The sequence below is a fragment of the Narcine bancroftii genome, chromosome 1 (assembly GCF_036971445.1).
Source record: "Narcine bancroftii isolate sNarBan1 chromosome 1, sNarBan1.hap1, whole genome shotgun sequence".
NCBI lineage: Eukaryota > Metazoa > Chordata > Chondrichthyes > Torpediniformes > Narcinidae > Narcine > Narcine bancroftii.
Genome location: NC_091469.1, coordinates 314,627,022 through 314,698,108, shown reverse-complemented (window position 1 = coordinate 314,698,108; position 71,087 = coordinate 314,627,022).

The following is a 71,087-nucleotide window of genomic DNA, read 5'->3' as shown; positions in this document are numbered from 1 at the left end:
ATCAGTGTTGGGGAATCAGAAGCGCAGAAACAGAGATGGGGAATCAGAGGCGGGGAATCAGAGGCGGGGAATCAGACACGGGGAATGAGAGGCGGGGAATCAGAGATGGGTAATCAGAGGCAGCGAATCAGATGCGGGGAATCTGAGGCGGGGAATCAGATGCGGGGAATCAGAGGCGGGGAATCAGAGATGGGGAATCAGATGCGTGGAATCGGAGGCGGGGAATCAGAGGTGGTGAATCAGAGGCGGGGAAGCAGAGGCTGGAAATCAGATGAGGGGAATCATAGGTGGGGAATCAGAGGCAGGGAATCAGAGGCCGGGAATCAGAGGTGGGGAATCAAAGGCCGGGAATCAGAGATGGGGAATCAGAGGTGGAGAATCAGAGATGGGGAATCAGAGGCGGGGAATCAGCGGCGGGGAATCAGAGGCGGGGAATCAGAGGCAGGGAATCAGATGTGGGGAATCAGAGATGGGGAATCAGAGGCCGGGAATCAGAGGCCGGGAATCAGAGGCCGGGAATCAGAGGCCGGGAATCAGAGGCCGTGAATCACAGGCCGGGAATCAGAGGCCGGAAATCAGAGGTGGGGAATCAGAGGCCGGGAATGAGAGATGGGGAATCAGAGGTGGTGAAACAGAGATGGGGAATCAGAGGTGGCGAAGCAGTGGCGGGGAATCAGATGCGGGGAATCAGAGGTGGGGAATCGGAGCTGGGGAATCAGAGGCGGGGAATCAGAGGCCGGGATTCAAGTCCGGGAATCAGACGCGGGGAATCAGAGGTGGGGAATCATTAGCGGGGAATCAGAAATTGGGAATCAGAGGTTGGGAATCAGAGATGGTGATCAGAAGCAGGGAATCAGAGTTGGGGAATCAGAGGAGGGGAATCAGTATTGGGGATTCAGAGGCGGGGAATCAGCGGCGGGGAATCAGAGGCGGGGAATCAGAGGCAGGGAATCAGATGTGGGGAATCAGAGATGGGGAATCAGAGGCCAGGAATGGGAGGCCGGGAATCAGAGGCCGGGAATCAGAGGCCGGAAATCAGAGGTGGGGAATCAGAGGCCGGGAATGAGAGATGTGGAATCAGAGGTGGTGAAACAGAGATGGGGAATCAGAGGTGGCGAAGCAGTGGCGGGGAATCAGATGCGGGGAATCAGAGGTGGGGAATCGGAGCTGGGGAATCAGAGGCGGGGAATCAGAGTTGGTGATTCAGAGGCGGGGTATCAGAGGTGGGGCATCAGAAGCGGGGAATCTGAATTGGGGAATCAGAGATGGGGAATCAGAGTTGGGGAATCCTAGGCGTTGAATCATAGATGGCGAATCCGTGGCGGGAATCAGAGGCGGGGAATCAGACGCGTGGAATCAGAGCTTGTGAATCAAAGATGGGGAATCAGAGGCGGGGAATCAGAGGCGGGGAGTCAGACGCGGGGAATCAGAGGCAGGGAATCAGAGGCGGGGAATCAGAGGCCGGGATTCAAGTCTGGGAATCAGAGGCCGGGAATCAGAGGTGGGGAATCAGAGGCCGGGAATTAGAGATAGAGAATCAGAGGTGGTGAATCATAGATGGGGAATCAGAGGCGGGGAATCAGACGCGGGGAATCAGAGGTGGGGAATCATTAGCGGGGAATCAGAAATTGGGAATCAGAGGTTGGGAATCAGAGATGGTGATCAGAAGCAGGGAATCAGAGTTGGGGAATCAGAGGAGGGGAATCAGTATTGGGGATTCAGAGGCGGGGAATCATCGATGGGGAATCAGAGTCGGGGAATCAGAGTTGGGGAATCAGAGGCAGGGAATCAGAGTTGGGGAATCAGAAGCGGGGAATCAGAGATGGGGAATCAGAGGCGGGGAATCAGAGGTGGGGAATCAGAGATGGGGAATCAGAGGCGGGGAATCAGAGTTGGGGAATCAGAGGCGGCGAACCAGAGAGAGGGAATCAAACACGGGGAATCAGAGATGGGGAATCATTAGTGGCGAATCATAAATTGGGAATCAGAGGCGGGGAATCAGAGATGGGGATCAGAAGCAGGGAATCAGAGTTGGGGAATCAGAGGAGCAGAATCAGTATTGGGGATTCAGAGGCGGGGAATCAGCGATGGGGAATCAGAGGCGGGGAATAAGGGTTGGGGAATCAGAGGCGGGGAATCAGAGACGGGGAATAAGAGGCAGGCAATCAGAGGCTGTGAAAGAGTTGGGGAATCAGACATGGGGAATCAAAGGTGGGGAATCAGAGGCGGCGAATCAGAGATGGGGAATCAGAGGCGGGGAATTAGAGTTGGGGAATCAGAAGCGCGGAATCAGAGATGGGGAATCAGAGGCGGGGAATCAGAGGCGGGGAATCAGACACGGGGAATCAGAGGCGGGGAATCAGAGATGGGAAATCAGAGGCAGCGAATCAGATGCGGGGAATCAGAGATGGGGAATCAGAGGTGTGGAATCAGAAATGGGGAATCAGAGGTGGGGAAATCAGAGGCGGGGAATCGAGGCGGTGAATCAGAGATGGGGAATCAGAGGCCGGATATCAGAGGAGGGGAATCTGAGGTTGGGAATCAAAGGCAGGGAGTCAGAGGCGGGAATCAGAGGCTTGGAATCAAAGGCAGGGAATCAAATGCGGGGAATCAGAGTTGGTGAATCAGAGTTGGGGAAGCAGAGGTGGGGAAATAGAAGTGATGAATCAGAGATGGGGAATCAGAGGGGGGGTAGCAGAGGTGGGGTATCAGAGGCAGGGAATCAGAGGCAGGGAATCAGACGCTGGGAATCAGAGGCGGGGAATCAGAGCTGGGGAATCTGATGCGGGGAATCAGAGGTGGGGAATCAGAGGCGGGGAATCAGATATGTGGAATCAGAGGCGGGGAATCAGAGGTGGGGAATCAGAGGCAGGGAATCAGAGGCGGGGAATCAGAGGCGGGGAATCAGAGGCGGGGTATCAAAGGCAGAAAATCAAATGCGGGGAATCAGAGTTGGTGAATCAGAGTTGGGGAAGCAGATGTGCGGAATCAGAGGTGATGAATCAGAGATGGGGAATCAGAGGCAGGGTATCAGAGGCGGGGAATCAAATGCGAGGAATCGGAGGTGGGGAATCAGAGGCGAAGAATCAGAGGCGGGGAATCAGAGGCGGGGAATCAGAGGCCGGAAATCAGAGATGGGGAATCAGAGGCGGGGAATCAGAGGTTGGGAATCAGACGCGGGGAATCAGAGGCGGGGAATCAGAGGCAGGGAATCAGAGGCAGGGAATCAGATGTGGGGAATCAGAGGTGGGGAATCAAAGGCCGGGAATCAGAGATGGGGAATCAGAGGTGGAGAATCAGAGATCGGGAATCAGAGGCGGGGAATCAGCAGCGGGGAATCAGAGGCGGGGAATCAGAGGCAGGGAATCAGATGTGGGGAATCAGAGATTGGTAATCAGAGGCCAGGAATGGGAGGCCGGGAATCAGCGGCCGGGAATCAGAGGCCGGGAATCAGAGGTGGGGAATCAGAGGCCGGGAATGAGAGATGGGGAATCAGAGGTGGTGAAACAGAGATGTGGAATCAGAGGTGGCGAAGCAGTGGCGGGGAATCAGATGCGGGGAATCAGAGGTGGGGAATCGGAGCTGGGGAATCAGAGGCGGGGAATCAGAGATGGGGATCAGAAGCAGGGAATCAGAGTTGGGGAATCAGAGGAGGGGAATCAGTATTGGGGATTCAGAGGCGGGGAATCAGCGATGGGGAATCAGAGGCGGGGAATAAGAGTTGGGGAATCAGAGGCGGGGAATCAGAGGTGGGGAATCAGTGGTGGAGAATCAGAGGTGGGAATCAGAGGTGGGGAATCAGAGCTGGGGAATCAGAGGCAGGAAAACAGAGATGGGGAATCAGAAGCGGGGAATAAGAGATGGGGAATCAGAAATGGGGAATCAGAGGTGGGGCATCAGTGGCGGTGAATCAGAGTTGGTGAATCAGAGATCGGGAATCAGAGATGGGGAATCAGAGGCGGGGAATCAGATTTGGGGAATCAGAGATGGGGAATCAGAGGTGGGGCATCAGAGGCAGGGAATCAGCGTTGTGGAATCAGAGATGGGGAAACAGAGATGGGGAATCAGAGGCCGGAAATGAGAGTTTGGGAATCAGAGGTGGGGAATCAGAGGCGGGGAATCAGAGGTGGGGAATCAGAGGCGGGGAATCAGAGTTGGGGGTCCAGAGGCAGGGAATCAGAGTTGGGGAATCAGAGGCGGGTAATCAGAGTTGGGGAATCAGAGGTGGGGAATAAGAGATGGGGAATCAGAGGTGTGGTATCAGAGGCAGGGAATCAGAGATGGGGATCAGAGGCGGGGAATAAGAGGCGGGGAATCAGAGTTGGTGAATCAGAGATGGGGAGTCAGAGGTGGGGCATCTAAGGCGGGGAATCAGAGTTGGGGAAACAGAGATGGGGAATCAGAGATGGGAAATCATTGGCGGGGAATCAGCGTTAGGGAATCAGAGGTGGGGAATCAGAGGTGGTGAATCAGAGGTTGGGAATCGGAGGCGGAAATCAGTGTTGGGTATCCGGCGCGAGGAATCAGAGTTGGCGAATCAGAGGTGGGGTATCAGAGTTCGGGAATCTGAGGTGGGGAATAAGATATGGGGAATAAGAGGTGGGGAATCAGAGGCCGGGAATCAGAGATGGGGAATCAGAGGCGGGGAATCAGAGGCGGTGAATCAGATATGGGGAATCAGAGGTGGGGAATCAGACTTGGGGAATCAGAGGCAGCGAATCAGAGGCGGGAAATCAGATATGGGGAGTCAGAGTTGGGGAATTAGAGGCGGGGAATCAGCGATGGGGAATCAGATATGGGGAATCAGAGGTGGGGAATCACAGGTGGGGAATCAGATGCGGGGAATCAGAGTTGGGGAATCAGAGTTGGGGAATCAGAGATGGGGAATTAGAGTCGGGGAATCAGAGGCGGGAATCAGAGGCGGGGAATAAGAGGCAGGCAATCAGAGGCTGTGAAAGAGTTGGGGAATCAGACGTGGGGAATCAAAGGTGGGGAATCAGAGGCGGCGAATCAGAGATGGGGAATCAGAGGCGGGGAATCAGTGTTGGGGAATCAGAAGCGCAGAAACAGAGATGGGGAATCAGAGGCGGGGAATCAGAGGCGGGGAATCAGACACGGGGAATGGGAGGCGGGGAATCAGAGATGGGTAATCAGAGGCAGCGAATCAGATGCGGGGAATCTGAGGCGGGGAATCAGATGCGGGGAATCAGAGGCGGGGAATCAGAGATGGGGAATCAGATGCGTGGAATCGGAGGCGGGGAATCAGAGGTGGTGAATCAGAGACGGGGAAGCAGAGGCTGGAAATCAGATGAGGGGAATCATAGGTGGGGAATCAGAGGCAGGGAATCAGAGGCCGGGAATCAGAGGTGGGGAATCAAAGGCCGGGAATCAGAGATGGGGAATCAGAGGTGGAGAATCAGAGATGGGGAATCAGAGGCGGGGAATCAGCGGCGGGGAATCAGAGGCGGGGAATCAGAGGCAGGGAATCAGATGTGGGGAATCAGAGATGGGGAATCAGAGGCCGGGAATCAGAGGCCGGGAATCAGAGGCCGGGAATCAGAGGCCGGGAATCAGAGGCCGTGAATCAGAGGCCGGGAATCAGAGGCCGGAAATCAGAGGTGGGGAATCAGAGGCCGGGAATGAGAGATGGGGAATCAGAGGTGGTGAAACAGAGATGGGGAATCAGAGGTGGCGAAGCAGTGGCGGGGAATCAGATGCGGGGAATCAGAGGTGGGGAATCGGAGCTGGGGAATCAGAGGCGGGGAATCAGAGGCCGGGATTCAAGTCCGGGAATCAGACGCGGGGAATCAGAGGTGGGGAATCATTAGCGGGGAATCAGAAATTGGGAATCAGAGGTTGGGAATCAGAGATGGTGATCAGAAGCAGGGAATCAGAGTTGGGGAATCAGAGGAGGGGAATCAGTATTGGGGATTCAGAGGCGGGGAATCAGCGATGGGGAATCAGAGTCGGGGAATCAGAGTTGGGGAATCAGAGGCAGGGAATCAGAGTTGGGGAATCAGAAGCGGGGAATCAGAGATGGGGAATCAGAGGCGGGGAATCAGAGGTGGGGAATCAGAGGCGGGGATTCAGAGGTGGGAAATCAGAGATGGGGAATCAGAGGCGGGGAATCAGAGTTGGGGAATCAGAGGCGGGGAACCAGAGAGAGGGAATCAAACGCGGGGAATCAGAGATGGGGAATCATTAGTGGCGAATCAGAAATTGGGAATCAGAGGCGGGGAATCAGAGATGGGGATCAGAAGCAGGGAATCAGAGTTGGGGAATCACAGGAGCGGAATCAGTATTGGGGATTCAGAGGCGGGGAATCAGCGATGGGGAATCAGAGGCGGGGAATAAGGGTTGGGGAATCAGAGGCGGCGAATCAGATGTGGGGAATCAGTGGTGGAGACTCAGAGGTGGGAATCAGAGGTAGGGAATCAGAGGTGGGGAATCAGAGGTGGGGAATCAGAGCTGGGGAATCAGAGGCAGGAAAACAGAAATGGGGAATCAGAAGCAGGGAATAAGAGATGGGGAATCAGAAATGGGGAATCAGAGGTGGGACATCAGTGGCGGTGAATCAGAGTTGGTGAATCAGAGATCGGGAATCAGCGATGGGGAATCAGAGGCGGGGAATCAGAGTTGGGGAATCAGAGGCGGGAAATCAGAGGCGGGGAATCAGTGGCGGCAACCTGAGGCGGGTAATCAGAGTTGGGGAATCAGAGGTGGGGAATCAGAGGTGGGGCTTCAGAGGCAGGGAATCAGAGTTGTGGAATCAGAGATGGGGAAACAGAGATGGGGAATCAGAGGCTGGAAATCAGAGTTTGGGAATCAGAGGTGGGGAATCAGAGGCGGGGAATCAGAGGTGGGGAATCAGAGGCGGGGAATCAGAGTTGGGGGTCCAGAGGCAGGGAATCAGAGTTGGGGAATCAGGGGCGGGTAATCAGAGTTGGGGAATCAGAGGTGGGGAATAAGAGATGGGGAATCAGAGGTGGGGTATCAGAGGCAGGGAATCAGAGATGGGGATCAGAGGCGGGGAATAAGAGCCGGGGAATCAGAGGTGGGGAATCAGATATGGGGAATCAGAGTGGGGGAATCAGAGGAGGGGAATCAGCGATGGGGAATCAGAGGCGTGGAATCAGAGTTAGGGAATCAGAGGCGGGAAATCAGAGGCGGGGAATCAGTGGCAGCAACCGGAGGCGGGTAGTCAGAGTTGGGGAATCAGAGGTGGGGAATCAGAGTTGGGGAATCAGAGGCAGGGAATCAGAGATGGGGAATCAGAGGCGGGGAATCAGAGATTGGGAATCAGACATAGGGAATTAGAGGCGGGGAATCAGATTTGGTGAATCAGAGATGGGGAGTCAGAGGTGGGGCATCTAAGGCGGGGAAACAGAGTTGGGGAAAGAGAGATGGGGAATCAGAGATGGGAAATCATTGGCGGGGAATCAGCGTTGGGGAATCAGAGGTGGGGTATCAGAGGCGGTGAATCAGAGGTTGGGAATCAGAGGCGGGGAATCAGAAATGGGGAATCAGAGGCGGGGAATCAGAGTTGGGGAATCAGAAGCGGGGAATCAGAGATGGGGAATCAGAGGCGGGGAATAAGAGGTGGGGAATCAGAGGCGGGGAATCAGAGTTGGGGAATCAGAGGCGGGGAACCAGAGAGAGGGAATCAAACGCCGGGAATCAGAGATGGGGTATCATTAGCGGGGAATCAGAAATTGGGAATCAGAGGCTGGGAATCAGAGATGGTGATCAGAAGGAGGGAATCAGAGTTGGGGAATCAGAGGAGGGGAATCAGTATTGGGGATTCAGAGGCAGGGAATCAGTGATGGGGAATCAGAGGCGGGGAATCAGAGTTGGGGAATCAGAGGCGGGGAATCAGAGTTGGGGAATCAGAAGCGGGGAATCAGAGATGGGGAATCATAGGCGGGGAATCATAGGCGGGGAATCAGAGGCGGGGAATCAGAGGTGGGGAATCAGAGATGGGGAATCAGAGGCGGGGAATCAGTGTTGGGGAATCAGATGTGGGTAACCAGAGAGAGGGAATCAAACGCGGGGAATCAGAGATGGGGAATCATTAGCGGGGAATCAGAAATTGGTAATCAGAGGCGGGGAATCAGAGATGGGGATCAGAAGCAGGGAATCAGAGTTGGGGAATCAGAGGAGTGGAATCAGTATTGGGGATTCAGAGGCGGGGAATCAGCGATGGGGAATCAGAGGTGGGGAATAAGAGTTGGGGAATCAGAGGCGGGGAATCAGAGGTGGGGAATCAGTGGTGGAGAATCAGAGGTGGGAATCAGAGGTGGGGAATCAGAGGTGGGGAATCAGAGGCGGGGAATCAGAGCTGGGGAATCAGAGGCAGGAAAACAGAGATGGGGAATCAGAGGCGGAGAATAAGAGATGGGGAATCAGAGATGGGGAATCAGAGGTGGGTCATCAGTGGCGGTGAATCAGAGTTGGTGAATCAGAGATCGGGAATCAGAGATGGGGAATCAGAGGCGGGGAATCAGATTTGGGGAATCAGAGATGGGGAATCAGAGGTGGGGCATCAGAGGCAGGAATCAGAGTTGTGGAATCAGAGATGGAGAAACAGAGATGGGGAATCAGAGGCAGGAAATGAGAGTTGGGGAATGAGAGGTTGGGAATCAGAGGCGGGGAATCAGAGGTGGGGAATCAGAGGCGGGGAATCAGAGTTGGGGGTCCAGAAGCAGGGAATCAGATGTGGGGAATCAGAAATGGGTAATCAGAGGCCAGGAATGGGAGGCCGGGAATCAGCGGCCGGGAATCAGAGGCCGGGAATCAGAGGTGGGGAATCAGAGGCCGGGAATCAGAGATGGGGAATCAGAGGTGGTGAAGCAGTGGCGGGGAATCAGATGCGGGGAATCAGAGGTGGGGAATCGGAGCTCGGGAATCAGAGGCGGGGAATCAGAAATTGGAAATCAGAGGCGGGGAATCAGAGATGGGGATCAGAAGCAGGGAATCAGAGTTGGGGAATCAGAGGAGGGGAATCAGTATTGGGGATTCAGAGGCGGGGAATCAGCGATGGGGAATCAGAGGTGGGGAATAAGAGTTGGGGAATCAGAGGCGGGGAATCAGAGGTGGGGAATCAGTGGTGGAGAATCAGAGGTGGGAATCAGAGGTGGGGAATCCGAGGTGGGAAATCAGAGGTGGGGAATCAGAGCTGGGGAATCAGAGGCAGGAAAACAGAGATGGGGAATCAGAAGTGGGGAATAAGAGATGGGGAATCAGAAATGGGGAATCAGAGGTGGGGCATCAGTGGCGGTGAATCATAGTTGGTGAATCAGAGATCGGGAATCAGAGATGGAGAATCAGAGGCGGGGAATCAGATTTGGGGAATCCGAGATGGGGAATCAATGGTGGGGCATCAGAGGCAGGGAATCAGAGTTGTGGAATCAGAGATGGGGAAACAGAGATGGGGAATCAAAGGCCGGAAATCAGAGTTTGGGAATCAGAGGTGGGGAATCAGAGGCGGGGAATCAGAGGTGGGGAATCAGAGGCGGGGAATCAGAGTTGGGGGTCCAGAGGCAGGGAATCAGAGTTGGGGAATCAGAGGCGGGTAATCAGAGTTGGGGAATCAGAGGTGGGGAAAAAGAGATGGGGAATCAGAGGTGTGGTATCAGAGGCAGGGAATCAGAGATGGGGATCAGAGGCGGGGAATAAGAGGCGGGGAATCAGAGGTGGGGAATCAGATATGGGGAATCAGAGTGGGGGAATCAGAGGAGGGGAATCAGCAATGGGGAATCAGAGGCGGGGAATCAGAGTTGGGGAATCAGAGGCGGGGAATCAGAGGCGGGGAATCAGTGGCGGCAACCTGAGGCGGGTAATCAGATTTGGGGAATCAGAGGTGGGGAATCAGAGTTGGGGAATCAGAGATGGGGAATTAGAGGCGGGGAATCAGATTTGGTGAATCAGAGATGGGGAGTCAGAGGTGGGGCATCTAAGGCGGGGAATCAGAGTTGGGGAAACAGAGATGGGGAATCAGAGATGGGAATTCATTGGCGGGGAATCAGCGTTGGGGAATCAGAGGTGGGGAATCAGAGGCGGTGAATCAGAGGTTGGGAATCAGAGGCGGAAATCAGTGTTGGGTATCCGGCGCGAGGAATCAGAGTTGGCGAATCAGAGGTGGGGAATCAGAGGTCGGGAATCAGAGGTGGGGAATAAGAGATGGGGAATAAGAGGTGGGGAATCAGAGGCCGGGAATCAGAGATGGGGAATCAGAGGCGGGGAATCCGAGGCGGTGAATCAGATATGGGGAATCAGAGGTGGGGAATCAGACTTGGGGAATCAGAGGCAGCAAATCAGAGGCGGGAAATCAGATATGGGGAGTCAGAGTTGGGGAATTAGAGGCGGGGAATCAGCGATGGGGAATCAGATATGGGGAATCAGAGGTGGGGAATCACAGGTGGGGAATCAGATGCGGGGAATCAGAGTTGGGGAATCAGAGTTGGGGAATCAGAGATGGGGAATTAGAGTCGGGGAATCAGAGGCGGGAATCAGAGTTGGGGAATAAGAGGCAGGCACTCAGAGGCTGTGAAAGAGTTGTGGAATCAGACGTGGGGAATCAAAGGTGGGGAATCAGAGGCGGCGAATCAGAGATGGGGAATCAGAGGCGGGGAATCAGTGTTGGGGAATCAGAAGCGCAGAATCATAGATGGGGAATCAGAGGCGGGGAATCAGAGGCGGGGAATCATACACGGGGAATCAGAGGCAGGGAATGAGAGATGGGAAATCAGAGGCAGCGAATCAGATGCGGGGTATCAGAGGCGGGGAATAAGATGCGGGGAATCTGAGGCGGGGAATCAGAGATGGGGAATCAGATGCGTGGAATCGGAGGCGGGGAATCAGAGGTGGTGAATCAGAGGCGGGGAAGCAGAGGCTGGAAATCAGATGAGGGGAATCAGAGGTGGGGAATCAGAGGCAGGGAATCAGAGGCCGGGAATCAGAGGTGGGGAATCAAAGGCCGGGAATCAGAGATGGGGAATCAGAGGTGGAGAATCAGAGATGGGGAATCAGAGGCGGGGAATCAGCGGCGGGGAATCAGAGGCGGGGAATCAGAGGCAGGGAATCAGATGTGGGGAATCAGAGATGGGGAATCAGAGGCCAGGAATGGGAGGCCGGGAATCAGAGGCCGGGAATCAGAGGCCGGAAATCAGAGGTGGGGAATCAGAGGCCGCGAATGAGAGATGGGGAATCAGAGGTGGTGAAACAGAGATGGGGAATCAGAGGTGGCGAAGCAGTGGCGGGGAATCCGATGCGGGGAATCAGAGGTGGGGAATCGGAGCTGGGGAATCAGAGGCGGGGAATCAGAGTTGGTGATTCAGAGGCGGGGAATCAGAGGTGGGGCATCAGAAGCGGGGAATCAGAATTGGGGAATCAGAGATGGGGAATCAGAGTTGGGGAATGCTAGGCGTTGAATCATAGATGGCGAATCCGTGGCGGGAATCAGAGGCGGGGAATCAGACGCGTGGAATCAGAGCTTGTGAATCAAAGATGGGGAATCAGAGGCGGGGAATCAGAGGCGGGGAGTCAGACGCGGGGAATCAGAGGCAGGGAATCAGAGGCGGGGAATCAGAGGCCGGGATTCAAGTCCGGGAATCAGAGGCCGGGAATCAGAGGTGGGGAATCAGAGGCCGGGATTTAGAGATAGGGAATCAGAGGTGGTGAATCATACATGGGGAATCAGAGGTGGGGAATCAGACGCGGGGAATCAGAGGTGGGGAATCATTAGCGGGGAATCAGAAATTGGGAATCAGAGGTTGGGAATCAGAGATGGTGATCAGAAGCAGGGAATCAGAGTTGGGGAATCAGAGGAGGGGAATCAGTATTGGGGATTCAGAGGCGGGGAATCAGCGATGGGGAATCAGAAGCGGGGAATCAGAGATGGTGAATCAGAGGCGGGGAATCAGAGGTGGGAAATCAGAGGCGGGGAATCAGAGGCGGGGAATCAGACACGGGGAATGAGAGGCGGGGAATCAGAGATGGGTAATCAGAGGCAGCGAATCAGATGCGGGGAATCTGAGGCGGGGAATCAGATGCGGGGAATCAGAGGCGGGGAATCAGAGATGGGGAATCAGATGCGTGGAATCGGAGGCGGGGAATCAGTGGTGGTGAATCAGAGGCGGGGAAGCAGAGGCTGGAAATCAGATGAGGGGATTCATAGGTGGGGAATCAGAGGCAGGGAATCAGAGGCCGGGAATCAGAGGTGGGGAATCAAAGGCCGGGAATCAGAGATGGGGAATAAGAGGTGGAGAATCAGAGATGGGGAATCAGAGGCGGGGAATCAGCGGCGGGGAATCAGAGGCGGGGAATCAGAGGCAGGGAATCAGATGTGGGGAATCAGAGATGGGGAATCAGAGGCCGGGAATCAGAGGCCGGGAATCAGAGGCCCGGAGTCAGAGGCCGGGAATCAGAGGCCGGGAATCAGAGGCCGTGAATCAGAGGCCGGGAATCAGAGGCCGGAAATCAGAGGTGGGGAATCAGAGGCCGGGAATGAGAGATGGGGAATCAGAGGTGGTGAAACAGAGATGGGGAATCAGAGGTGGCGAAGCAGTGGCGGGGAATCAGATGCGGGGAATCAGAGGTGGGGAATCGGAGCTGGGGAATCAGAGGCGGGGAATCAGAGGCCGGGATTCAAGTCCGGGAATCAGACGCGGGGAATCAGAGGTGGGGAATCATTAGCGGGGAATCAGAAATTGGGAATCAGAGGTTGGGAATCAGAGATGGTGATCAGAAGCAGGGAATCAGAGTTGGGGAATCAGAGGAGGGGAATCAGTATTGGGGATTCAGTGGCGGGGAATCAGCGATGGGGAATCAGAGTCGGGGTATCAGAGTTGGGGAATCAGAGGCAGGGAATCAGAGTTGTGGAATCAGAAGCGGGGAATCAGAGATGGGGAATCAGAGGCGGGGAATCAGAGGTGGGGAATCAGAGGCGGGGATTCAGAGGTGGGAAATCAGAGATGGGGAATCAGAGGCGGGGAATCAGAGTTGGGGAATCTGAGGCGGGGAACCAGAGAGAGGGAATCAAACGCGGGGAATCAGAGATGGGGAATCATTAGTGGCGAATCAGAAATTGGGAATCAGAGGCGGGGAATCAGAGATGGGGATCAGAAGCAGGGAATCAGAGTTGGGGAATCACAGGAGCGGAATCAGTATTGGGGATTCAGAGGCGGGGAATCAGCGAAGGGGAATCAGAGGTGGGGAATAAGGGTTGGGGAATCAGAGGCGGCGAATCAGAGGTGGGGAATCAGTGGTGGAGACTCAGAGGTGGGAATCAGAGGTAGGGAATCAGAGGTGGGGAATCAGAGGTGGGGAATCAGAGCTGGGGAATCAGAGGCAGGAAAACAGAAATGGGGAATCAGAAGCAGGGAATAAGAGATGGGGAATCAGAAATGGGGAATCAGAGGTGGGACATCAGTGGCGGTGAATCAGAGTTGGTGAATCAGAGATCGGGAATCAGCGATGGGGAATCAGAGGCGGGGAATCAGAGTTGGGGAATCAGAGGCGGGAAATCAGAGGCGGGGAATCAGTGGCGGCAACCTGAGGCGGGTAATCAGAGTTGGGGAATCAGAGGTGGGGAATCAGAGGTGTGGTATCAGAGGCAGGGAATCAGAGATGGGGATCAGAGGCGGGGAATAAGAGGCGGGGAATCAGAGGTGGGGAATCAGATATGGGGAATCAGAGTGGGGGAATCAGAGGAGGGGAACCCGCGATGGGGAATCAGAGGCGGGGAATCAGAGTTGGGGAATCAGAGGCGGGGAATCAGAGGCGGGGAATCAGTGGCGGCAACCTGAGGCGGGTAATCAGATTTGGGGAATCAGAGGTGGGGAATCAGAGTTGGGGAATCAGAGATGGGGAATCAGAGGCGGGGAATAAGAGATGGGGAATCAGAGATGGGGAATAAGAGGTGGGGCAACAGTGGCGAGGAATCAAAGTTGGGGAATCAGAGATTGGGAATAGGACATGGGGAATTAGAGGTGGGGAATCAGAGTTGGTGAATCAGAGATGGGGAGTCAGAGGTGGGGCATCTAAGGCGGGGAATCAGAGTTGGGGAAACAGAGATGGGGAATCAGCGATGGGAAATCATTGGCGGGGAATCAGCGTTAGGGAATCAGAGGTGGGGAATCAGAGCAGGTGAATCAGAGGTTGGGAATCGGAGGCGGAAATCAGTGTTGGGTATCCGGCGCGAGGAATCAGAGTTGGCGAATCAGAGGTGGGGTATCAGAGTTCGGGAATCAGAGGTGGGGAATAAGATATGGGGAATAAGAGGTGGGGAATCAGAGGCCGGGAATCAGAGATGGGGAATCAGAGGCGGGGAATCAGAGGCGGTGAATCAGATATGGGGAATCAGAGGTGGGGAATCAGACTTGGGGAATCAGAGGCAGCGAATCAGAGGCGGGAAATCAGATATGGGGAGTCAGAGTTGGGGAATTAGAGGCGGGGAATCAGCGATGGGGAATCAGATATGGGGAATCAGAGGTGGGGAATCACAGGTGGGGAATCAGATGCGGGGAATCAGAGTTGGGGAATCAGAGTTGGGGAATCAGAGGCGGGAATCAGAGGCGGGGAATAAGAGGCAGGCAATCAGAGGCTGTGAAAGAGTTGGGGAATCAGACGTGGGGAATCAAAGGTGGGGAATCAGAGGCGGCGAATCAGAGATGGGGAATCAGAGGCGGGGAATCAGTGTTGGGGAATCAGAAGCGCAGAAACAGAGATGGGGAATCAGAGGCGGGGAATCAGAGGCGGGGAATCAGACACGGGGAATGAGAGGCGGGGAATCAGAGATGGGTAATCAGAGGCAGCGAATCAGATGCGGGGAATCTGAGGCGGGGAATCAGATGCGGGGAATCAGAGGCGGGGAATCAGAGATGGGGAATCAGATGCGTGGAATCGGAGGCGGGGAATCAGAGGTGGTGAATCAGAGGCGGGGAAGCAGAGGCTGGAAATCAGATGAGGGGAATCATAGGTGGGGAATCAGAGGCAGGGAATCAGAGGCCGGGAATCAGAGGTGGGGAATCAAAGGCCGGGAATCAGAGATGGGGAATCAGAGGTGGAGAATCAGAGATGGGGAATCAGAGGCGGGGAATCAGCGGCGGGGAATCAGAGGCGGGGAATCAGAGGCAGGGAATCAGATGTGGGGAATCAGAGATGGGGAATCAGAGGCCGGGAATCAGAGGCCGGGAATCAGAGGCCGGGAATCAGAGGCCGGGAATCAGAGGCCGTGAATCAGAGGCCGGGAATCAGAGGCCGGAAATCAGAGGTGGGGAATCAGAGGTGGAGAATCAGAGATGGGGAATCAGAGGCGGGGAATCAGCGGCGGGGAATCAGAGGCGGGGAATCAGAGGCAGGGAATCAGATGTGGGGAATCAGAGATGGGGAATCAGAGGCCAGGAATGGGAGGCCGGGAATCAGAGGCCGGGAATCAGAGGCCGGAAATCAGAGGTGGGGAATCAGAGGCCGCGAATGAGAGATGGGGAATCAGAGGTGGTGAAACAGAGATGGGGAATCAGAGGTGGCGAAGCAGTGGCGGGGAATCAGATGCGGGGAATCAGAGGTGGGGAATCGGAGCTGGGGAATCAGAGGCGGGGAATCAGAGTTGGTGATTCAGAGGCGGGGAATCAGAGGTGGGGCATCAGAAGCGGGGAATCAGAATTGGGGAATCAGAGATGGGGAATCAGAGTTGGGGAATGCTAGGCGTTGAATCATAGATGGCGAATCCGTGGCGGGAATCAGAGGCGGGGAATCAGACGCGTGGAATCAGAGCTTGTGAATCAAAGATGGGGAATCAGAGGCGGGGAATCAGAGGCGGGGAGTCAGACGCGGGGAATCAGAGGCAGGGAATCAGAGGCGGGGAATCAGAGGCCGGGATTCAAGTCCGGGAATCAGAGGCCGGGAATCAGAGGTGGGGAATCAGAGGCCGGGAATTAGAGATAGGGAATCAGAGGTGGTGAATCATACATGGGGAATCAGAGGTGGGGAATCAGACGCGGGGAATCAGAGGTGGGGAATCATTAGCGGGGAATCAGAAATTGGGAATCAGAGGTTGGGAATCAGAGATGGTGATCAGAAGCAGGGAATCAGAGTTGGGGAATCAGAGGAGGGGAATCAGTATTGGGGATTCAGAGGCGGGGAATCAGCGATGGGGAATCAGAAGCGGGGAATCAGAGATGGTGAATCAGAGGCGGGGAATCAGAGGTGGGAAATCAGAGGCGGGGAATCAGAGGCGGGGAATCAGACACGGGGAATGAGAGGCGGGGAATCAGAGATGGGTAATCAGAGGCAGCGAATCAGATGCGGGGAATCTGAGGCGGGGAATCAGATGCGGGGAATCAGAGGCGGGGAATCAGAGATGGGGAATCAGATGCGTGGAATCGGAGGCGGGGAATCAGTGGTGGTGAATCAGAGGCGGGGAAGCTGAGGCTGGAAATCAGATGAGGGGATTCATAGGTGGGGAATCAGAGGCAGGGAATCAGAGGCCGGGAATCAGAGGTGGGGAATCAAAGGCCGGGAATCAGAGATGGGGAATAAGAGGTGGAGAATCAGAGATGGGGAATCAGAGGCGGGGAATCAGCGGCGGGGAATCAGAGGCGGGGAATCAGAGGCAGGGAATCAGATGTGGGGAATCAGAGATGGGGAATCAGAGGCCGGGAATCAGAGGCCGGGAATCAGAGGCCCGGAGTCAGAGGCCGGGAATCAGAGGCCGGGAATCAGAGGCCGTGAATCAGAGGCCGGGAATCAGAGGCCGGAAATCAGAGGTGTGGAATCAGAGGCCGGGAATGAGAGATGGGGAATCAGAGGTGGTGAAACAGAGATGGGGAATCAGAGGTGGCGAAGCAGTGGCGGGGAATCAGATGCGGGGAATCAGAGGTGGGGAATCGGAGCTGGGGAATCAGAGGCGGGGAATCAGAGGCCGGGATTCAAGTCCGGGAATCAGACGCGGGGAATCAGAGGTGGGGAATCATTAGCGGGGAATCAGAAATTGGGAATCAGAGGTTGGGAATCAGAGATGGTGATCAGAAGCAGGGAATCAGAGTTGGGGAATCAGAGGAGGGGAATCAGTATTGGGGATTCAGAGGCGGGGAATCAGCGATGGGGAATCAGAGTCGGGGTATCAGAGTTGGGGAATCAGAGGCAGGGAATCAGAGTTGTGGAATCAGAAGCGGGGAATCAGAGATGGGGAATCAGAGGCGGGGAATCAGAGGTGGGGAATCAGAGGCGGGGATTCAGAGGTGGGAAATCAGAGATGGGGAATCAGAGGCGGGGAATCAGAGTTGGGGAATCTGAGGCGGGGAACCAGAGAGAGGGAATCAAACGCGGGGAATCAGAGATGGGGAATCATTAGTGGCGAATCAGAAATTGGGAATCAGAGGCGGGGAATCAGAGATGGGGATCAGAAGCAGGGAATCAGAGTTGGGGAATCACAGGAGCGGAATCAGTATTGGGGATTCAGAGGCGGGGAATCAGCGATGGGGAATCAGAGGTGGGGAATAAGGGTTGGGGAATCAGAGGCGGCGAATCAGAGGTGGGGAATCAGTGGTGGAGACTCAGAGGTGGGAATCAGAGGTAGGGAATCAGAGGTGGGGAATCAGAGGTGGGGAATCAGAGCTGGGGAATCAGAGGCAGGAAAACAGAAATGGGGAATCAGAAGCAGGGAATAAGAGATGGGGAATCAGAAATGGGGAATCAGAGGTGGGACATCAGTGGCGGTGAATCAGAGTTGGTGAATCAGAGATCGGGAATCAGCGATGGGGAATCAGAGGCGGGGAATCAGAGTTGGGGAATCAGAGGCGGGAAATCAGAGGCGGGGAATCAGTGGCGGCAACCTGAGGCGGGTAATCAGAGTTGGGGAATCAGAGGTGGGGAATCAGAGGTGTGGTATCAGAGGCAGGGAATCAGAGATGGGGATCAGAGGCGGGGAATAAGAGGCGGGGAATCAGAGGTGGGGAATCAGATATGGGGAATCAGAGTGGGGGAATCAGAGGAGGGGAACCCGCGATGGGGAATCAGAGGCGGGGAATCAGAGTTGGGGAATCAGAGGCGGGGAATCAGAGGCGGGGAATCAGTGGCGGCAACCTGAGGCGGGTAATCAGATTTGGGGAATCAGAGGTGGGGAATCAGAGTTGGGGAATCAGAGATGGGGAATCAGAGGCGGGGAATAAGAGATGGGGAATCAGAGATGGGGAATAAGAGGTGGGGCAACAGTGGCGAGGAATCAAAGTTGGGGAATCAGAGATTGGGAATAGGACATGGGGAATTAGAGGCGGGGAATCAGAGTTGGTGAATCAGAGATGGGGAGTCAGAGGTGGGGCATCTAAGGCGGGGAATCAGAGTTGGGGAAACAGAGATGGGGAATCAGAGATGGGAAATCATTGGCGGGGAATCAGCGTTAGGGAATCAGAGGTGGGGAATCAGAGGCGGTGAATCAGAGGTTGGGAATCGGAGGCGGAAATCAGTGTTGGGTATCCGGCGCGAGGAATCAGAGTTGGCGAATCAGAGGTGGGGTATCAGAGTTCGGGAATCAGAGGTGGGGAATAAGATATGGGGAATAAGAGGTGGGGAATCAGAGGCCGGGAATCAGAGATGGGGAATCAGAGGCGGGGAATCAGAGGCGGTGAATCAGATATGGGGAATCAGAGGTGGGGAATCAGACTTGGGGAATCAGAGGCAGCGAATCAGAGGCGGGAAATCAGATATGGGGAGTCAGAGTTGGGGAATTAGAGGCGGGGAATCAGCGATGGGGAATCAGATATGGGGAATCAGAGGTGGGGAATCACAGGTGGGGAATCAGATGCGGGGAATCAGAGTTGGGGAATCAGAGTTGGGGAATCAGAGATGGGGAATTAGAGTCGGGGAATCAGAGGCGGGAATCAGAGGCGGGGAATAAGAGGCAGGCAATCAGAGGCTGTGAAAGAGTTGGGGAATCAGACGTGGGGAATCAAAGGTGGGGAATCAGAGGCGGCGAATCAGAGATGGGGAATCAGAGGCGGGGAATCAGTGTTGGGGAATCAGAAGCGCAGAAACAGAGATGGGGAATCAGAGGCGGGGAATCAGAGATGGGTAATCAGAGGCAGCAAATCAGATGCGGGGAATCTGAGGCGGGGAATCAGATGCGGGGAATCAGAGGCGGGGAATCAGAGATGGGGAATCAGATGCGTGGAATCGGAGGCGGGGAATCAGAGGTGGTGAATCAGAGGCGGGGAAGCAGAGGCTGGAAATCAGATGAGGGGAATCATAGGTGGGGAATCAGAGGCAGGGAATCAGAGGCCGGGAATCAGAGGTGGGGAATCAAAGGCCGGGAATCAGAGATGGGGAATCAGAGGTGGAGAATCAGAGATGGGGAATCAGAGGCGGGGAATCAGCGGCGGGGAATCAGAGGCGGGGAATCAGAGGCAGGGAATCAGATGTGGGGAATCAGAGATGGGGAATCAGAGGCCGGGAATCAGAGGCCGGGAATCAGAGGCCGGGAATCAGAGGCCGGGAATCAGAGGCCGTGAATCAGAGGCCGGGAATCAGAGGCCGGAAATCAGAGGTGGGGAATCAGAGGCCGGGAATGAGAGATGGGGAATCAGAGGTGGTGAAACAGAGATGGGGAATCAGAGATGGCGAAGCAGTGGCGGGGAATCAGATGCGGGGAATCAGAGGTGGGGAATCGGAGCTGGGGAATCAGAGGCGGGGAATCAGAGGCCGGGATTCAAGTCCGGGAATCAGACGCGGGGAATCAGAGGTGGGGAATCATTAGCGGGGAATCAGAAATTGGGAATCAGAGGTTGGGAATCAGAGATGGTGATCAGAAGCAGGGAATCAGAGTTGGGGAATCAGAGGAGGGGAATCAGTATTGGGGATTCAGAGGCGGGGAATCAGCGATGGGGAATCAGAGTCGGGGAATCAGAGTTGGGGAATCAGAGGCAGGGAATCAGAGTTGGGGAATCAGAAGCGGGGAATCAGAGATGGGGAATCAGAGGCGGGGAATCAGAGGTGGGGAATCAGAGGCGGGGATTCAGAGGTGGGAAATCAGAAGCGGGGAATCAGAGATGGGGAATCATAGGCGGGGAATCAGAGGCGGGGAATCAGAGGCGGGGAATCAGAGGTGGGGAATCAGAGATGGGGAATCAGAGGCGGGGAATCAGTGTTGGGGAATCAGATGTGGGTAACCAGAGAGAGGGAATCAAACGCGGGGAATCAGAGATGGGAAATCATTAGCGGGGAATCAGAAATTGGTAATCAGAGGCGGGGAATCAGAGATGGGGATCAGAAGCAGGGAATCAGAGTTGGGGAATCAGAGGAGTGGAATCAGTATTGGGGATTCAGAGGCGGGGAATCAGCGATGGGGAATCAGAGGTGGGGAATAAGAGTTGGGGAATCAGAGGCGGGGAATCAGAGGTGGGGAATCAGTGGTGGAGAATCAGAGGTGGGAATCAGAGGTGGGGAATCAGAGGTGGGGAATCAGAGGCGGGGAATCAGAGCTGGGGAATCAGAGGCAGGAAATCAGAGATGGGGAATCAGAGGTGGGTCATCAGTGGCGGTGAATCAGAGTTGGTGAATCAGAGATCGGGAATCAGAGATGGGGAATCAGAGGCGGGGAACCAGATTTGGGGAATCAGAGATGGGGAATCAGAGGTGGGGCATCAGAGGCAGGAATCAGAGTTGTGGAATCAGAGATGGAGAAACAGAGATGGGGAATCAGAGGCAGGAAATCAGATTTGGGGAATGAGAGGTTGGGAATCAGAGGCGGGGAATCAGAGGTGGGGAATCAGAGGCGGGGAATCAGTTGGGGGTCCAGAGGCAGGCAATCAGATGTGGGGAATCAGAAATGGGTAATCAGAGGCCAGGAATGGGAGGCTGGGAATCAGCGGCCGGGAATCAGAGGCCGGGAATCAGAGGTGGGGAATCAGAGGCCGGGAATCAGAGATGGGGAATCAGAGGTGGTGAAGCAGTGGCGGGGAATCAGATGCGGGGAATCAGAGGTGGGGAATCGGAGCTGGGGAATCAGAGGCGGGGAATCAGAAATTGGAAATCAGAGGCGGGGAATCAGAGATGGGGATCAGAAGCAGGGAATCAGAGTTGGGGAATCAGAGGAGGGGAATCAGTATTGGGGATTCAGAGGCGGGGAATCAGCGATGGGGAATCAGAGGTGGGGAATAAGAGTTGGGGAATCAGAGGCGGGGAATCAGAGGTGGGGAATCAGTGGTGGAGAATCAGAGGTGGGAATCAGAGGTGGGGAATCCGAGGTGGGAAATCAGAGGTGGGGAATCAGAGCTGGGGAATCAGAGGCAGGAAAACAGAGATGGGGTATCAGAAGCGGGGAATAAGAGATGGGGAATCAGAAATGGGGAATCAGAGGTGGGGCATCAGTGGCGGTGAATCATAGTTGGTGAATCAGAGATCGGGAATCAGAGATGGGGAATCAGAGGCGGGGAATCAGATTTGGGGAATCCGAGATGGGGAATCAATGGTGGGGCATCAGAGGCAGGGAATCAGAGTTGTGGAATCAGAGATGGGGAAACAGAGATGGGGAATCAAAGGCCGGAAATCAGAGTTTGGGAATCAGAGGTGGGGAATCAGAGGCGGGGAATCAGAGGTGGGGAATCAGAGGCGGGGAATCAGAGTTGGGGGTCCAGAGGCAGGGAATCAGAGTTGGGGAATCAGAGGCGGGTAATCAGAGTTGGGGAATCAGAGGTGGGGAAAAAGAGATGGGGAATCAGAGGTGTGGTATCAGAAGCAGGGAATCAGAGATGGGGATCAGAGGCGGGGAATAAGAGGCGGGGAATCAGAGGTGGGGAATCAGATATGGGGAATCAGAGTGGGGGAATCAGAGGAGGGGAATCAGAGGCGGGGAATCAGTGGCGGCAACCTGAGGCGGGTAATCAGATTTGGGGAATCAGAGGTGGGGAATCAGAGTTGGGGAATCAGAGATGGGGAATTAGAGGCGGGGAATCAGAGGCGGGGAATCAGTGGCGGGGAATCAGAGGCGGGGAATCAGAGTTGGGGAATCAGAGGCGGGGAATCAGAGGCGGGGAATCAGTGGCGGCAACCTGAGGCGGGTAATCAGATTTGGGGAATCAGAGGTGGGGAATCAGAGTTGGGGAATCAGAGATGGGGAATTAGAGGCGGGGAATCAGATTTGGTGAATCAGAGATGGGGAGTCAGAGGTGGGGCATCTAAGGCGGGGAATCAGAGTTGGGGAAACAGAGATGGGGAATCAGAGATGGGAATTCATTGGCGGGGAATCAGCGTTGGGGAATCAGAGGTGGGGAATCAGAGGCGGTGAATCAGAGGTTGGGAATAGGAGGCGGAAATCAGTGTTGGGTATCCGGCGCGAGGAATCAGAGTTGGCGAATCAGAGGTGGGGAATCAGAGGTCGGGAATCAGAGGTGGGGAATAAGAGATGGGGAATAAGAGGTGGGGAATCAGAGGCCGGGAATCAGAGATGGGGAATCAGAGGCGGGGAATCCGAGGCGGTGAATCAGATATGGGGAATCAGAGGTGGGGAATCAGACTTGGGGAATCAGAGGCAGCAAATCAGAGGCGGGAAATCAGATATGGGGAGTCAGAGTTGGGGAATTAGAGGCGGGGAATCAGCGATGGGGAATCAGATATGGGGAATCAGAGGTGGGGAATCACAGGTGGGGAATCAGATGCGGGGAATCAGAGTTGGGGAATCAGAGTTGGGGAATCAGAGATGGGGAATTAGAGTCGGGGAATCAGAGGCGGGAATCAGAGTTGGGGAATAAGAGGCAGGCAATCAGAGGCTGTGAAAGAGTTGTGGAATCAGACGTGGGGAATCAAAGGTGGGGAATCAGAGGCGGCGAATCAGAGATGGGGAATCAGAGGCGGGGAATCAGTGTTGGGGAATCAGAAGCGCAGAATCATAGATGGGGAATCAGAGGCGGGGAATCAGAGGCGGGGAATCATACACGGGGAATCAGAGGCAGGGAATGAGAGATGGGAAATCAGAGGCAGCGAATCAGATGCGGGGTATCAGAGGCGGGGAATAAGATGCGGGGAATCTGAGGCGGGGAATCAGAGATGGGGAATCAGATGCGTGGAATCGGAGGCGGGGAATCAGAGGTGGTGAATCAGAAGCGGGGAAGCAGAGGCTGGAAATCAGATGAGGGGAATCAGAGGTGGGGAATCAGAGGCAGGGAATCAGAGGCCGGGAATCAGAGGTGGGGAATCAAAGGCCGGGAATCAGAGGTGGAGAATCAGAGATGGGGAATCAGAGGCGGGGAATCAGCGGCGGGGAATCAGAGGCGGGGAATCAGAGGCAGGGAATCAGATGTGGGGAATCAGAGATGGGGAATCAGAGGCCAGGAATGGGAGGCCGGGAATCAGAGGCCGGGAATCAGAGGCCGGAAATCAGAGGTGGGGAATCAGAGGCCGCGAATGAGAGATGGGGAATCAGAGGTGGTGAAACAGAGATGGGGAATCAGAGGTGGCGAAGCAGTGGCGGGGAATCAGATGCGGGGAATCAGAGGTGGGGAATCGGAGCTGGGGAATCAGAGGCGGGGAATCAGAGTTGGTGATTCAGAGGCGGGGAATCAGAGGTGGGGCATCAGAAGCGGGGAATCAGAATTGGGGAATCAGAGATGGGGAATCAGAGTTGGGGAATGCTAGGCGTTGAATCATAGATGGCGAATCCGTGGCGGGAATCAGAGGCGGGGAATCAGACGCGTGGAATCAGAGCTTGTGAATCAAAGATGGGGAATCAGAGGCGGGGAATCAGAGGCGGGGAGTCAGACGCGGGGAATCAGAGGCAGGGAATCAGAGGCGGGGAATCAGAGGCCGGGATTCAAGTCCGGGAATCAGAGGCCGGGAATCAGAGGTGGGGAATCAGAGGCCGGGAATTAGAGATAGGGAATCAGAGGTGGTGAATCATACATGGGGAATCAGAGGTGGGGAATCAGACGCGGGGAATCAGAGGTGGGGAATCATTAGCGGGGAATCAGAAATTGGGAATCAGAGGTTGGGAATCAGAGATGGTGATCAGAAGCAGGGAATCAGAGTTGGGGAATCAGAGGAGGGGAATCAGTATTGGGGATTCAGAGGCGGGGAATCAGCGATGGGGAATCAGAAGCGGGGAATCAGAGATGGTGAATCAGAGGCGGGGAATCAGAGGTGGGAAATCAGAGGCGGGGAATCAGAGGCGGGGAATCAGACACGGGGAATGAGAGGCGGGGAATCAGAGATGGGTAATCAGAGGCAGCGAATCAGATGCGGGGAATCTGAGGCGGGGAATCAGATGCGGGGAATCAGAGGCGGGGAATCAGAGATGGGGAATCAGATGCGTGGAATCGGAGGCGGGGAATCAGTGGTGGTGAATCAGAGGCGGGGAAGCAGAGGCTGGAAATCAGATGAGGGGATTCATAGGTGGGGAATCAGAGGCAGGGAATCAGAGGCCGGGAATCAGAGGTGGGGAATCAAAGGCCGGGAATCAGAGATGGGGAATAAGAGGTGGAGAATCAGAGATGGGGAATCAGAGGCGGGGAATCAGCGGCGGGGAATCAGAGGCGGGGAATCAGAGGCAGGGAATCAGATGTGGGGAATCAGAGATGGGGAATCAGAGGCCGGGAATCAGAGGCCGGGAATCAGAGGCCCGGAGTCAGAGGCCGGGAATCAGAGGCCGGGAATCAGAGGCCGTGAATCAGAGGCCGGGAATCAGAGGCCGGAAATCAGAGGTGGGGAATCAGAGGCCGGGAATGAGAGATGGGGAATCAGAGGTGGTGAAACAGAGATGGGGAATCAGAGGTGGCGAAGCACTGGCGGGGAATCAGATGCGGGGAATCAGAGGTGGGGAATCGGAGCTGGGGAATCAGAGGCGGGGAATCAGAGGCCGAAATTCAAGTCCGGGAATCAGACGCGGGGAATCAGAGGTGGGGAATCATTAGCGGGGAATCAGAAATTGGGAATCAGAGGTTGGGAATCAGAGATGGTGATCAGAAGCAGGGAATCAGAGTTGGGGAATCAGAGGAGGGGAATCAGTATTGGGGATTCAGAGGCGGGGAATCATTAGCGGGGAATCAGAAATTGGGAATCAGAGGTTGGGAATCAGAGATGGTGATCAGAAGCAGGGAATCAGAGTTGGGGAATCAGAGGAGGGGAATCAGTATTGGGGATTCAGAGGCGGGGAATCAGCGATGGGGAATCAGAGTCGGGGTATCAGAGTTGGGGAATCAGAGGCAGGGAATCAGAGTTGTGGAATCAGAAGCGGGGAATCAGAGATGGGGAATCAGAGGCGGGGAATCAGAGGTGGGGAATCAGAGGCGGGGATTCAGAGGTGGGAAATCAGAGATGGGGAATCAGAGGCGGGGAATCAGAGTTGGGGAATCTGAGGCGGGGAACCAGAGAGAGGGAATCAAACGCGGGGAATCAGAGATGGGGAATCATTAGTGGCGAATCAGAAATTGGGAATCAGAGGCGGGGAATCAGAGATGGGGATCAGAAGCAGGGAATCAGAGTTGGGGAATCACAGGAGCGGAATCAGTATTGGGGATTCAGAGGCGGGGAATCAGCGATGGGGAATCAGAGGTGGGGAATAAGGGTTGGGGAATCAGAGGCGGCGAATCAGAGGTGGGGAATCAGTGGTGGAGACTCAGAGGTGGGAATCAGAGGTAGGGAATCAGAGGTGGGGAATCAGAGGTGGGGAATCAGAGCTGGGGAATCAGAGGCAGGAAAACAGAAATGGGGAATCAGAAGCAGGGAATAAGAGATGGGGAATCAGAAATGGGGAATCAGAGGTGGGACATCAGTGGCGGTGAATCAGAGTTGGTGAATCAGAGATCGGGAATCAGCGATGGGGAATCAGAGGCGGGGAATCAGAGTTGGGGAATCAGAGGCGGGAAATCAGAGGCGGGGAATCAGTGGCGGCAACCTGAGGCGGGTAATCAGAGTTGGGGAATCAGAGGTGGGGAATCAGAGGTGTGGTATCAGAGGCAGGGAATCAGAGATGGGGATCAGAGGCGGGGAATAAGAGGCGGGGAATCAGAGGTGGGGAATCAGATATGGGGAATCAGAGTGGGGGAATCAGAGGAGGGGAACCAGCGATGGGGAATCAGAGGCGGGGAATCAGAGTTGGGGAATCAGAGGCGGGGAATCAGAGGCGGGGAATCAGTGGCGGCAACCTGAGGCGGGTAATCAGATTTGGGGAATCAGAGGTGGGGAATCAGAGTTGGGGAATCAGAGATGGGGAATCAGAGGCGGGGAATAAGAGATGGGGAATCAGAGATGGGGAATAAGAGGTGGGGCAACAGTGGCGAGGAATCAAAGTTGGGGAATCAGAGATTGGGAATAGGACATGGGGAATTAGAGGCGGGGAATCAGAGTTGGTGAATCAGAGATGGGGAGTCAGAGGTGGGGCATCTAAGGCGGGGAATCAGAGTTGGGGAAACAGAGATGGGGAATCAGAGATGGGAAATCATTGGCGGGGAATCAGCGTTAGGGAATCAGAGGTGGGGAATCAGAGGCGGTGAATCAGAGGTTGGGAATCGGAGGCGGAAATCAGTGTTGGGTATCCGGCGTGAGGAATCAGAGTTGGCGAATCAGAGGTGGGGTATCAGAGTTCGGGAATCAGAGGTGGGGAATAAGATATGGGGAATAAGAGGTGGGGAATCAGAGGCCGGGAATCAGAGATGGGGAATCAGAGGCGGGGAATCAGAGGCGGTGAATCAGATATGGGGAATCAGAGGTGGGGAATCAGACTTGGGGAATCAGAGGCAGCGAATCAGAGGCGGGAAATCAGATATGGGGAGTCAGAGTTGGGGAATTAGAGGCGGGGAATCAGCGATGGGGAATCAGATATGGGGAATCAGAGGTGGGGAATCACAGGTGGGGAATCAGATGCGGGGAATCAGAGTTGGGGAATCAGAGTTGGGGAATCAGAGATGGGGAATTAGAGTCGGGGAATCAGAGGCGGGAATCAGAGGCGGGGAATAAGAGGCAGGCAATCAGAGGCTGTGAAAGAGTTGGGGAATCAGACGTGGGGAATCAAAGGTGGGGAATCAGAGGCGGCGAATCAGAGATGGGGAATCAGAGGCGGGGAATCAGTGTTGGGGAATCAGAAGCGCAGAAACAGAGATGGGGAATCAGAGGCGGGGAATCAGAGGCGGGGAATCAGACACGGGGAATGAGAGGCGGGGAATCAGAGATGGGTAATCAGAGGCAGCGAATCAGATGCGGGGAATCTGAGGCGGGGAATCAGATGCGGGGAATCAGAGGCGGGGAATCAGAGATGGGGAATCAGATGCGTGGAATCGGAGGCGGGGAATCAGAGGTGGTGAATCAGAGGCGGGGAAGCAGAGGCTGGAAATCAGATGAGGGGAATCATAGGTGGGGAATCAGAGGCAGGGAATCAGAGGCCGGGAATCAGAGGTGGGGAATCAAAGGCCGGGAATCAGAGATGGGGAATCAGAGGTGGAGAATCAGAGATGGGGAATCAGAGGCGGGGAATCAGCGGCGGGGAATCAGAGGCGGGGAATCAGAGGCAGGGAATCAGATGTGGGGAATCAGAGATGGGGAATCAGAGGCCGGGAATCAGAGGCCGGGAATCAGAGGCCGGGAATCAGAGGCCGGGAATCAGAGGCCGTGAATCAGAGGCCGGGAATCAGAGGCCGGAAATCAGAGGTGGGGAATCAGAGGCCGGGAATGAGAGATGGGGAATCAGAGGTGGTGAAACAGAGATGGGGAATCAGAGATGGCGAAGCAGTGGCGGGGAATCAGATGCGGGGAATCAGAGGTGGGGAATCGGAGCTGGGGAATCAGAGGCGGGGAATCAGAGGCCGGGATTCAAGTCCGGGAATCAGACGCGGGGAATCAGAGGTGGGGAATCATTAGCGGGGAATCAGAAATTGGGAATCAGAGGTTGGGAATCAGAGATGGTGATCAGAAGCAGGGAATCAGAGTTGGGGAATCAGAGGAGGGGAATCAGTATTGGGGATTCAGAGGCGGGGAATCAGCGATGGGGAATCAGAGTCGGGGAATCAGAGTTGGGGAATCAGAGGCAGGGAATCAGAGTTGGGGAATCAGAAGCGGGGAATCAGAGATGGGGAATCAGAGGCGGGGAATCAGAGGTGGGGAATCAGAGGCGGGGATTCAGAGGTGGGAAATCAGAGATGGGGAATCAGAGGCGGGGAATCAGAGTTGGGGAATCAGAGGCGGGGAACCAGAGAGAGGGAATCAAACGCGGGGAATCAGAGATGGGGAATCATTAGTGGCGAATCAGAAATTGGGAATCAGAGGCGGGGAATCAGAGATGGGGATCAGAAGCAGGGAATCAGAGTTGGGGAATCACAGGAGCGGAATCAGTATTGGGGATTCAGAGGCGGGGAATCAGCGATGGGGAATCAGAGGCGGGGAATAAGGGTTGGGGAATCAGAGGCGGCGAATCAGAGGTGGGGAATCAGTGGTGGAGACTCAGAGGTGGGAATCAGAGGTAGTGAATCAGAGGTGGGGAATCAGAGGTGGGGAATCAGAGCTGGGGAATCAGAGGCAGGAAAACAGAAATGGGGAATCAGAAGCAGGGAATAAGAGATGGGGAATCAGAAATGGGGAATCAGAGGTGGGACATCAGTGGCGGTGAATCAGAGTTGGTGAATCAGAGATCGGGAATCAGCGATGGGGAATCAGAGGCGGGGAATCAGAGTTGGGGAATCAGAGGCGGGAAATCAGAGGCGGGGAATCAGTGGCGGCAACCTGAGGCGGGTAATCAGAGTTGGGGAATCAGAGGTGGGGAATCAGAGGTGGGGCTTCAGAGGCAGGGAATCAGAGTTGTGGAATCAGAGATGGGGAAACAGAGATGGGGAATCAGAGGCTGGAAATCAGAGTTTGGGAATCAGAGGTGGGGAATCAGAGGCGGGGAATCAGAGGTGGGGAATCAGAGGCGGGGAATGAGAGTTGGGGGTCCAGAGGCAGGGAATCAGAGTTGGGGAATCAGGGGCGGGTAATCAGAGTTGGGGAATCAGAGGTGGGGAATCAGAGGTGGGGAATCAGAGGCGGGGAATCAGAGGTGGGGAATCAGAGGCGGGGAATCAGAGTTGGGGGTCCAGAGGCAGGGAATCAGAGTTGGGGAATCAGGGGCGGGTAATCAGAGTTGGGGAATCAGAGGTGGGGAATAAGAGATGGGGAATCAGAGGTGGGGTATCAGAGGCAGGGAATCAGAGATGGGGATCAGAGGCGGGGAATAAGAGCCGGGGAATCAGAGGTGGGGAATCAGATATGGGGAATCAGAGTGGGGGAATCAGAGGAGGGGAATCAGCGATGGGGAATCAGAGGCGTGGAATCAGAGTTAGGGAATCAGAGGCGGGAAATCAGAGGCGGGGAATCAGTGGCAGCAACCGGAGGCGGGTAGTCAGAGTTGGGGAATCAGAGGTGGGGAATCAGAGTTGGGGAATCAGAGGCAGGGAATCAGAGATGGGGAATCAGAGGCGGGGAATCAGAGATTGGGAATCAGACATAGGGAATTAGAGGCGGGGAATCAGATTTGGTGAATCAGAGATGGGGAGTCAGAGGTGGGGCATCTAAGGCGCGGAATCAGAGTTGGGGAAAGAGAGATGGGGAATCAGAGGCGGTGAATCAGAGGTTGGGAATCAGAGGCGGGGAATCAGAAATGGGGAATCAGAGGCGGGGAATCAGAGTTGGGGAATCAGAAGCGGGGAATCAGAGATGGGGAATCAGAGGCGGGGAATAAGAGGTGGGGAATCAGAGGCGGGGAATCAGAGTTGGGGAATCAGAGGCGGGGAACCAGAGAGAGGGAATCAAACGCCGGGAATCAGAGATGGGGTATCATTAGCGGGGAATCAGAAATTGGGAATCAGAGGCTGGGAATCAGAGATGGTGATCAGAAGGAGGGAATCAGAGTTGGGGAATCAGAGGAGGGGAATCAGTATTGGGGATTCAGAGGCAGGGAATCAGCGATGGGGAATCAGAGGCGGGGAATCAGAGTTGGGGAATCAGAGGTGGGGAATCAGAGTTGGGGAATCAGAAGCGGGGAATCAGAGATGGGGAATCATAGGCGGGGAATCAGAGGCGGGGAATCAGAGGCGGGGAATCAGAGGTGGGGAATCAGAGATGGGGAATCAGAGGTGGGGCTTCAGAGGCAGGGAATCAGAGTTGTGGAATCAGAGATGGGGAAACAGAGATGGGGAATCAGAGGCTGGAAATCAGAGTTTGGGAATCAGAGGTGGGGAATCAGAGGCGGGGAATCAGAGGTGGGGAATCAGAGGCGGGGAATCAGAGTTGGGGGTCCAGAGGCAGGGAATCAGAGTTGGGGAATCAGAGGCGGGTAATCAGAGTTGGGGAATCAGAGGTGGGGAATAAGAGATGGGGAATCAGAGGTGGGGTATCAGAGGCAGGGAATCAGAGATGGGGATCAGAGGCGGGGAATAAGAGGCGGGGAATCAGAGGTGGGGAATCGGATATGGGGAATCAGAGTGGGGGAATCAGAGGAGGGGAATCAGCGATGGGGAATCAGAGGCGTGGAATCAGAGTTGGGGAATCAGAGGCGGGAAATCAGAGGCGGGGAATCAGTGGCAGCAACCGGAGGCGGGTAATCAGAGTTGGGGAATCAGAGGTGGGGAATCAGAGTTGGGGAATCAGAGGCAGGGAATCAGAGATGGGGAATCAGAGGCGGGGAATCAGAGATTGGGAATCAGACATAGGGAATTAGAGGCGGGGAATCAGATTTGGTGAATCAGAGATGGGGAGTCAGAGGTGGGGCATCTAAGGCGGGGAATCAGAGTTGGGGAAAGAGAGATGGGGAATCAGAGATGGGAAATCATTGGCGGGGAATCAGCGTTGGGGAATCAGAGGTGGGGAATCAGAGGCGGTGAATCAGAGGTTGGGAATCAGAGGCGGGGAATCAGAAATGGGGAATCAGAGGCGGGGAATCAGAGTTGGGGAATCAGAAGCGGGGAATCAGAGATGGGGAATCAGAGGCGGGGAATAAGAGGTGGGGAATCAGAGGCGGGGAATCAGAGTTGGGGAATCAGAGGCGGGGAACCAGAGAGAGGGAATCAAACGCCGGGAATCAGAGATGGGGTATCATTAGCGGGGAATCAGAAATTGGGAATCAGAGGCTGGGAATCAGAGATGGTGATCAGAAGGAGGGAATCAGAGTTGGGGAATCAGAGGAGGGGAATCAGTATTGGGGATTCAGAGGCGGGGAATCAGCGATGGGGAATCAGAGGCGGGGAATCAGAGTTGGGGAATCAGAGGCGGGGAATCAGAGTTGGGGAATCAGAAGCGGGGAATCAGAGATGGGGAATCATAGGCGGGGAATCAGAGGCGGGGAATCAGAGGCGGGGAATCAGAGTTGGGGAATCAGAGGCGGGAAATCAGAGGCGGGGAATCAGTGGTGGCAACCTGAGGCGGGTAATCAGAGTTGCGGAATCAGAGGTGGGGAATCAGAGGTGGGGCTTCAGAGGCAGGGAATCAGAGTTGTGGAATCAGAGATGGGGAAACAGAGATGGGGAATCAGAGGCTGGAAATCAGAGTTTGGGAATCAGAGGTGGGGAATCAGAGGCGGGGAATCAGAGGTGGGGAATCAGAGGCGGGGAATCAGAGTTGGGGGTCCAGAGGCAGGGAATCAGAGTTGGGGAATCAGAGGCGGGTAATCAGAGTTGGGGAATCAGAGGTGGGGAATAAGAGATGGGGAATCAGAGGTGGGGTATCAGAGGCAGGGAATCAGAGATGGGGATCAGAGGCGGGGAATAAGAGGCGGGGAATCAGAGGTGGGGAATCAGATATGGGGAATCAGAGTGGGGGAATCAGAGGAGGGGAATCAGCGATGGGGAATCAGAGGCGTGGAATCAGAGTTGGGGAATCAGAGGCGGGAAATCAGAGGCGGGGAATCAGTGGCAGCAACCGGAGGCGGGTAATCAGAGTTGGGGAATCAGAGGTGGGGAATCAGAGTTGGGGAATCAGAGGCAGGGAATCAGAGATGGGGAATCAGAGGCGGGGAATCAGAGATTGGGAATCAGACATAGGGAATTAGAGGAGGGGAATCAGATTTGGTGAATCAGAGATGGGGAGTCAGAGGTGGGGCATCTGAGGCGGGGAATCAGAGTTGGGGAAAGAGAGATGGGCAATCAGAGATGGGAAATCATTGGCGGGGAATCAGCGTTGGGGAATCAGAGGTGGGGAATCAGAGGCGGTGAATCAGAGGTTGGGAATCAGAGGCGGGGAATCAGAAATGGGGAATCAGAGGCGGGGAATCAGAGTTGGGGAATCAGAAGCGGGGAATCAGAGATGGGGAATCAGAGGCGGGGAATAGGAGGTGGGGAATCAGAGGCGGGGAATCAGAGTTGGGGAATCAGAGGCGGGGAACCAGAGAGAGGGAATCAAACGCCGGGAATCAGAGATGGGGAATCATTAGCGGGGAATCAGAAATTGGTAATCAGAGGCGGGGAATCAGAGATGGGGATCAGAAGCAGGGAATCAGAGTTGGGGAATCAGAGGAGTGGAATCAGTATTGGGGATTCAGAGGCGGGGAATCAGCGATGGGGAATCAGAGGTGGGGAATAAGAGTTGGGGAATCAGAGGCGGGGAATCAGAGGTGGGGAATCAGTGGTGGAGAATCAGAGGTGGGAATCAGAGGTGGGGAATCAGAGGTGGGGAATCAGAGGCGGGGAATCAGAGCTGGGGAATCAGAGGCAGGAAAACAGAGATGGGGAATCAGAGGCGGAGAATAAGAGATGGGGAATCAGAGATGGGGAATCAGAGGTGGGTCATCAGTGGCGGTGAATCAGAGTTGGTGAATCAGAGATCGGGAATCAGAGATTGGGAATCAGAGGCGGGGAATCAGATTTGGGGAATCAGAGATGGGGAATCAGAGGTGGGGCATCAGAGGCAGGAATCAGAGTTGTGGAATCAGAGGCGGCGAATCAGAGATGGGGAATCAGAGGCGGGGAATCAGTGTTGGGGAATCAGAAGCGCAGAATCATAGATGGGGAATCAGAGGCGGGGAATCAGAGGCGGGGAATCATACACGGGGAATCAGAGGCAGGGAATCAGAGATGGGAAATCAGAGGCAGCGAATCAGATGCGGGGTATCAGAGGCGGGGAATAAGATGCGGGGAATCTGAGGCGGGGAATCAGAGATGGGGAATCAGATGCGTGGAATCGGAGGCGGGGAATCAGAGGTGGTGAATCAGAGGCGGGGAAGCAGAGGCTGGAAATCAGATGAGGGGAATCAGAGGTGGGAAATCAGAGGCAGGGAATCAGAGGCCGGGAATCAGAGGTGGGGAATCAAAGGCCGGGAATCAGAGATAGGGAATCAGAGGTGGAGAATCAGAGATGGGGAATCAGAGGCGGGGAATCAGCGGCGGGGAATCTGAGGCGGGGAATCAGAGGCAGGGAATCAGATGTGGGGAATCAGAGATGGGGTATCAGAGGCCAGGAATGGGAGGCCGGGAATCAGAGGCCGGGAATCAGAGGCCGGAAATCAGAGGTGGGGAATCAGAGGCCGCGAATGAGAGATGGGGAATCAGAGGTGGTGAAACAGAGATGGGGAATCAGAGGTGGCGAAGCAGTGGCGGGGAATCAGATGCGGGGAATCAGAGGTGGGGAATCGGAGCTGGGGAATCAGAGGCGGGGAATCAGAGTTGGTGATTCAGAGGCGGGGAATCAGAGGTGGGGCATCAGAAGCGGGGAATCAGAATTGGGGAATCAGAGATGGGGAATCAGAGTTGGGGAATCCTAGGCGTTGAATCATAGATGGCGAATCCGTGGCGGGAATCAGAGGCGGGGAATCAGACGCGTGGAATCAGAGCTTGTGAATCAAAGATGGGGAATCAGAGGCGGGGAATCAGAGGCGGGGAGTCAGACGCGGGGAATCAGAGGCAGGGAATCAGAGGCAGGGAATCAGAGGCCGGGATTCAAGTCCGGGAATCAGAGGCCGGGAATCAGAGGTGGGGAATCAGAGGCCGGGAATTAGAGATAGGGAATCAGAGCTGGTGATTCATACATGGGGAATCAGAGGTGGGGAATCAGACGCGGGGAATCAGAGGTGGGGAATCATTAGCGGGGAATCAGAAATTGGGAATCAGAGGTTGGGAATCAGAGATGGTGATCAGAAGCAGGGAATCAGAGTTGGGGAATCAGAGGAGGGGAATCAGTATTGGGGATTCAGAGGCGGGGAATCAGCGATGGGGAATCAGAAGCGGGGAATCAGAGATGGTGAATCAGAGGCGGGGAATCAGAGGTGGGAAATCAGAGGCGGGGAATCAGAGGCGGGGAATCAGACACGGGGAATGAGAGGCGGGGAATCAGAGATGGGTAATCAGAGGCAGCGAATCAGATGCGGGGAATCTGAGGCGGGGAATCAGATGCGGTGAATCAGAGGCGGGGAATCAGAGATGGGGAATCAGATGCGTGGAATCGGAGGCGGGGAATCAGAGGTGGTGAATCAGAGGCGGGGAAGCAGAGGCTGGAAATCAGATGAGGGGAATCATAGGTGGGGAATCAAAGGCCGGGAATCAGAGATGGGGAATCAGAGGTGGAGAATCAGAGGTGGGGAATCAAAGGCCGGGAATCAGAGATGGGGAATCAGAGGTGGAGAATCAGAGATGGGGAATCAGAGGCGGGGAATCAGCGGCGGGGAATCAGAGGCGGGGAATCAGAGGCAGGGAATCAGATGTGGGGAATCAGAGATGGGGAATCAGAGGCCGGGAATCAGAGGCCGGGAATCAGAGGCCGGGAATCAGAGGCCGGGAATCAGAGGCCGTGAATCAGAGGCCGGGAATCAGAGGCCGGAAATCAGAGGCGGGGAATCAGAGGTGGGGAATCAGAGGCGGGGAATCAGAGTTGGGGGTCCAGAGGCAGGGAATCAGAGTTGGGGAATCAGAGGCGGGTAATCAGAGTTGGGGAATCAGAGGCGGGGAATCAGAGGCGGGGAGTCAGACGCGGGGAATCAGAGGCAGGGAATCAGAGGCAGGGAATCAGAGGCCGGGATTCAAGTCCGGGAATCAGAGGCCGGGAATCAGAGGTGGGGAATCAGAGGCCGGGAATTAGAGATAGGGAATCAGAGCTGGTGATTCATACATGGGGAATCAGAGGTGGGGAATCAGACGCGGGGAATCAGAAATTGGGAATCAGAGGTTGGGAATCAGAGATGGTGATCAGAAGCAGGGAATCAGAGTTGGGGAATCAGAGGAGGGGAATCAGTATTGGGGATTCAGAGGCGGGGAATCAGCGATGGGGAATCAGAAGCGGGGAATCAGAGATGGTGAATCAGAGGCGGGGAATCAGAGGTGGGAAATCAGAGGCGGGGAATCAGAGGCGGGGAATCAGACACGGGGAATGAGAGGCGGGGAATCAGAGATGGGTAATCAGAGGCAGCGAATCAGATGCGGGGAATCTGAGGCGGGGAATCAGATGCGGTGAATCAGAGGCGGGGAATCAGAGATGGGGAATCAGATGCGTGGAATCGGAGGCGGGGAATCAGAGGTGGTGAATCAGAGGCGGGGAAGCAGAGGCTGGAAATCAGATGAGGGGAATCATAGGTGGGGAATCAGAGGCAGGGAATCAGAGGCCGGGAATCAGAGGTGGGGAATCAAAGGCCGGGAATCAGAGATGGGGAATCAGAGGTGGAGAATCAGAGATGGGGAATCAGAGGCGGGGAATCAGCGGCGGGGAATCAGAGGCGGGGAATCAGAGGCAGGGAATCAGATGTGGGGAATCAGAGATGGGGAATCAGAGGTCGGGAATCAGAGGCCGGGAATCAGAGGCCGGGAATCAGAGGCCGGGAATCAGAGGCCGTGAATCAGAGGCCGGGAATCAGAGGCCGGAAATCAGAGGTGGGGAATCAGAGGCCGGGAATGAGAGATGGGGAATCAGAGGTGGTGAAACAGAGATGGGGAATCAGAGGTGGCGAAGCAGTGGCGGGGAATCAGATGCAGGGAATCAGAGGTGGGGAATCGGAGCTGGGGAATCAGAGGCGGGGAATCAGAGGCCGGGATTCAAGTCCGGGAATCAGACGCGGGGAATCAGAGGTGGGGAATCATTAGCGGGGAATCAGAAATTGGGAATCAGAGGTTGGGAATCAGAGATGGTGATCAGAAGCAGGGAATCAGAGTTGGGGAATCAGAGGAGGGGAATCAGTATTGGGGATTCAGAGGCGGGGAATCAGCGATGGGGAATCAGAGTGGGGGAATCAGAGTTGGGGAATCAGAGGCAGGGAATCAGAGTTGGGGAATCAGAAGCGGGGAATCAGAGATGGGGAATCAGAGGCGGGGAATCAGAGGTGGGGAATCAGAGGCGGGGATTCAGAGGTGGGAAATCAGAGATGGGGAATCAGAGGCGGGGAATCAGAGTTGGGGAATCAGAGGCGGGGAACCAGAGAGAGGGAATCAAACGCGGGGAATCAGAGATGGGGAATCATTAGTGGCGAATCAGAAATTGGGAATCAGAGGCGGGGAATCAGAGATGGGGATCAGAAGCAGGGAATCAGAGTTGGGGAATCACAGGAGCGGAATCAGTATTGGGGATTCAGAGGCGGGGAATCAGCGATGGGGAATCAGAGGCGGGGAATAAGGGTTGGGGAATCAGAGGCGGCGAATCAGAGGTGGGGAATCAGTGGTGGAGACTCAGAGGTGGGAATCAGAGGTAGGGAATCAGAGGTGGGGAATCAGAGGTGGGGAATCAGAGCTGGGGAATCAGAGGCAGGAAAACAGAAATGGGGAATCAGAAGCAGGGAATAAGAGATGGGGAATCAGAAATGGAGAATCAGAGGTGGGACATCAGTGGCGGTGAATCAGAGTTGGTGAATCAGAGATCGGGAATCAGCGATGGGGAATCAGAGGCGGGGAATCAGAGTTGGGGAATCAGAGGCGGGAAATCAGAGGCGGGGAATCAGTGGCGGCAACCTGAGGCGGGTAATCAGAGTTGGGGAATCAGAGGTGGGGAATCAGAGGTGGGGCTTCAGAGGCAGGGAATCAGAGTTGTGGAATCAGAGATGGGGAAACAGAGATGGGGAATCAGAGGCTGGAAATCAGAGTTTGGGAATCAGAGGTGGGGAATCAGAGGCGGGGAATCAGAGGTGGGGAATCAGAGGCGGGGAATCAGAGTTGGGGGTCCAGAGGCAGGGAATCAGAGTTGGGGAATCAGAGGCGGGTAATCAGAGTTGGGGAATCAGTAGTGGGGAATAAGAGATGGGGAATCAGAGGTGGGGTATCAGAGGCAGGGAATCAGAGATGGGGATCAGAGGCGGGGAATAAGAGGCGGGGAATCAGAGGTGGGGAATCAGATATGGGGAATCAGAGTGGGGGAATCAGAGGAGGGGAATCAGTGATGGGGAATCAGAGGCGTGGAATCAGAGTTGGGGAATCAGAGGCGGGAAATCAGAGGCGGGGAATCAGTGGCAGCAACCGGAGGCGGGTAATCAGAGTTGGGGAATCAGAGGTGGGGAATCAGAGTTGGGGAATCAGAGGCAGGGAATCAGAGATGGGGAATCAGAGGCGGGGAATCAGAGATTGGGAATCAGACATAGGGAATTAGAGGCGGGGAATCAGATTTGGTGAATCAGAGATGGGGAGTCAGAGGTGGGGCATCTAAGGCGGGGAATCAGAGTTGGGGAAAGAGAGATGGGGAATCAGAGATGGGAAATCATTGGCGGGGAATCAGCGTTGGGGAATCAGAGGTGGGGAATCAGAGGCGGTGAATCAGAGGTTGGGAATCAGAGGCGGGGAATCAGAAATGGGGAATCAGAGGCGGGGAATCAGAGTTGGGGAATCAGAAGCGGGGAATCAGAGATGGGGAATCAGAGGCGGGGAATAAGAGGTGGGGAATCAGAGGCGGGGAATCAGAGTTGGGGAATCAGAGGCGGGGAACCAGAGAGAGGGAATCAAACGCCGGGAATCAGAGATGGGGTATCATTAGCGGGGAATCAGAAATTGGGAATCAGAGGCTGGGAATCAGAGATGGTGATCAGAAGGAGGGAATCAGAGTTGGGGAATCAGAGGAGGGGAATCAGTATTGGGGATTCAGAGGCGGGGAATCAGCGATGGGGAATCAGAGGCGGGGAATCAGAGTTGGGGAATCAGAGGCGGGGAATCAGAGTTGGGGAATCAGAAGCGGGGAATCAGAGATGGGGAATCATAGGCGGGGAATCAGAGGCGGGGAATCAGAGGTGGGGAATCAGAGATGGGGAATCAGAGGCGGGGAATCAGTGTTGTGGAATCAGATGTGGGTAACCAGAGAGAGGGAATCAAACGCGGGGAATCAGAGATGGGGTATCATTAGCGGGGAATCAGAAATTGGTAATCAGAGGCGGGGAATTAGAGATGGGGATCAGAAGCAGGGAATCAGAGTTGGGGAATCAGAGGAGTGGAATCAGTATTGGGGATTCAGAGGCGGGGAATCAGCGATGGGGAATCAGAGGTGGGGAATAAGAGTTGGGGAATCAGAGGTGGGGAATCAGAGGCGGGCAATCAGAGCTGGGGAATCAGAGGCAGGAAAACAGAGATGGGGAATCAGAGGCGGAGAATAAGAGATGGGGAATCAGAGATGGGGAATCAGAGGTGGGTCATCAGTGGCGGTGAATCAGAGTTGGTGAATCAGAGATCGGGAATCAGAGATGGGGAATCAGAGGCGGGGAATCAGATTTGGGGAATCAGAGATGGGGAATCAGAGGTGGGGCATCAGAGGCAGGAATCAGAGTTGTGGAATCAGAGATGGAGAAACAGAGATGGGGAATCAGAGGCAGGAAATCAGAGTTGGGGAATGAGAGGTTGGGAATCAGAGGCGGGGAATCAGAGGTGGGGAATCAGAGGCGGGGAATCAGAGTTGGGGGTCCAGAGGCAGGGAATCAGATGTGGGGAATCAGAAATGGGTAATCAGAGGCCAGGAATGGGAGGCCGGGAATCAGCGGCCGGGAATCAGAGGCCGGGAATCAGAGGTGGGGAATCAGAGGCCGGGAATCAGAGATGGGGAATCAGAGGTGGTGAAACAGAGATGTGGAATCAGAGGTGGCGAAGCAGTGGCGGGGAATCAGATGCGGGGAATCAGAGGTGGGGAATCGGAGCTGGGGAATCAGAGGCGGGGAATCAGAAATTGGAAATCAGAGGCGGGGAATCAGAGATGGGGATCAGAAGCAGGGAATCAGAGTTGGGGAATCAGAGGAGGGGAATCAGTATTGGGGATTCAGAGGCGGGGAATCAGCGATGGGGAATCAGAGGCGGGGAATAAGAGTTGTGGAATCAGAGGCGGGGAAACAGAGGTGGGGAATCAGTGGTGGAGAATCAGAGGTGGGAATCAGAGGTAGGGAATCCGAGGTGGGAAATCAGAGGTGGGGAATCAGAGCTGGGGAATCAGAGGCAGGAAAACAGAGATGGGGAATCAGAAGCGGGGAATAAGAGATGGGGAATCAGAAATGGGGAATCAGAGGTGGGGCATCAGTGGCGGTGAATAATAGTTGGTGAATCAGAGATCGGGAATCAGAGATGGGGAATCAAAGGCGGGGAATCAGATTTGGGGAATCCGAGATGGGGAATCAATGGTGGGGCATCAGAGGCAGGGAATCAGAGTTGTGGAATCAGAGATGGGGAAACAGAGATGGGGAATCAAAGGCCGGAAATCAGAGTTTGGGAATCAGAGGTGGGGAATCAGAGGCGGGGAATCAGAGGTGGGGAATCAGAGGCGGGGAATCAGAGTTGGGGGTCCAGAGGCAGGGAATCAGAGTTGGGGAATCAGAGGCGGGTAATCAGAGTTGGGGAATCAGAGGTGGGGAAAAAGAGATGGGGAATCAGAGGTGTGGTATCAGAGGCAGGGAATCAGAGATGGGGATCAGAGGCGGGGAATAAGAGGCGGGGAATCAGAGGTGGGGAATCAGATATGGGGAATCAGAGTGGGGGAATCAGAGGAGGGGAATCAGCAATGGGGAATCAGAGGCGGGGAATCAGAGTTGGGGAATCAGAGGCGGGGAATCAGAGGCGGGGAATCAGTGGCGGCAACCTGAGGCGGGTAATCAGATTTGGGGAATCAGAGGTGGGGAATCAGAGTTGGGGAATCAGAGATGGGGAATTAGAGGCGGGGAATCAGATTGGTGAATCAGAGATGGGGAGTCAGAGGTGGGGCATCTAAGGCGGGGAATCAGAGTTGGGGAAACAGAGATGGGGAATCAGAGATGGGAATTCATTGGCGGGGAATCAGCGTTGGGGAATCAGAGGTGGGGAATCAGAGGCGGTGAATCAGAGGTTGGGAATCAGAGGCGGAAATCAGTGTTGGGTATCCGGCGCGAGGAATCAGAGTTGGCGAATCAGAGGTGGGGAATCAGAGGTCGGGAATCAGAGGTGGGGAATAAGAGATGGGGAATAAGAGGTGGGGAATCAGAGGCCGGGAATCAGAGATGGGGAATCAGAGGCGGGGAATCCGAGGCGGTGAATCAGATATGGGGAATCAGAGGTGGGGAATCAGACTTGGGGAATCAGAGGCAGCAAATCAGAGGCGGGAAATCAGATATGGGGAGTCAGAGTTGGGGAATTATAGGCGGGGAATCAGCGATGGGGAATCAGATATGGGGAATCAGAGGTGGGGAATCACAGGTGGGGAATCAGATGCGGGGAATCAGAGTTGGGGAATCAGAGTTGGGGAATCAGAGATGGGGAATTAGAGTCGGGGAATCAGAGGCGGGAATCAGAGTTGGGGAATAAGAGGCAGGCAATCAGAGGCTGTGAAAGAGTTGGGGAATCAGACGTGGGGAATCAAAGGTGGGGAATCAGAGGCGGCGAATCAGAGATGGGGAATCAGAGGCGGGGAATCAGTGTTGGGGAATCAGAAGCGCAGAATCATAGATGGGGAATCAGAGGCAGGGAATCATACACGGGGAATCAGAGGCAGGGAATCAGAGATGGGAAATCAGAGGCAGCGAATCAGATGCGGGGAATCAGAGGCGGGGAATAAGATGCGGGGAATCTGAGGCGGGGAATCAGAGATGGGGAATCAGATGCGTGGAATCGGAGGCGGGGAATCAGAGGTGGTGAATCAGAGGCGGGGAAGCAGAGGCTGGAAATCAGATGAGGGGAATCAGAGGTGGGGAATCAGAGGCAGGGAATCAGAGGCCGGGAATCAGAGGTGGGGAATCAAAGGCCGGGAATCAGAGATGGGGAATCAGAGGTGGAGAATCAGAGATGGGGAATCAGAGGCGGTGAATCAGCGGCGGGGAATCAGAGGCGGGGAATCAGAGGCAGGGAATCAGATGTGGGGAATCAGAGATGGGGAATCAGAGGCCAGGAATGGGAGGCCGGGAATCAGAGGCTGGGAATCAGAGGCCGGAAATCAGAGGTGGGGAATCAGAGGCCGCGAATGAGAGATGGGGAATCAGAGGTGGTGAAACAGAGATGGGGAATCAGAGGTGGCGAAGCAGTGGCGGGGAATCAGATGCGGGGAATCAGAGGTGGGGAATCGGAGCTGGGGAATCAGAGGCGGGGAATCAGAGTTGGTGATTCAGAGGCGGGGAATCAGAGGTGGGGCATCAGAAGCGGGGAATCAGAATAGGGGAATCAGAGATGGGGAATCAGAGTTGGGGAATCCTAGGCGTTGAATCATAGATGGCGAATCCGTGGCGGGAATCAGAGGCGGTGAATCAGACGCGTGGAATCAGAGCTTGTGAATCAAAGATGGGGAATCAGAGGCGGGGAATCAGAGGCGGGGAGTCAGACGCGGGGAATCAGAGGCAGGGAATCAGAGGCGGGGAATCAGAGGCCGGGATTCAAGTCCGGGAATCAGAGGCCGGGAATCAGAGGTGGGGAATCAGAGGCCGGGAATTAGAGATAGGGAATCAGAGGTGGTGAATCATACATGGGGAATCAGAGGTGGGGAATCAGACGCGGGGAATCAGAGGTGGGGAATCATTAGCGGGGAATCAGAAATTGGGAATCAGAGGTTGGGAATCAGAGATGGTGATCAGAAGCAGGGAATCAGAGTTGGGGAATCAGAGGAGGGGAATCAGTATTGGGGATTCAGAGGCGGGGAATCAGTGATGGGGAATCAGAAGCGGGGAATCAGAGATGGTGAATCAGAGGCGGGGAATCAGAGGTGGGAAATAAGAGGCGGGGAATCAGAGGCGGGGAATCAGACACGGGGAATGAGAGGCGGGGAATCAGAGATGGGTAATCAGAGGCAGCGAATCAGATGCGGGGAATCTGAGGCGGGGAATGAGATGCGGGGAATCAGAGGCTGGGAATCAGAGATGGGGAATCAGATGCGTGGAATCGGAGGCGGGGAATCAGAGGTGGTGAATCAGAGGCGGGGAAGCAGAGGCTGGAAATCAGATGAGGGGAATCATAGGTGGGGAATCAGAGGCAGGGAATCAGAGGCCGGGAATCAGAGGTGGGGAATCAAAGGCCGGGAATCAGAGATGGGGAATCAGAGGTGGAGAATCAGAGATGGGGAATCAGAGGCGGGGAATCAGCGGCGGGGAATCAGAGGCGGGGAATCAGAGGCAGGGAATCAGATGTGGGGAATCAGAGATGGGGAATCAGAGGCCGGGAATCAGAGGCCGGGAATCAGAGGCCGGGAATCAGAGGCCGGGAATCAGAGGCCGTGAATCAGAGGCCGGGAATCAGAGGCCGGAAATCAGAGGTGGGGAATCAGAGGCCGGGAATGAGAGATGGGGAATCAGAGGTGGTGAAACAGAGATGGGGAATCAGAGGTGGCGAAGCAGTGGCGGGGAATCAGATGCGGGGAATCAGAGGTGGGGAATCGGAGCTGGGGAATCAGAGGCGGGGAATCAGAGGCCGGGATTCAAGTCCGGGAATCAGACGCGGGGAATCAGAGGTGGGGAATCATTAGCGGGGAATCAGAAATTGGGAATCAGAGGTTGGGAATCAGAGATGGTGATCAGAAGCAGGGAATCAGAGTTGGGGAATCAGAGGAGGGGAATCAGTATTGGGGATTCAGAGGCGGGAAATAAGCGATCGGGAATCAGAGTCGGGGAATCAGATTTGGGGAATCAGAGGCAGGGAATCAGAGTTGGGGAATCAGAAGCGGGGAATCAGAGATGGGGAATCAGAGGCGGGGAATCAGAGGTGGGGAATCAGAGGCGGGGATTCAGAGGTGGGAAATCAGAGATGGGGAATCAGAGGCGGGGAATCAGAGTTGGGGAATCAAAGGCGGGGAACCAGAGAGAGGGAATCAAACGCGGGGAATCAGAGATGGGGAATCATTAGTGGCGAATCAGAAATTGGGAATCAGAGGCGGGGAATCAGAGATGGGGATCAGAAGCAGGGAATCAGAGTTGGGGAATCACAGGAGCGGAATCAGTATTGGGGATTCAGAGGCGGGGAATCAGCGATGGGGAATCAGAGGCGGGGAATAAGGGTTGGGGAATCAGAGGCGGCGAATCAGAGGTGGGGAATCAGTGGTGGAGACTCAGAGGTGGGAATCAGAGGTAGGGAATCAGAGGTGGGGAATCAGAGGTGGGGAATCAGAGCTGGGGAATCAGAGGCAGGAAAACAGAAATGGGGAAACAGAAGCAGGGAATAAGAGATGGGGAATCAGAAATGGGGAATCAGAGGTGGGACATCAGTGGCGGTGAATCAGAGTTGGTGAATCAGAGATCGGGAATCAGCGATGGGGAATCAGAGGCGGGGAATCAGAGTTGGGGAATCAGAGGCGGGAAATCAGAGGCGGGGAATCAGTGGCGGCAACCTGAGGCGGGTAATCAGAGTTTGGGAATCAGAGGTGGGGAATCAGAGGCGGGGAATCAGAGGTGGGGAATCAGAGGCGGGGAATCAGAGTTGGGGGTCCAGAGGCAGGGAATCAGAGTTGGGGAATCAGAGGCGGGTAATCAGAGTTGGGGAATCAGAGGTGGGGAATAAGAGATGGGGAATCAGAGGTGGGGTATCAGAGGCAGGGAATCAGAGATGGGGATCAGAGGCGGGGAATAAGAGGCGGGGAATCAGAGGTGGGGAATCAGATATGGGGAATCAGAGTGGGGGAATCAGAGGAGGGGAATCAGCGATGGGGAATCAGAGGCGTGGAATCAGAGTTGGGGAATCAGAGGCGGGAAATCAGAGGCGGGGAATCAGTGGCAGCAACCGGAGGCGGGTAATCAGAGTTGGGGAATCAGAGGTGGGGAATCAGAGTTGGGGAATCAGAGGCAGGGAATCAGAGATGGGGAATCAGAGGCGGGGAATCAGAGATTGGGAATCAGACATAGGGAATTAGAGGCGGGGAATCAGATTTGGTGAATCAGAGATGGGGAGTCAGAGGTGGGTCATCTAAGGCGGGGAATCAGAGTTGGGGAAAGAGAGATGGGGAATCAGAGATGGGAAATCATTGGCGGGGAATCAGCGTTGGGGAATCAGAGGTGGGGAATCAGAGGCGGTGAATCAGAGGTTGGGAATCAGAGGCGGGGTATCAGAAATGGGGAATCAGAGGCGGGGAATCAGAGTTGGGGAATCAGAAGCGGGGAATCAGAGATGGGGAATCAGAGGCGGGGAATAAGAGTTGGGGAATCAGAGGCGGGGAACCAGAGAGAGGGAATCAAACGCCGGGAATCAGAGATGGGGTATCATTAGCGGGGAATCAGAAATTGGGAATCAGAGGCTGGGAATCAGTGATGGTGATCAGAAGGAGGGAATCAGAGTTGGGGAATCAGAGGAGGGGAATCAGTATTGGGGATTCAGAGGCGGGGAATCAGCGATGGGGAATCAGAGGCGGGGAATCAGAGTTGGGGAATCAGAGGTGGGGAATCAGAGTTGGGGAATCAGAAGCGGGGAATCAGAGATGGGGAATCATAGGCGGGGAATCAGAGGCGGGGAATCAGAGGCGGGGAATCAGAGGTGGGGAATCAGAGATGGGGAATCAGAGGCGGGGAATCAGTGTTGGGGAATCAGATGTGGGTAACCAGAGAGAGGGAATCAAACGCGGGGAATCAGAGATGGGGAATCATTAGCGGGGAATCAGAAATTGGTAATCAGAGGCGGGGAATCAGAGATGGGGATCAGAAGCAGGGAATCAGAGTTGGGGAATGAGAGGAGTGGAATCAGTATTGGGGATTCAGAGGCGGGGAATCAGCGATGGGGAATCAGAGGTGGGGAATAAGAGTTGGGGAATCAGAGGCGGGGAATCAGATGTGGGGAATCAGTGGTGGAGAATCAGAGGTGGGAATCAGAGGTGGGGAATCAGAGGTGGGGAATCAGAGGCGGGGAATCAGAGGCGGAGAATAAGAGATGGGGAATCAGAGATGGGGAATCAGAGGTGGGTCATCAGTGGCGGTGAATCAGAGTTGGTGAATCAGAGATCGGGAATCAGAGATGGGGAATCAGAGGCGGGGAATCAGATTTGGGGAATCAGAGATGGGGAATCAGAGGTGGGGCATCAGAGGCAGGAATGAGAGGTTGGGAATCAGAGGCGGGGAATCAGAGGTGGGGAATCAGAGGCGGGGAATCAGAGTTGGGGGTCCAGAGGCAGGGAATCAGATGTGGGGAATCAGAAATGGGTAATCAGAGGCCAGGAATGGGAGGCCGGGAATCAGCGGCCGGGAATCAGAGGCCGGGAATCAGAGGTGGGGAATCAGAGGCCGGGAATCAGAGATGGGGAATCAGAGGTGGTGAAACAGAGATGTGGAATCAGAGGTGGCGAAGCAGTGGCGGGGAATCAGATGCGGGGAATCAGAGGTGGGGAATCGGAGCTGGGGAATCAGAGGCGGGGAATCAGAAATTGGAAATCAGAGGCGGGGAATCAGAGATGGGGATCAGAAGCAGGGAATCAGAGTTGGGAAATCAGAGGAGGGGAATCAGTATTGGGGATTCAGAGGCGGGGAATCAGCGATAGGGAATCAGAGGCGTGGAATAAGAGTTGGGGAATCAGAGGCGGGGAATCAGAGGTGGGGAATCAGTGGTGGAGAATCAGAGGTGGGAATCAGAGGTAGGGAATCCGAGGTGGGAAATCAGAGGTGGGGAATCAGAGCTGGGGAATCAGAGGCAGGAAAACAGAGATGGGGAATCAGAAGCGGGGAATAAGAGATGGGGAATCAGAAATGGGGAATCAGAGGTGGGGCATCAGTGGCGGTGAATCATAGTTGGTGAATCAGAGATCGGGAATCAGAGATGGGGAATCAGAGGCGGGGAATCAGATTTGGGGAATCTGAGATGGGGAATCAATGGTGGGGCATCAGAGGCAGGGAATCAGAGTTGTGGAATCAGAGATGGGGAAACAGAGATGGGGAATCAAAGGCCGGAAATCAGAGTTTGGGAATCAGAGGTGGGGAATCAGAGGCGGGGAATCAGAGGTGGGGAATCAGAGGCGGGGAATCAGAGTTGGGGGTCCAGAGGCAGGGAATCAGAGTTGGGGAATCAGAGGCGGGTAATCAGAGTTGGGGAATCAGAGGTGGGGAAAAAGAGATGGGGAATCAGAGGTGTGGTATCAGAGGCAGGGAATCAGAGATGGGAATCAGAGGCGGGGAATAAGAGGCGGGGAATCAGAGGTGGGGAATCAGATATGGGGAATCAGAGTGGGGGAATCAGAGGAGGGGAATCAGCAATGGGGAATCAGAGGCGGGGAATCAGAGTTGGGGAATCAGAGGCGGGGAATCAGAGGCGGGGAATCAGTGGCGGCAACCTGAGGCGGGTAATCAGATTTGGGGAATCAGAGGTGGGGAATCAGAGTTGGGGAATCAGAGATGGGGAATTAGAGGCGGGGAATCAGAGTTGGTGAATCAGAGATGGGGAGTCAGAGGTGGGGCATCTAAGGCGGGGAATCAGAGTTGGGGAAACAGAGATGGGGAATCAGAGATGGGAATTCATTGGCGGGGAATCAGCGTTGGGGAATCAGAGGTGGGGAATCAGAGGCGGTGAATCAGAGGTTGGGAATCAGAGGCGGAAATCAGTGTTGGGTATCCGGCGCGAGGAATCAGAGTTGGCGAATCAGAGGTGGGGAATCAGAGGTCGGGAATCAGAGGTGGGGAATAAGAGATGGGGAATAAGAGGTGGGGAATCAGAGGCCGGGAATCAGAGATGGGGAATCAGAGGCGGGGAATCCGAGGCGGGGAATCATACACGGGGAATCAGAGGCAGGGAATCAGAGATGGGAAATCAGAGGCAGCGAATCAGATGCGGGGAATCAGAGGCGGGGAATAAGATGCGGGGAATCTGAGGCGGGGAATCAGAGATGGGGAATCAGATGCGTGGAATCGGATGCGGGGAATCAGAGGTGGTGAATCAGAGGCGGGGAAGCAGAGGCTGGAAATCAGATGAGGGGAATCAGAGGTGGGGAATCAGAGGCAGGGAATCAGAGGCCGGGAATCAGAGGTGGGGAATCAAAGGCCGGGAATCAGAGATGGGGAATCAGAGGTGGAGAATCAGAGATGGGGAATCAGAGGCGGGGAATCAGCGGCGGGGAATCAGAGGCGGGGAATCAGAGGCAGGGAATCAGATGTGGGGAATCAGAGATGGGGAATCAGAGGCCAGGAATGGGAGGCCGGGAATCAGAGGCCGGGAATCAGAGGCCGGAAATCAGAGGTTGGGAATCAGAGGCGGGGAATCAGAGATTGGGAATCAGAGGCGGGGAATCAGAGTTGGGGAATCAGAAGCGGGGAATAAGAGGTGTGGAATCAGAGGTGGCGAAGCAGTGGCGGGGAATCAGATGCGGGGAATCAGAGGTGGGGAATCGGAGCTGGGGAATCAGAGGCGGGGAATCAGAGTTGGTGATTCAGAGGCGGGGAATCAGAGGTGGGGCATCAGAAGCGGGGAATCAGAATTGGGGAATCAGAGATGGGGAATCAGAGTTGGGGAATCCTAGGCGTTGAATCATAGATGGCGAATCCGTGGCGGGAATCAGAGGGGGGGAATCAGACGCGTGGAATCAGAGCTTGTGAATCAAAGATGGGGAATCAGAGGCGGGGAATCAGAGGCGGGGAGTCAGACGCGGGGAATCAGAGGCAGGGAATCAGAGGCGGGGAATCAGAGGCCGGGATTCAAGTCTGGGAATCAGAGGCCGGGAATCAGAGGTGGGGAATCAGAGGCCGGGAATTAGAGATAGGGAATCAGAGGTGGTGAATCATACATGGGGAATCAGTGGTGGGCAATCAGACGCGGGGAATCAGAGGTGGGGAATCATTAGCGGGGAATCAGAAATTGGGAATCAGAGGTTGGGAATCAGAGATGGTGATCAGAAGCAGGGAATCAGAGTTGGGGAATCAGAGGAGGGGAATCAGTATTGGGGATTCAGAGGCGGGGAATCAGCGATGGGGAATCAGAAGCGGTGAATCAGAGATGGTGAATCAGAGGCGGGGAATCAGAGGTGGGAAATCAGAGGCGGGGAATCAGAGGCGGGGAATCAGACACGGGGAATGAGAGGCGGGGAATCAGAGATGGGTAATCAGAGGCAGCGAATCAGATGCGGGGAATCTGAGGCGGGGAATCAGAGGCGGGGAATCAGAGATGGGGAATCAGATGCGTGGAATCGGAGGCGGGGAATCAGAGGTGGTGAATCAGAGGCGGGGAAGCAGAGGCTGGAAATCAGATGAGGGGAATCATAGGTGGGGAATCAGAGGCAGGGAATCAGAGGCCGGGAATCAGAGGTGGGGAATCAAAGGCCGGGAATCAGAGATGGGGAATCAGAGGTGGAGAATCAGAGATGGGGAATCAGAGGCGGGGAATCAGCGGCGGGGAATCAGAGGCGGGGAATCAGAGGCAGGGAATCAGATGTGGGGAATCAGAGATGGGGAATCAGAGGCCGGGAATCAGAGGCCAGGAATCAGAGGCCGGGAATCAGAGGCCGGGAATCAGAGGCCGTGAATCAGAGGCCGGGAATCAGAGGCCGGAAATCAGAGGTGGGGAATCAGAGGCCGGGAATGAGAGATGGGGAATCAGAGGTGGTGAAACAGAGATGGGGAATCAGAGGTGGCGAAGCAGTGGCGGGGAATCAGATGCGGGGAATCAGAGGTGGGGAATCGGAGCTGGGGAATCAGAGGCGGGGAATCAGAGGCCGGGATTCAAGTCCGGGAATCAGACGCGGGGAATCAGAGGTGGGGAATCATTAGCGGGGAATCAGAAATTGGGAATCAGAGGTTGGGAATCAGAGATGGTGATCAGAAGCAGGGAATCAGAGTTGGGGAATCAGAGGAGGGGAATCAGTATTGGGGATTCAGAGGCGGGGAATCAGCGATGGGGAATCAGAGTCGGGGAATCAGAGTTGGGGAATCAGAGGCAGGGAATCAGAGTTGGGGAATCAGAAGCGGGGAATCAGAGATGGGGAATCAGAGGCGGGGAATCAGAGGTGGGGAATCAGAGGCGGGGATTCAGAGGTGGGAAATCAGAGATGGGGAATCAGAGGCGGGGAATCAGAGTTGGGGAATCAGAGGCGGGGAACCAGAGAGAGGGAATCAAACGCGGGGAATCAGAGATGGGGAATCATTAGTGGCGAATCAGAAATTGGGAATCAGAGGCGGGGAATCAGAGATGGGGATCAGAAGCAGGGAATCAGAGTTGGGGAATCACAGGAGCGGAATCAGTATTGGGGATTCAGAGGCGGGGAATCAGCGATGGGGAATCAGAGGCGGGGAATAAGGGTTGGGGAATCAGATGCGGCGAATCAGAGGTGGGGAATCAGTGGTGGAGACTCAGAGGTGGGAATCAGAGGTAGGGAATCAGAGGTGGGGAATCAGAGGTGGGGATTCAGAGCTGGGGAATCAGAGGCAGGAAAACAGAAATGGGGAATCAGAAGCAGGGAATAAGAGATGGGGAATCAGAAATGGGGAATCAGAGGTGGGACATCAGTGGCGGTGAATCAGAGTTGGTGAATCAGAGATCGGGAATCAGCGATGGGGAATCAGAGGCGGGGAATCAGAGTTGGGGAATCAGAGGCGGGAAATCAGAGGCGGGGAATCAGTGGCGGCAACCTGAGGCGGGTAATCAGAGTTGGGGAATCAGAGGTGGGGAATCAGAGGTGGGGCTTCAGAGGCAGGGAATCAGAGTTGTGGAATCAGAGATGGGGAAACAGAGATGGGGAATCAGAGGCTGGAAATCAGAGTTTGGGAATCAGAGGTGGGGAATCAGAGGCGGGGAATCAGAGGTGGGGAATCAGAGGCGGGGAATCAGAGTTGGGGGTCCAGAGGCAGGGAATCAGAGTTGGGGAATCAGAGGCGGGTAATCAGAGTTGGGGAATCAGAGGTGGGGAATAAGAGATGGGGAATCAGAGGTGGGGTATCAGAGGCAGGGAATCAGAGATGGGGATCAGAGGCGGGGAATAAGAGGCGGGGAATCAGAGGTGGGGAATCAGATATGGGGAATCAGAGTGGGGGAATCAGAGGAGGGGAATCAGCGATGGGGAATCAGAGGCGTGGAATCAGAGTTGGGGAATCAGAGGCGGGAAATCAGAGGCGGGGAATCAGTGGCAGCAACCGGAGGCGGGTAATCAGAGTTGGGGAATCAGAGGTGGGGAATCAGAGTTGGGGAATCAGAGGCAGGGAATCAGAGATGGGGAATCAGAGGCGGGGAATCAGAGATTGGGAATCAGACATAGGGAATTAGAGGCGGGGAATCAGATTTGGTGAATCAGAGATGGGGAGTCAGAGGTGGGGCATCTAAGGCGGGGAATCAGAGTTGGGGAAAGAGAGATGGGGAATCAGAGATGGGAAATCATTGGCGGGGAATCAGCGTTGGGGAATCAGAGGTGGGGAATCAGAGGCGGTGAATCAGAGGTTGGGAATCAGAGGCGGGGAATCAGAAATGGGGAATCAGAGGCGGGGAATCAGAGTTGGGGAATCAGAAGCGGGGAATCAGAGATGGGGAATCAGAGGCGGGGAATAAGAGGTGGGGAATCAGAGGCGGGGAATCAGAGTTGGGGAATCAGAGGCGGGGAACCAGAGAGAGGGAATCAAACGCCGGGAATCAGAGATGGGGAATCATTAGCGGGGAATCAGAAATTGGGAATCAGAGGCTGGGAATCAGAGATGGTGATCAGAAGGAGGGAATCAGAGTTGGGGAATCAGAGGAGGGGAATCAGTATTGGGGATTCAGAGGCGGGGAATCAGCGATGGGGAATCAGAGGCGGGGAATCAGAGTTGGGGAATCAGAGGCGGGGAATCAGAGTTGGGGAATCAGAAGCGGGGAATCAGAGATGGGGAATCATAGGCGGGGAATCAGAGGCGGGGAATCAGAGGCGGGGAATCAGAGGTGGGGAATCAGAGATGGGGAATCAGAGGCGGGGAATCAGTGTTGGGGAATCAGATGTGGGTAACCAGAGAGAGGGAATCAAACGCGGGGAATCAGAGATGGGGAATCATTAGCGGGGAATCAGAAATTGGTAATCAGAGGCGGGGAATCAGAGATGGGGATCAGAAGCAGGGAATCAGAGTTGGGGAATCAGAGGAGTGGAATCAGTATTGGGGATTCAGAGGCGGGGAATCAGCGATGGGGAATCAGAGGTGGGGAATAAGAGTTGGGGAATCAGAGGCGGGGAATCAGAGGTGGGGAATCAGTGGTGGAGAATCAGAGGTGGGAATCAGAGGTGGGGAATCAGAGGTGGGGAATCAGAGGCGGGGAATCAGAGCTGGGGAATCAGAGGCAGGAAAACAGAGATGGGGAATCAGAGGCGGAGAATAAGAGATGGGGAATCAGAGATGGGGAATCAGAGGTGGGTCATCAGTGGCGGTGAATCAGAGTTGGTGAATCAGAGATCGGGAATCAGAGATGGGGAATCAGAGGCGGGGAATCAGATTTGGGGAATCAGAGATGGGGAATCAGAGGTGGGGCATCAGAGGCAGGAATCAGATTTGTGGAATCAGAGATGGAGAAACAGAGATGGGGAATCAGAGGCAGGAAATCAGAGTTGGGGAATGAGAGGTTGGGAATCAGAGGCGGGGAATCAGAGGTGGGGAATCAGAGGCGGGGAATCAGAGTTGGGGGTCCAGAGGCAGGGAATCAGATGTGGGGAATCAGAAATGGGTAATCAGAGGCCAGGAATGGGAGGCCGGGAATCAGCGGCCGGGAATCAGAGGCCGGGAATCAGAGGTGGGGAATCAGAGGCCGGGAATCAGAGATGGGGAATCAGAGGTGGTGAAACAGAGATGTGGAATCAGAGGTGGCGAAGCAGTGGCGGGGAATCAGATGCGGGGAATCAGAGGTGGGGAATCGGAGCTGGGGAATCAGAGGCGGGGAATCAGAAATTGGAAATCAGAGGCGGGGAATCAGAGATGGGGATCAGAAGCAGGGAATCAGAGTTGGGGAATCAGAGGAGGGGAATCAGTATTGGGGATTCAGAGGCGGGGAATCAGCGATGGGGAATCAGAGGCGGGGAATAAGAGTTGGGGAATCAGAGGCGGGGAATCAGAGGTGGGGAATCAGTGGTGGAGAATCAGAGGTGGGAATCAGAGGTAGGGAGTCCGAGGTGGGAAATCAGAGGTGGGGAATCAGAGCTGGGGAATCAGAGGCAGGAAAACAGAGATGGGGAATCAGAAGCGAGGAATAAGAGATGGGGAATCAGAAATGGGGAATCAGAGGTGGGGCATCAGTGGCGGTGAATCATAGTTGGTGAATCAGAGATCGGGAATCAGAGATGGGGAATCAGAGGCGGGGAATCAGATTTGGGGAATCCGAGATGGGGAATCAATGGTGGGGCATCAGAGGCAGGGAATCAGAGTTGTGGAATCAGAGATGGGGAAACAGAGATGGGGAATCAAAGGCCGGAAATCAGAGTTTGGGAATCAGAGGTGGGGAATCAGAGGCGGGGAATCAGAGGTGGGGAATCAGAGGCGGGGAATCAGAGTTGGGGGTCCAGAGGCAGGGAATCAGAGTTGGGGAATCAGAGGCGGGTAATCAGAGTTGGGGAATCAGAGGTGGGGAAAAAGAGATGGGGAATCAGAGGTGTGGTATCAGAGGCAGGGAATCAGAGATGGCGATCAGAGGCGGGGAATAAGAGGCGGGGAATCAGAGGTGGGGAATCAGATATGGGGAATCAGAGTGGGGGAATCAGAGGAGGGGAATCAGCAATGGGGAATCAGAGGCGGGGAATCAGAGTTGGGGAATCAGAGGCGGGGAATCAGAGGCGGGGAATCAGTGGCGGCAACCTGAGGCGGGTAATCAGATTTGGGGAATCAGAGGTGGGGAATCAGAGTTGGGGAATCAGAGATGGGGAATTAGAGGCGGGGAATCAGAGTTGGTGAATCAGAGATGGGGAGTCAGAGGTGGGGCATCTAAGGCGGGGAATCATAGTTGGGGAAACAGAGATGGGGAATCAGAGATGGGAATTCATTGGCGGGGAATCAGCGTTGGGGAATCAGAGGTGGGGAATCAGAGGCGGTGAATCAGAGGTTGGGAATCAGAGGCGGAAATCAGTGTTGGGTATCCGGCGCGAGGAATCAGAGTTGGCGAATCAGAGGTGGGGAATCAGAGGTCGGGAATCAGAGGTGGGGAATAAGAGATGGGGAATAAGAGGTGGGGAATCAGAGGCCGGGAATCAGAGATGGGGAATCGGAGGCGGGGAATCCGAGGCGGTGAATCAGATATGGGGAATCAGAGGTGGGGAATCAGACTTGGGGAATCAGAGGCAGCAAATCAGAGGCGGGAAATCAGATATGGGGAGTCAGAGTTGGGGAATTAGAGGCGGGGAATCAGCGATGGGGAATCAGATATGGGGAATCAGAGGTGGGGAATCACAGGTGGGGAATCAGATGCGGGGAATCAGAGTTGGGGAATCAGAGTTGGGGAATCAGAGATGGGGAATTAGAGTCGGGGAATCAGAGGCGGGAATCAGATTTGAGGAATAAGAGGCAGGCAATCAGAGGCTGTGAAAGAGTTGGGGAATCAGACGTGGGGAATCAAAGGTGGGGAATCAGAGGCGGCAAATCAGAGATGGGGAATCAGAGGCGGGGAATTAGTGTTGGGGAATCAGAAGCGCAGAATCATAGATGGGGAATCAGAGGCGGGGAATCAGAGGCGGGGAATCATACACGGGGAATCAGAGGCAGGGAATCAGAGATGGGAAATCAGAGGCAGCGAATCAGATGCGGGGAATCAGATGCGGGGAATAAGATGCGGGGAATCTGAGGCGGGGAATCAGAGATGGGGAATCAGATGCGTGGAATCGGAGGCGGGGAATCAGAGGTGGTGAATCAGAGGCGGGGAAGCAGAGGCTGGAAATCAGATGAGGGGAATCAGAGGTGGGGAATCAGAGGCAGGGAATCAGAGGCCGGGAATCAGAGGTGGGGAATCAAAGGCCGGGAATCAGAGATGGGGAATCAGAGGTGGAGAATCAGAGATGGGGAATCAGAGGCGGGGAATCAGCGGCGGGGAATCAGAGGCGGGGAATCAGAGGCAGGGAATCAGATGTGGGGAATCAGAGATGGGGAATCAGAGGCCAGGAATGGGAGGCCGGGAATCAGAGGCCGGGAATCAGAGGCCGCGAATGAGAGATGGGGAATCAGAGGTGGTGAAACAGAGATGGGGAATCAGAGGTGGCGAAGCAGTGGCGGGGATTCAGATGCGGGGAATCAGAGGTGGGGAATCGGAGCTGGGGAATCAGAGGCGGGGAATCAGAGTTGGTGATTCAGAGGCGGGGAATCAGAGGTGGGGCATCAGAAGCGGGGAATCAGAATTGGGGAATCAGAGATGGGGAATCAGAGTTGGGGAATCCTAGGCGTTGAATCATAGATGGCGAATCCGTGGCGGGAATCAGAGGCGGGGAATCAGACGCGTGGAATCAGAGCTTGTGAATCAAAGATGGGGAATCAGAGGCGGGGAATCAGAGGCGGGGAGTCAGACGCGGGGAATCAGAGGCAGGGAATCAGAGGCGGGGAATCAGAGGCCGGGATTCAAGTCCGGGAATCAGAGGCCGGGAATCAGAGGTGGGGAATCAGAGGCCGGGAATTAGAGATAGGAAATCAGAGGTGGTGAATCATACATGGGGAATCAGAGGTGGGGAATCAGACGCAGGGAATCAGAGGTGGGGAATCATTAGCGGGGAATCAGAAATTGGGAATCAGAGGTTGGGAATCAGAGATGGTGATCAGAAGCAGGGAATCAGAGTTGGGGAATCAGAGGAGGGGAATCAGTATTGGGGATTCAGAGGCGGGGAATCAGCGATGGGGAATCAGAGTCGGGGAATCAGAGTTGGGGAATCAGAGGCAGTGAATCAGAGTTGGGGAATCAGAAGCGGGGAATCAGAGATGGGGAATCAGAGGCGGGGAATCAGAGGTGGGAAATCAGAGGCGGGGAATCAGAGGTGGGAAATCAGAGATGGGGAATCAGAGGCGGGGAATCAGAGTTGGGGAATCAGAGGCGGGGAACCAGAGAGAGGGAATCAAACGCGGGGAATCAGAGATGGGGAATCATTAGTGCGGAATCAGAAATTGGGAATCAGAGGCGGGGAATCTGAGATGGGGATCAGAAGCAGGGAATCAGAGTTGGGGAATCAGAGGAGGGGAATCAGAGGTGGGGAATCACAGGTGGGGAATCAGATGCGGGGAATCAGAGTTGGGGAATCAGAGTTGGGGAATCAGAGATGGGGAATCAGAGGCGGGGAATAAGGGTTGGGGAATCAGAGGCGGCGAATCAGTGGTGGGGAATCAGTGGTGGAGACTCAGAGGTGGGAATCAGAGGTAAGGAATCAGAGGTGGGGAATCAGAGCTGGGGAATCAGAGCTGGGGAATCAGAGGCAGGAAAACAGAAATGGGGAATCAGAAGCGGGGAATAAGAGATGGGGAATCAGAAATGGTGAATCAGAGGTGGGGCATCAGTGGCGGTGAATCAGAGTTGGTGAATCATTGATCGGGAATCTGAGATGGGGAATCAGAGGCGGGGAAGCAGATTTGGGGAATCAGAGATGGGGATTCAGAGGTGGAGCATCAGAGGCAGGGAATCAGAGTTGTGGAATCAGAGATGGGGAAACAGAGATGGGGAATCAGAGGCTGGAAATCAGAGTTTGGGAATCAGAGGTGGGGAATCAGAGGCGGGGAATCAGAGGTGGGGAATCAGAGGCGGGGAATCAGAGTTGGGGGTCCAGAGGCAGGGAATCAGAGTTGGGGAATCAGAGGCGGGTAATCAGAGTTGGGGAATCAGAGGTGGGGAATAAGAGATGGGGAATCAGAGGTGGTGTATCAGAGGCAGGGAATCAGAGATGGGGATCAGAGGTGGGGAATAAGAGGCGGGGAATCAGAGGTGGGGAATCAGATATGGGGAATCAGAGTGGGGGAATCAGAGGAGGGGAATCAGCGATGTGGAATCAGAGGCGGGGAATCAGAGGCGGGGAATCAGTGGCGGCAACCTGAGGCGGGTAATCAGAGTTGGGGAATCAGAGGTGGGGAATCAGAGGTGGGGCATCAGAGGCAGGGAATCAGAGTTGTGGAATCAGAGATGGGGAAACAGAGATGGGGAATCAGAGGCCGGAAATCAGAGTTTGGGAATCAGAGGTGGGGAATCAGAGGCGGGGAATCAGAGGTGGGGAATCAGAGGCGGGGAATCAGAGTTGGGGGTCCAGAGGCAGGGAATCAGAGTTGGGGAATCAGAGGCGGGTAATCAGAGTTGGGGAATCAGAGGTGGGGAATAAGAGATGGGGAATCAGAGGTGGGGTATCAGAGGCAGGGAATCAGAGATGGGGATCAGAGGCGGGGAATAAGAGGCGAGGAATCAGAGGTGGGGAATCAGATATGGGGAATCAGAGTGGGGGAATCAGAGGAGGGGAATCAGCGATGGGGAATCAGAGGCGGGGAATCAGAGTTGGGGAATCAGAGGCGGGAAATCAGAGGCGGGGAATCAGTGGCGGCAACCTGAGGCGGGTAATCAGAGTTGGGGAATCAGAGGTGGGGAATCAGAGTTGGGGAATCAGAGGCAGGGAATCAGAGATGGGGAATCAGAGGCGGGGAATAAGAGATGGGGTATCAGAGATGGGGAATAAGAGGTGGGGCATCAGTGGCGAGGAATCAAAGTTGGGGAATCAGAGATTGGGAATCAGACATGGGGAATTAGAGGCGGGGAATCAGATTTGGTGAATCAGAGATGGGGAGTCAGAGGTGGGGCATCTAAGGCGGGGAATCAGAGTTGGGGAAACAGAGATGGGGTATCAGAGATGGGAAATCATTGGCGGGCAATCAGCGTTGGGGAATCAGAGGTGGGGAATCAGAGGCGGTGAATCAGAGGTTGGGAATCAGAGGCGGGGAATCAGAGATGGGGAATCAGAGGCGGGGAATGAGAGTTGGGGAATCAGAAGCGGGAAATCAGAGATGGGGATTCAGAGGCGGGGAATAAGAGGTGGGGAATCAGAGGCGGGGAATCAGAGTTGGGGAATCAGAGGCGGGGAATCAGAGTTGGGGAATCAGAAGCAGGGAATCAGAGATGGGGAATCATAGGCCGGGAATCAGAGGCGGGGAATCAGAGGCGGGGAATCAGAGGTGGGGAATCAGAGATGGGGAATAAGAGGCGGGGAATCAGTGTTGGGGAATCAGATGTGGGGAACCAGAGAGAGGGATTCAAACGCGGGGAATCAGAGATGGGGAATCATTAGCGGGGAATCAGAAATTGGTAATCAGAGGCGGGGAATCAGAGATGGGGATCAGAAGCAGGGAATCAGAGTTGGGGAATCAGAGGAGTGGAATCAGTATTGGGGATTCAGAGGCGGGGAATCAGCTATGGGGAATCAGAGGTGGGGAATAAGAGATGGGGAATCAGAGGTGGGGTATCAGAGGCAGGGAATCAGAGATGGGGATCAGAGGCGGGGAATAAGAGGCGGGGAATCAGAGGTGGGGAATCAGTGGCGGGGAATCAGAGTTGGGGGTCCAGAGGCAGGGAATCAGAGTTGGGGAATCAGAGGCGGGTAATCAGAGTTGGGGAATCAGAGGTGGGGTATCAGAGGCAGGGAATCAGAGATGGGGATCAGAGGCGGGGAATAAGAGGCGGGGAATCAGAGGTGGGGAATCAGATATGGGGAATCAGAGTGGGGGAATCAGAGGAGGGGAATCAGCGATGGGGAATCAGAGGCGGGGAATCAGAGTTGGGGAATCAGAGGCGGGAAATCAGTGGCGGGGAATCAGTGGCGGCAACCTGAGGCGGGTAATCAGAGTTGGGGAATCAGAGGTGGGGAATCAGAGTTGGGGAATCAGAGGCAGGGAATCAGAGATGGGGAATCAGAGGCGGGGAATAAGAGATGGGGAATCAGAGATGGGGAATAAGAGGTGGGGCATCAGTGGCGAGGAATCAAAGTTGGGGATTCAGAGATTGGGAATCAGACATGGGGAATTAGAGGCTGGGAATCAGATTTGGTGAATCAGAGATGGGGAGTCAGAGGTGGGGCATCTAAGGCGGGGAATCTGAGTTGGGGAAACAGAGATGGGGAATCAGAGATGGGAAATCATTGGCGGGGAATCAGCGTTGGGGAATCAGAGGTGGGGAATTAGAGGCGGTGAATCAGAGGTTGGGGATCAGAGGCGGGGAATCAGAGATGGGGAATCAGAGGCGGGGAATCAGAGTTGGGGAATCAGAAGCGGGGAACCAGAGAGAGGGAATCAAACGCCGGGAATCAGAGATGGGGTATCATTAGCGGGGAATCAGAAATTGGGAATCGGCTGGGAATCAGAGATGGTTATCAGAAGCAGGGAATCAGAGTTGGGGAATCAGAGGAGGGGAATCAGTATTGGGGATTCAGAGGCGGGGAATCAGCGATGGGGAATCAGAGGCGGGGAATCAGAGTTGGGGAATCAGAGGCGGGGAATCAGAGTTGGGGAATCAGAAGCGGGGAATCAGAGATGGGGAATCATAGGCGGGGAATCAGAGGCGGGGAATCAGAGGCGGGGAATCAGAGGTGGGGAATCAGAGATGGGGAATCAGAGGCGGGGAATCAGTGTTGGGGAATCAGATGTGGGGAACCAGAGAGAGGGAATCAAACGTGGGGAATCAGAGATGGGGAATCATTAGGGGGGAATCAGAAATTGGTAATCAGAGGCGTTTAATCAGAGATGGGGATCAGAAGGAGGGAATCAGAGTTGGGGAATCAGAGGAGTGGAATCAGTATTGGGGATTCAGAGGCGGGGAATCAGCGATGGGGAATCAGAGGTGGGGAATAAGAGTTGGGGAATCAGAGGCGGGGAATCAGAGGTGGGGAATCAGTGGTGGAGAATCAGAGGTGGGAATCAGAGGTAGGGAATCAGAGGTGGGAAATCAGAGGTGGGGAATCAGAGCTGGGGAATCAGAGGCAGGAAAACAGAGATGGGGAATCAGAAGCGGGGAATAAGAGATGGGGAATCAGAAATGGGGAATCAGAGGTGGGGCATTAGTGGCGGTGAATCAGAGTTGGTGAATCAGATATCTGGAATCAGAGATGGGGAATCAGAGGCGGGGAATCAGATTTGGGGAATCAGAGATGGGGAATCAGAGGTGGGGCATCAGAGGCAGGGAATCAAAGTTGTGGAATCAGAGATGGAGAAACAGAGATGGGGAATCAAAGGCCGGAAATCAGAGTTTGGGAATCAGAGGTGGGGAATCAGAGGCGGGGAATCAGAGGTGGGGAATCAGAGGCGGGGAATCAGAGTTGGGGGTCCAGAGGCAGGGAATCAGAGTTGGGGAATGAGAGGCGGGTAATCAGAGTTGGGGAATCAGAGGTGGGGAAAAAGAGATGGGGAATCAGAGGTGTGGTATCAGAGGCAGGGAATCAGAGATGGGGATCAGAGGCGGGGAAGAAGAGGCGGTGAATCAGAGGTTGGGAATCAGAGGCGGAAATCAGTGTTGGGTATCCGGCTCGAGGAATCAGAGTTGGCGAATCAGAGGCGGGGAATCAGTGGCGGCAACCTGAGGCGGGTAATCAGATTTGGGGAATCAGAGGTGGGGAATCAGAGTTGGGGAATCAGAGATGGGGAATTAGAGGCGGGGAATCAGAGTTGGTGAATCAGAGATGGGGAGTCAGAGGTGGGGCATCTAAGGCGGGGAATCAGAGTTGGGGAAACAGAGATGGGGAATCAGAGATGGGAAATCATTGGCGGGAAATCAGCGTTGGGGAATCAGAGGTGGGGAATCAGAGGCGGTGAATCAGAGGTTGGGAATCAGAGGCGGAAATCAGTGTTGGGTATCCGGCGAGAGGAATCAGAGTTGGCGAATCAGAGGTGGGGAATCAGAGTTCGGGAATCAGAGGTGGGGAATAAGAGATGGGGAATAAGAGGTGGGGTATCAGAGGCAGGGAATCAGAGATGGGGATCAGAGGCGGGGAATAAGAGGCGGGGAATCAGAGGTGGGGAATCAGATATGGGGAATCAGAGTGGGGGAATCAGAGTTCGGGAATCAGAGGCGGGAAATCAGAGGCGGGGAATCAGTGGCGGCAACCTGAGGCGGGTAATCAGAGTTGGGGAATCAGAGGTGGGGAATCAGAGTTGGGGAATCAGAGGCAGGGAATCAGAGATGGGGAATCAGAGGCGGGGAATAAGAGATGGGGAATCAGAGATGGTGAATAAGAGGTGGGGCATCAGTGGCGAGGAATCAAAGTTGGGGAATCAGAGATTGGGAATCAGACATGGGGAATTAGAGGCGGGGAATCAGATTTGGTGAATCAGAGATGGGGAGTCAGAGGTGGGGCATCTAAGGGGGGAATCAGAGTTGGGGAAACAGAGATGGGGAATCAGAGATGGGAAATCATTGGCGGGCAATCAGCGTTGGGGAACCAGAGGTGGGGAATCAGAGGCGGTGAATCAGAGGTTGGGAATCAGAGGCGGGGAATCAGAGATTGGGAATCAGAGGCGGGGAATCAGAGTTGGGGAATCAGAAGCGGGAAATCAGAGATGGGGATTCAGAGGCGGGGAATAAGAGGTGGGGAATCAGAGGTGGGGAATCAGAGGCAGGGAATCAGAGGCGGGGAACCAGAGAGAGGGAATCAAACGCCGGGAATCAGAGATGGGGTATCATTAGCGGGGAATCAGAAATTGGGAATCAGAGGCTGGGAATCAGAGATGGTGATCAGAAGCAGGGAATCAGAGTTGGGGAATCAGAGGAGGGGAATCAGTATTGGGGATTCAGAGGCGGGGAATCAGCGATGGGGAATCAGAGGCGGGGAATCAGAGTTGGGGAATCAGAGGCGGGGAATCAGAGTTGGGGAATCAGAAGCGGGGTATCAGAGATGGGGAATCATAGGCGGGGAATCAGAAATTGGGAATCAGAGGTTGGGAATCAGAGATGGTGATCAGAAGCAGGGAATCAGAGTTGGGGAATCAGAGGAGGGCAATCAGTATTGGGGATTCAGAGGCGGGGAATCAGCGATGGGGAATCAGAAGCGGGGAATCATAGATGGTGAATCAGAGGCGGGGAATCAGAGGTGGGAAATCAGAGGCGGGGAATCAGAGGCGGGGAATCAGACACGGGGAATGAGAGGCGGGGAATCAGAGATGGGTAATCAGAGGCAGCGAATCAGATGCGGGGAATCTGAGGCGGGGAATCAGATGCGGGGAATCAGAGGCGGGGAATCAGAGATGGGGAATCAGATGCGTGGAATCGGAGGCGGGGAATCAGAGGTGGTGAATCAGAGGCGGTGAAGCAGAGGCTGGAAATCAGATGAGGGGAATCATAGGTGGGGAATCAGAGGCAGGGAATCAGAGGCCGGGAATCAGAGGTGGGGAATCAAAGGCCGGGAATCAGAGATGGGGAATCAGAGGTGGAGAATCAGAGATGGGGAATCAGAGGCGGGGAATCAGCGGCGGGGAATCTGAGGCGGGGAATCAGAGGAAGGGAATCAGATGTGGGGAATCAGAGATGGGGAATCAGAGGCCGGGAATCAGAGGCCGGGAATCAGAGGCCGGGAATCAGAGGCCGGGAATCAGAGGCCGTGAATCAGAGGCCGGGAATCAGAGGCCGGAAATCAGAGGTGGGGAATCAGAGGCCGGGAATGAGAGATGGGGAATCAGAGGTGGTGAAACAGAGATGGGGAATCAGAGGTGGCGAAGCAGTGGCGGGGAATCAGATGCGGGGAATCAGAGGTGGGGAATCGGAGCTGGGGAATCAGAGGCGGGGAATCAGAGGCCGGGATTCAAGTCCGGGAATCAGACGCGGGGAATCAGAGGTGGGGAATCATTAGCGGGGAATCAGAAATTGGGAATCAGAGGTTGGGAATCAGAGATGGTGATCAGAAGCAGGGAATCAGAGTTGGGGAATCAGAGCAGGGGAATCAGTATTGGGGATTCAGAGGCGGGGAATCAGCGATGGGGAATCAGAGTCGGGTAATCAGAGTTGGGGAATCAGAGGCAGGGAATCAGAGTTGGGGAATCAGAGCTGGGGAATCAGAGCTGGGGAATCAGAGGCAGGAAAGCAGAAATGGGGAATCAGAAGCGGGGAATAAGAGATGGGGAATCAGAAATGGTGAATCAGAGGTGGGGCATCAGATTTGGGGAATCAGAGATGGGGATTCAGAGGTGGAGCATCAGAGGCAGGGAATCAGAGTTGTGGAATCAGAGATGGGGAAACAGAGATGGGGAATCAGAGGCTGGAAATCAGAGTTTGGGAATCAGAGGTGGGGAATCAGAGGCGGGGAATCAGAGTTGGGGGTCCAGAGGCAGGGAATCAGAGTTGGGGAATCAGAGGCGGGTAATCAGAGTTGGGGAATCAGAGGTGGGGAATAAGAGAATGGGAATCAGAGGTGGTGTATCAGAGGCAGGGAATCAGAGATGGGGATCAGAGGCGGGGAATAAGAGGCGGGGAATCAGAGGTGGGGAATCAGATATGGGGAATCAGAGTGGGGGAATCAGAGGAGGGGAATCAGCGATGGGGAATCAGAGGCGGGGAATCAGAGGCGGGGAATCAGTGGCGGCAACCTGAGGCGGGTAATCAGAGTTGGGGAATCAGAGGTGGGGAATCAGAGGTGGGGCATCAGAGGCAGGGAATCAGAGTTGTGGAATCAGAGATGGGGAAACAGAGATGGGGAATCAGAGGCCGGAAATCAGAGTTTGGGAATCAGAGGTGGGGAATCAGAGGCGGGGAATCAGAGGTGGGGAATCAGAGGCGGGGAATCAGAGTTGGGGGTCCAGAGGCAGGGAATCAGAGTTGGGGAATCAGAGGCGGGTAATCAGAGTTGCGGAATCAGAGGTGGGGAATAAGAGATGGGGAATCAGAGGTGGGGTATCAGAGGCAGGGAATCAGAGATGGGGATCAGAGGCGGGGAATAAGAGGCGAGGAATCAGAGGTGGGGAATCAGATATGGGGAATCAGAGTGGGGGAATCAGAGGAGGGGAATCAGCGATGGGGAATCAGAGGCGGGGAATCAGAGTTGGGGAATCAGAGGCGGGAAATCAGAGGTGGGGAATCAGTGGCGGCAACCTGAGGCGGGTAATCAGAGTTGGGGAATCAGAGGTGGGGAATCAGAGTTGGGGAATCAGAGGCAGGGAATCAGAGATGGGGAATCAGAGGCGGGGAATAAGAGATGGGGAATCAGAGATGGGGAATAAGAGGTGGGGCATCAGTGGCGAGGAATCAAAGTTGGGGAATCAGAGATTGGGAATCAGACATGGGGAATTAGAGGCGGGGAATCAGATTTGGTGAATCAGAGATGGGGAGTCAGAGGTGGGGCATCTAAGGCGGGGAATCAGAGTTGGGGAAACAGAGATGGGGAATCAGAGATGGGAAATCATTGGCGGGCAATCAGCGTTGGGGAATCAGAGGTGGGGAATCAGAGGCGGTGAATCAGAGGTTGGGAATCAGAGGCGGGGAATCAGAGATGGGGAATCAGAGGCGGGGAATCAGAGTTGGGGAATCAGAAGCGGGAAATCAGAGATGGGGATTCAGAGGCGGGGAATAAGAGGTGGGGAATCAGAGGCGGGGAATCAGAGTTGGGGAATCAGAGGCGGGGAATCAGAGTTGGGGAATCAGAAGCGGGGAATCAGAGATGGGGAATCATAGGCGGGGAATCAGAGGCGGGGAATCAGAGGCGGGGAATCAGAGGTGGGGAATCAGAGATGGGGAATAAGAGGCGGGGAATCAGTGTTGGGGAATCAGATGTGGGGAACCAGAGAGAGGGATTCAAACGCGGGGAATCAGAGATGGGGAATCATTAGCGGGGAATCAGAAATTGGTAATCAGAGGCGGGGAATCAGAGATGGGGATCAGAAGCAGGGAATCAGAGTTGGGGAATCAGAGGAGTGGAATCAGTATTGGGGATTCAGAGGCGGGGAATCAGCGATGGGGAATCAGAGGTGGGGAATAAGATATGGGGAATCAGAGGTGGGGTATCAGAGGCAGGGAATCAGAGATGGGGATCAGAGGCGGGGAATAAGAGGCGGGGAATCAGAGGTGGGGAATCAGTGGCGGGGAATCAGAGTTGGGGGTCCAGAGTTGGGGAATCAGAGGCGGGTAATCAGAGTTGGGGAATCAGAGGTGGGGTATCAGAGGCAGGGAATCAGAGATGGGGATCAGAGGCGGGGAATAAGAGGCGGGGAATCAGAGGTGGGGAATCAGATATGGGGAATCAGAGTGGGGGAATCAGAGGAGGGGAATCAGCGATGGGGAATCAGAGGCGGGGAATCAGAGTTGGGGAATCAGAGGCGGGAAATCAGTGGCGGGGAATCAGTGGCGGCAACCTGAGGCGGGTAATCAGAGATGGGGAATCAGAGGTGGGGAATCAGAGTTGGGGAATCAGAGGCAGGGAATCAGAGATGGGGAATCAGAGGCGGGGAATAAGAGATGGGGAATCAGAGATGGGGAATAAGAGGTGGGGCATCAGTGGCGAGGAATCAAAGTTGGGGATTCAGAGATTGGGAATCAGACATGGGGAATTAGAGGCTGGGAATCAGATTTGGTGAATCAGAGATGGGGAGTCAGAGGTGGGGCATCTAAGGCGGGGAATCTGAGTTGGGGAAACAGAGATGGGGAATCAGAGATGGGAAATCATTGGCGGGGAATCAGCGTTGGGGAATCAGAGGTGGGGAATCAGAGGCGGTGAATCAGAGGTTGGGGATCAGAGGCGGGGAATCAGAGATGGGGAATCAGAGGCGGGGAATCAGAGTTGGGGAATCAGAAGCGGGGAACCAGAGAGAGGGAATCAAACGCCGGGAATCAGAGATGGGGTATCATTAGCGGGGAATCAGAAATTGGGAATCGGAGGCTGGGAATCAGAGATGGTTATCAGAAGCAGGGAATCAGAGTTGGGGAATCAGAGGAGGGGAATCAGTATTGGGGATTCAGAGGCGGGGAATCAGCGATGGGGAATCAGAGGCGGGGAATCAGAGTTGGGGAATCAGAGGCGGGGAATCAGAGTTGGGGAATCAGAAGCGGGGAATCAGAGATGGGGAATCATAGGCGGGGAATCAGAGGCAGGGAATCAGAGGCGGGGAATCAGAGGTGGGGAATCAGAGATGGGGAATCAGAGGCGGGGAATCAGTGTTGGGGAATCAGATGTGGGGAACCAGAGAGAGGGAATCAAACGTGGGGAATCAGAGATGGGGATTCATTAGGGGGGAATCAGAAATTGGTAATCGGAGGCTGGGAATCAGAGATGGTTATCAGAAGCAGGGAATCAGAGTTGGGGAATCAGAGGAGTGGAATCAGTATTGGGGATTCAGAGGCGGGGAATCAGCGATGGGGAATCAGAGGTGGGGAATAAGAGTTGGGGAATCAGAGGCGGGAAATCAGAGGTGGGGAATCAGTGGTGGAGAATCAGAGGTGGGAATCAGAGGTAGGGAATCAGAGGTGGGAAATCAGAGGTGGGGAATCAGAGCTGGGGAATCAGAGGCAGGAAAACAGAGATGGGGAATCAGAAGCGGGGAATAAGAGATGGGGAATCAGAAATGGGGAATCAGAGGTGGGGCATTAGTGGCGGTGAATCAGAGTTGGTGAATCAGAGATCGGGAATCAGAGATGGGGAATCAGAGGCGGGGAATCAGATTTGTGGAATCAGAGATGGGGAATCAGAGGTGGGGCATCAGAGGCAGGGAATCAGAGTTGTGGAATCAGAGATGGGGAAACAGAGATGGGGAATCAAAGGCCGGAAATCAGAGTTTGGGAATCAGAGGTGGGGAATCAGAGGCGGGGAATCAGAGGTGGGGAATCAGAGGCGGGGAATCAGAGTTGGGGGTCCAGAGGCAGGGAATCAGAGTTGGGGAATGAGAGGCGGGTAATCAGAGTTGGGGAATCAGATGTGGGGAAAAAGAGATGGGGAATCAGAGGTGTGGTATCAGAGGCAGGGAATCAGAGATGGGGATCAGAGGCGGGGAAGAAGAGGTGGTGAATCAGAGGTTGGGAATCAGAGGCGGAAATCAGTGTTGGGTATCCGGCGCGAGGAATCAGAGTTGGCGAATCAGAGGCGGGGAATCAGTGGCGGCAACCTGAGGCGGGTAATCAGATTTGGGGAATCAGAGGTGGGGAATCAGAGTTGGGGAATCAGAGATGGGGAATTAGAGGCGGGGAATCAGAGTTGGTGAATCAGAGATGGGGAGTCAGAGGTGGGGCATCTAAGGCGGGGAATCAGAGTTTGGGAAACAGAGATGGGGAATCAGAGATGGGAAATCATTGGCGGGAAATCAGCGTTGGGGAATCAGAGGTGGGGAATCAGAGGCGGTGAATCAGAGGTTGGGAATCAGAGGCGGAAATCAGTGTTGGGTATCCGGCGAGAGGAATCAGAGTTGGCGAATCAGAGGTGGGGAATCAGAGGTCGGGAATCAGAGGTGGGGAATAAGAGATGGGGAATAAGAGGTGGGGTATCAGAGGCAGGGAATCAGAGATGGGGATCAGAGGCGGGGAATAAGAGGCGGGGAATCAGAGGTGGGGAATCAGATATGGGGAATCAGAGTGGGGGAATCAGAGGAGGGGAATCAGCGATGGGGAATCAGAGGCGGGGAATCAGAGTTCGGGAATCAGAGGCGGGAAATCAGAGGCGGGGAATCAGTGGCGGCAACCTGAGGCGGGTAATCAGAGTTGGGGAATCAGAGGTGGGGAATCAGAGTTGGGGAATCAGAGGCAGGGAATCAGAGATGGGGACTCAGAGGCGGGGAATAAGAGATGGGGAATCAGAGATGGGGAATAAGAGGTGGGGCATCAGTGGCGAGGAATCAAAGTTGGGGAATCAGAGATTGGGAATCAGACATGGGGAATTAGAGGCGGGGAATCAGATTTGGTGAATCAGAGATGGGGAGTCAGAGGTGGGGCATCTAAGGCGGGGAATCAGAGTTGGGGAAACAGAGATGGGGAATGAGAGATGGGAAATCATTGGCGGGCAATCAGCGTTGGGGAATCAGAGGTGGGGAATCAGAGGCGGTGAATCAGAGGTTGGGAATCAGAGGCGGGGAATCAGAGATTGGGAATCAGAGGCGGGGAATCAGAGTTGGGGAATCAGAAGCGGGGAATAAGAGGTGGGGAATCAGAGGTGGGGAATCAGAGTCAGGGAATCAGAGGCGGGGAACCAGAGAGAGGGAATCAAACGCCGGGAATCAGAGATGGGGTATCATTAGCGGGGAATCAGAAATTGGGAATCAGAGGCTGGGAATCAGAGATGGTGATCAGAAGCAGGGAATCAGAGTTGGGGAATCAGAGGAGGGGAATCAGTATTGGGGATTCAGAGGCGGGGAATCAGCGATGGGGAATCAGAGGCGGGGAATCAGAGTTGGGGAATCAGAGGCGGGGAATCAGAGTTGGGGAATCAGAAGCGGGGTATCAGAGGCGGGGAATCAGACACGGGGAATGAGAGGCGGGGAATCAGAGATGGGTAATCAGAGGCAGCGAATCAGATGCGGGGAATCTGAGGCGGGGAATCAGATGCGGGGAATCGGAGGCGGGGAATCAGAGATGGGGAATCAGATGCGTGGAATCGGAGGCGGGGAATCAGAGGTGGTGAATCAGAGGCGGGGAAGCAGAGGCTGGAAATCAGATGAGGGGAGTCATAGGTGGGGAATCAGAGGCAGGGAATCAGAGATGGGGAATCAGAGGTGGAGAATCAGAGATGGGGAATCAGAGGCGGGGAATCAGCGGCGGGGAATCAGAGGCGGGGAATCAGAGGCAGGGAATCAGATGTGGGGAATCAGAGATGGGGAATCAGAGGCCGGGAATCATAGGCCGGGAATCAGAGGCCGGGAATCAGAGGCCGGGAATCAGAGGCCGTGAATCAGAGGCCGGGAATCAGAGGCCGGAAATCAGAGGTGGGGAATCAGAGGCCGGGAATGAGAGATGGGGAATCAGAGGTGGTGAAACAGAGATGGGGAATCAGAGGCGGGGAATAAGGGTTGGGGAATCAGAGGCGGCGAATCAGAGGTGGGGAATCAGTGGTGGAGACTCAGAGGTGGGAATCAGAGGTAAGGAATCAGAGGTTGTGAATCAGAGCTGGGGAATCAGAGCTGGGGAATCAGAGGCAGGAAAACAGAAATGGGGATCAGAAGCGGGGAATAAGAGATGGGGAATCAGAAATGGTGAATCAGAGGTGGGGCATCAGTGGCGGTGAATCAGAGTTGGTGAATCAGAGATCGGGAATCTGAGATGGGGAATCAGAGGCGGGGAATCAGATTTGGGGAATCAGAGATGGGGATTCAGAGGTGGAGCATCAGAGGCAGGGAATCAGAGTTGTGGAATCAGAGATGGGGAATCAGAGATGGGGAATCAGAGGCTGGAAATCAGAGTTTGGGAATCAGAGGTGGGGAATCAGAGGCGGGGAATCAGAGGTGGGGAATCAGAGGCGGGGAATCAGAGTTGGGGGTCCAGAGGCAGGGAATCAGAGTTGGGGAATCAGAGGCGGGTAATCAGAGTTGGGGAATCAGAGGTGGGGAATAAGAGATGGGGAATCAGAGGTGGTGTATCAGAGGCAGGGAATCAGAGATGGGGATCAGAGGCGGGGAATAAGAGGCGGGGAATCAGAGGTGGGGAATCAGATATGGGGAATCAGAGTGGGGGAATCAGAGGAGGGGAATCAGCGATGGGGAATCAGAGGCGGGGAATCAGAGGCGGGGAATCAGTGGCGGCAACCTGAGGCGGGTAATCAGAGTTGGGGAATCAGAGGTGGGGAATCAGAGGTGGGGCATCAGAGGCAGGGAATCAGAGTTGTGGAATCAGAGATGGGGAAACAGAGATGGGGAATCAGAGGCCGGAAATCAGAGTTTGGGAATCAGAGGTGGGGAATCAGAGGCGGGGAATCAGAGGTGGGGAATCAGAGGCGGGGAATCAGAGTTGGGGGTCCAGAGGCAGGGAATCAGAGTTGGGGAATCAGAGGCGGGTAATCAGAGTTGGCGAATCAGAGGTGGGGAATAAGAGATGGGGAATCAGAGGTGGGGTATCAGAGGCAGGGAATCAGAGATGGGGATCAGAGGCGGGGAATAAGAGGCGAGGAATCATAGGTGGGGAATCAGATATGGGGAATCAGAGTGGTGGAATCAGAGGAGGGGAATCAGCGATGGGGAATCAGAGGCGGGGAATCAGAGTTGGGGAATCAGAGGCGGGAAATCAGAGCGGGGAATCAGTGGCGGCAACCTGAGGCGGGTAATCAGAGTTGGGGAATCAGAGGTGGGGAATCAGAGTTGGGGAATCAGAGGCAGGGAATCAGAGATGGGGAATCAGAGGCGGGGAATAAGAGATGGGGAATCAGAGATGGGGAATAAGAGGTGGGGCATCAGTGGCGAGGAATCAAAGTTGGGGAATCAGAGATTGGGAATCAGACATGGGGAATTAGAGGCGGGGAATCAGATTTGGTGAATCAGAGATGGGGAGTCAGAGGTGGGGCATCTAAGGCGGGGAATCAGAGGTGGGGAATCAGAGGCGGTGAATCAGAGGTTGGGAATCAGAGGCGGGGAATCAGAGATGGGGAACCAGAGGCGGGGAATCAGAGTTGGGGAATCAGAAGCGGGAAATCAGAGATGGGGATTCAGAGGCGGGGAATAAGAGGTGGGGAATCAGAGGCGGGGAATCAGAGTTGGGGAATCAGAGGCGGGGAACCAGAGAGAGGGAATCAAACGCCGGGAATCAGAGAAGGGGTATCATTAGCGGGGAATCAGAAATTGGGAATCAGAGGCTGGGAATCAGAGATGGTGATCAGAAGCAGGGAATCAGAGTTGGGGAATCAGAGGAGGGGAATCAGTATTGGGGATTCAGAGGCGGGGAATCAGCGATGGGGAATCAGAGGCGGGGAATCAGAGTTGGGGAATCAGAGGCGGGGAATCAGCGATGGGGAATCAGAGGCGGGGAATCAGAGGCGGGGAATCAGTGGCGGCAACCTGAGGCGGGTAATCAGAGTTGGGGAATCAGAGGTGGGGAATCAGAGGTGGGGCATCAGAGGCAGGGAATCAGAGTTGTGGAATCAGAGATGGGGAAACAGAGATGGGGAATCAGAGGCCGGAAATCAGAGTTTGGGAATCAGAGGTGGGGAATCAGAGGCGGGGAATCAGAGGTGGGGAATCAGAGGCGGGGAATCAGAGTTGGGGGTCCAGAGGCAGGGAATCAGAGTTGGGGAATCAGAGGCGGGTAATCAGAGTTGGCGAATCAGAGGTGGGGAATAAGAGATGGGGAATCAGAGGTGGGGTATCAGAGGCAGGGAATCAGAGATGGGGATCAGAGGCGGGGAATAAGAGGCGAGGAATCATAGGTGGGGAATCAGATATGGGGAATCAGAGTGGTGGAATCAGAGGAGGGGAATCAGCGATGGGGAATCAGAGGCGGGGAATCAGAGTTGGGGAATCAGAGGCGGGAAATCAGAGCGGGGAATCAGTGGCGGCAACCTGAGGCGGGTAATCAGAGTTGGGGAATCAGAGGTGGGGAATCAGAGTTGGGGAATCAGAGGCAGGGAATCAGAGATGGGGAATCAGAGGCGGGGAATAAGAGATGGGGAATCAGAGATGGGGAATAAGAGGTGGGGCATCAGTGGCGAGGAATCAAAGTTGGGGAATCAGAGATTGGGAATCAGACATGGGGAATTAGAGGCGGGGAATCAGATTTGGTGAATCAGAGATGGGGAGTCAGAGGTGGGGCATCTAAGGCGGGGAATCAGAGGTGGGGAATCAGAGGCGGTGAATCAGAGGTTGGGAATCAGAGGCGGGGAATCAGAGATGGGGAACCAGAGGCGGGGAATCAGAGTTGGGGAATCAGAAGCGGGAAATCAGAGATGGGGATTCAGAGGCGGGGAATAAGAGGTGGGGAATCAGAGGCGGGGAATCAGAGTTGGGGAATCAGAGGCGGGGAACCAGAGAGAGGGAATCAAACGCCGGGAATCAGAGAAGGGGTATCATT